The sequence below is a fragment of the Aquarana catesbeiana genome, linkage group LG06 (genome assembly GCF_042186555.1).
Source record: "Aquarana catesbeiana isolate 2022-GZ linkage group LG06, ASM4218655v1, whole genome shotgun sequence".
Taxonomy (NCBI): Eukaryota; Metazoa; Chordata; class Amphibia; order Anura; family Ranidae; genus Aquarana; species Aquarana catesbeiana.
In genome coordinates this window covers 89,097,580-89,169,668 of record NC_133329.1, presented here as the reverse complement: position 1 = coordinate 89,169,668, position 72,089 = coordinate 89,097,580, and positions in this window count along the sequence as shown.

The following is a 72,089-nucleotide window of genomic DNA, read 5'->3' as shown; positions in this document are numbered from 1 at the left end:
GGTTAATAGATTTTCGTTAGATCCGGTAAGATCAAGTGTTTTTAACGTTAGATTTCACATAATTAGAGACTTAGTAAGTGATTAATGAGGGGGGCTGGCCCCCCTTATCAAATTTTCAGGCCAAAAATCATTCAGGCTAATAGATATTCGTTAGATCCGGTAAGATCAAGTGGTTTTAACGTTAGATCTCACATCATTTCAGAGATATTCCACATCAAAATAGAGATATTAGGTGGTACATATGGACGGGTAACCCCCCCCTTATCAAATTTTCGGGCCAAAAATCATTCAGGCTAATAGATATTTGTTAGATCCGTTAAGATCAAGTGGTTTTAATGTTAGATCTCACATAATTAGAGACTTATTAAGTGATTAATGAGGGGGGCTGGCCCCCCTTATCACATTTTCAGGCCAAAAATCATTCAGGCTAATAGATATTCGTTAGATCCGGTAAGATCAAGTGGTTTTAACGTTAGATCTCACATCATTTTAGAGATATTCCACATCAAAATAGAGATATTAAGTGGTACATATGGACGGGTTAGCCCCCCCTTATCAAATTTTCGGGCCAAAAATCATTCAGGCTAATAGATATTCGTTAGATCCGGTAAGATCAAGTGGTTTTAACGTTAGATCTCACATAATTAGAGACTTAGTAAGTGATTAATGAGGGGGGCTGGCCCCCCATTATCAAATTTTCTGGCCAATAATCATTGAGACTATTAGATATTCGTTAGATCCGTTAAGATGAAGTGTTTTTAACGTTAGATCTCACATCATTTCAGAGATATTCCACATCAAAATAGAGATATTAGGTGGTACATATGGACAGGTAACCCCCCTTATCAAATTTTCGGGCCAAAAATCATTCAGGCTAATAGATATTCGTTAGATCCGGTAAGATCAAGTGGTTTTAACGTTAGATTTCACATAATTAGAGACTTATTAAGTGATTAATGAGGGGGGGCTGGCCCCCCCTTATCAAATTTTCAGTCCAAAAATCATTCAGGCTAATAGATATTCGTTAGATCCGGTAAGATCAAGTGGTTTAAACGTTGGATCTCACATCATTTCAGAGATATTCCACATCAAAATAGAGATATTAGGTGGTACATATGGACGAGTTAGCCCCCCCTTATCAAATTTTCAGTCCAAAAATCATTCAGGCTAATAGATATTCGTTAGATCCGGTAAGATCAAGTGTTTTTAACGTTAGATTTCACATAATTAGAGACTTAGTAAGTGATTAATGAGGGGGGCTGGCCCCCCTTATCAAATTTTCAGGCCAAAAATCATTCAGGCTAATAGATATTCGTTAGATCCGTTAAGATCAAGTGGTTTTAACGTTAGATCTCACATCATTTCAGAGATATTCCACATCAAAATAGAGATATTAGGTGGTACATATGGACGGGTTAGCCCCCCCTTATCAAATTTTCTGGCCAATAATCATTGAGACTAATAGATATTCGTTAGATCCGTTAAGATCAAGTGTTTTTAACGTTAGATCTCACATCATTTCAGAGATATTCCACATCAAAATAGAGATATTAGGTGGTACATATGGACGGGTAACCCCCCCTTATCAAATTTTTGGGCCAAAAATCATTCAGGCTAATAGGTATTCGTTAGATCCGGTAAGATCAAGTGGTTTTAACATCAGATCTCACATCATTTCAGAGATATTCCACATCAAAATAGAGATATTAGGTGGTACATATGGACGGGTTAGCCCCCCCTTAACAAATTTTCGGGGCAAAAATCATTCAGGCTAATAGATATTCGTTAGATCCGGTAAGATCAAGTGTTTTTAACGTTAGATTTCACATAATTAGAGACTTAGTAAGTGATTAATGAGGGGGGCTGGCCCCCCTTATCAAATTTTCGGGCCAAAAATCATTCAGGTTAATAGATATTCGTTAGATCCGGTAAGATCAAGTGTTTTTAACGTTAGATCTCACATCATTTCAGAGATATTCCACATCAAAATAGAGATATTAGGTGGTACATATGGACGGGTTAGCCCCCCCTTATCAAATTTTCTGGCCAATAATCATTGAGACTAATAAATATTCGTTAGATCCGTTAACATCAAGTGTTTTTAACGTTAGATCTCACATCATTTCAGAGATATTCCACATCAAAATAGAGATATTAGGTGGTACATATGGACGGGTTAGCCCCCCTTATCAAATTTTCAGGCCAAAAATCATTCAGGCTAATAGATATTCGTTAGATCCGGTAAGATCAAGTGGTTTTAATGTTAGATTTCACATAATTAGAGACCTAGTAAGTGATTAATGAGGGGGGCTGGCCCCCCCTTATCAAATTTTCAGGCCAAAAATCATTCAGGCTAATAGATATTCGTTAGATCCGGTAAGATCAAGTGTTTTTAACGTTAGATCTCACATCATTTCAGAGATATTCCACATCAAAATAGAGATATTAGGTGGTAAATATGGACAGGTTAGCCCCCCCTTATCAAATTTTCGGGCCAAAAATCATTCAGGCTAATAGATATTCGTTAGATCCGGTAAGATCAAGTGGTTTTAACGTCAGATCTCACATCATTTCAGAGATATTCCACATCAAAATAGAGATATTAGGTGGTACATATGGACGGGTTAGCCCCCCCTTATCAAATTTTCGGGCCAAAAATCATTCAGGTGAATAGATTTTCGTTAGATCCGGTAAGATCAAGTGTTTTTAACGTTAGATCTCACATCATTTCAGAGATATTCCACATCAAAATAGAGATATTAGGTGGTACATATGGACGGGTTAGTCCCCCCTTATTTAAATTTTCGGGCCAAAAATCATTCAGGTTAATTGATATTCGTTAGATCCGGTAAGATCAAGTGTTTTTAACGTTAGATTTCACATAATTAGAGACTTAGTAAGTGATTAATGAGGGGGGCTGGCCCCCCTTATCAAATTTTCAGGCCAAAAATCATTCAGGCTAATAGATATTCGTTAGATCCGGTAAGATCAAGTGGTTTTAACGTTAGATCTCACATCATTTCAGAGATATTCCACATCAAAATAGAGATATTAGGTGGTACATATGGACGGGTAACCCCCCTTATCAAATTTTCGGGCCAAAAATCATTCAGGCTAATAGATATTCGTTAGATCCGGTAAGATCAAGTGGTTTTAATGTTAGATCTCACATAATTAGAGACTTATTAAGTGATTAATGAGGGGGGGTCTGGCCCCCCCTTATCAAATTTTCAGTCCAAAAATCATTCAGGCTAATAGATATTCGTTAGATCCGGTAAGATCAAGTGGTTTTAACGTTAGATTTCACATCATTTCAGAGATATTCCACATCAAAATAGAGATATTAGGTGGTACATATGGATGGGTTAGCCCCCCCTTATCAAATTTTTGGGCCAAAAATCATTCAGGCTTAGAGATATTCGTTAGATCCGGTAAGATCAAGTGTTTTTAATGTTAGATGTCACATAATTAGAGACTTATTAAGTGATTAATGAGGGGGGGGGCTTGCCCCCCCTTATCAAATTTTCAGTCCAAAAATGATTCAGGCTAATAGATATTCGTTAGATCCGATAAGATCAAGTGGTTTTAACGTTAGATCTCACATCATTTCAGAGATATTCCACATCAAAATAGAGATATTAGGTGGTACATATGGACGGGTAACCCCCCCTTATCAAATTTTTGGGCCAAAAATCATTCAGGCTAATAGATATTCGTTAGATCCGGTAAGATCAAGTGGTTTTAACGTTAGATCTCACATCATTTCAGAGATATTCCACATCAAAATAGAGATATTAGGTGGTACACATGGACGGGTTAGCCCCCCTTATCAAATTTTTGGGCCAAAAATCATTCAGGTTAATATATTTTCATTAGATCCGGTAAGATCAAGTGTTTTTAACGTTAAATCTCACATCATTTCAGAGATATTCCACATCAAAATAGAGATATTAGGTGGTACATATGGACGGGTAACCCCCCCCTTATCAAATTTTCAGCCCAAAAATCAATCAGGCTAATAGATATTCGTTAGATCCGGTAAGATCAAGTGGTTTTAACGTTAGATCTCACATCATTTCAGAGATATTCCACATCAAAATAGAGATATTAGGTGGTACATATGGACGGGTAACCCCCCCTTATCAAATTTTTGGGCCAAAAATCATTCAGGCTAATAGATATTCGTTAGATCCGGTAAGATCAAGTGGTTTTAACGTTAGATCTCACATCATTTCAGAGATATTCCACATCAAAATAGAGATATTAGGTGGTACATATGGACGGGTTAGCCCCCCTTATCAAATTTTTGGGCCAAAAATCATTCAGGTTAATAGATTTTCATTAGATCCGGTAAGATCAAGTGTTTTTAACGTTAGATCTCACATCATTTCAGAGATATTCCACATCAAAATAGAGATATTAGGTGGTACATATGGACGGGTAACCCCCCTTATCAAATTTTCGGGCCAAAAATCATTCAGGCTAATAGATATTCGTTAGATCCGGTAAGATCAAGTGGTTTTAATGTTAGATCTCACATAATTAGAGACTTATTAAGTGATTAATGAGGGGGGGTCTGGCCCCCCCTTATCAAATTTTCAGTCCAAAAATCATTCAGGCTAATAGATATTCGTTAGATCCGGTAAGATCAAGTGGTTTTAACGTTAGATTTCACATCATTTCAGAGATATTCCACATCAAAATAGAGATATTAGGTGGTACATATGGATGGGTTAGCCCCCCCTTATCAAATTTTTGGGCCAAAAATCATTCAGGCTTAGAGATATTCGTTAGATCCGGTAAGATCAAGTGTTTTTAATGTTAGATGTCACATAATTAGAGACTTATTAAGTGATTAATGAGGGGGGGGGCTTGCCCCCCCTTATCAAATTTTCAGTCCAAAAATGATTCAGGCTAATAGATATTCGTTAGATCCGATAAGATCAAGTGTTTTTAACGTTAGATCTCACATCATTTCAGAGATATTCCACATCAAAATAGAGATATTAGGTGGTACATATGGACGGGTAACCCCCCCCTTATCAAATTTTCAGGCCAAAAATCATTCAGGCTAATAGATATTCATTAGATCCGGTAAGATCAAGTGGTTTTAACGTTAGATCTCACATAATTAGAGACTTATTAAGTGATTAATGAGGGGGGGCTGCCCCCCCCTTATCAAATTTTCAGCCCAAAAATCATTCAGGCTAATAGATATTCGTTAGATCCGGTAAGATCAAGTGGTTTTAACGTCAGATCTCACATCATTTCAGAGATATTCCACATCAAAATAGAGATATTAGGTGGTACATATGGACGGGTTAGCCCCCCTTATCAAATTTTCGGGCCAAAAATCATTCAGGCTAATAGATATTCGTTAGATCCGTTAAGATCAAGTGTTTTTAACGTTAGATTTCACATAATTAGAGACTTAGTAAGTGATTAATGAGGGGGGCTGGCCCCCCTTATGAAATTTTCAGGCCAAAAATCATTCAGGCTAATAGATATTCGTTACATCCGTTAAGATCAAGTGTTTTTAACGTTAGATCTCACATCATTTCAGAGATATTCCACATCAAAATAGAGATATTAGGTGGTACATATGGAAGGGTTAGCCCCCCCTTATCAAATTTTCAGGCCAAAAATCATTCAGGCTAATAGATATTCGTTAGATCCGGTAAGATCAAGTGTTTTTAACGTTAGATCTCACATCATTTCAGAGATATTCCACATCAAAATAGAGATATTAGGTGGTACATATGGACGGGTTAGCCCCCCATATCAAATTTTCGGGCCAAAAATCATTCAGGCTAATAGATATTCGTTAGATCCGTTAAGATCAAGTGTTTTTAACGTTAGATCTCACATCATTTCAGAGATATTCCACATCAAAATAGAGATATTAGGTGGTACATATGGAAGGGTTAGCCAACCCTTATCAAATTTTCGGGCCAAAAATCATTCAGGCTAATAGATATTCGTTAGATCCGGTAAGATCAAGTGGTTTTAACTTTAGATCTCACATCATTTTAGAGATATTCCACATCAAAATAGAGATATTAGGTGGTACATATGGATGGGTTAGCCCCCCCTTATCAAATTTTTGGGCCAAAAATCATTCAGGCTAATAGATATTCGTTAGATCCGGTAAGATCAAGTGTTTTTAACGTTAGATTTCACATAATTAGAGACTTAGTAAGTGATTAATGAGGGGGGCTGGCCCCCCTTATCACATTTTCAGGCCAAAAATCATTCAGGCTAATAGATATTCGTTAGATCCGGTAAGATCAAGTGGTTTTAACGTTAGATCTCACATCATTTCAGAGATATTCCACATCAAAATAGAGATATTAGGTGGTACATATGGACGGGTAACCCCCCCCTTATTAAATTTTCGGGCCAAAAATCATTCAGGTTAATAGATTTTCGTTAGATCCGATAAGATCAAGTGGTTTTAACGTTAGATCTGACATAATTAGAGACTTATTAAGTGATTAATGAGGGGGGGGCTGGCCCCCCCTTATCAAATTTTCAGTCCAAAAATCATTCAGGCTAATAGATATTCGTTAGATCCGGTAAGATCAAGTGTTTTTAACGTTAGATCTCACATCATTTCAGAGATATTCCACATCAAAATAGAGATATTAGGTGGTACATATGGACGGGCTGGCCCCCTTTATCAAAATTTCGGGCCAAAAATCATTCAGGCTAATAGATATTCGTTAGATCCGGTAAGATCAAGTGGTTTTAACGTTAGATCTCACATCGTTTCAGAGATATTCCACATCAAAATAGAGATATTAGGTGGTACATATGGATGGGTTAGCCCCCCCTTATTTAAATTTTCGGGCCAAAAATCATTCAGGCTAATAGATATTCGTTAGATCCGGTAAGATCAAGTGGTTTTAACGTCAGATCTCACATCATTTCAGAGATATTCCACATCAAAATAGAGATATTAGGTGGTACATATGGACGGGTTAGCCCCCCCTTATCAAATTTTCGGGCCAAAAATCATTCAGGCTAATAGATATTCGTTAGATCCGGTAAGATCAATTGTTTTTAACGTTAGATCTCACATCATTTCAGAGATATTCCACATCAAAATAGAGATATTAGGTGGTACATATGGACGGGTTAGCCCCCCCTTATTTAAATTTTTGGGCCAAAAATCATTCAGGCTAATAGATATTCGTTAGACCCGGTAAGATCAAGTGGTTTTAACGTTAGATTTCACATAATTAGAGACTTAATAAGTGATTAATGAGGGGGGCTGGCCCCCCCTCATCAAATTTTCAGGCCAAAAATCATTCAGGCTAATAGATATTCTTTAGATCCGGTAAGATCAAGTGGTTTTAACGTTAGATCTCACATCATTTCAGAGATATTCCACATCAAAATAGAGATATTAGGTGGTACATATGGAAGGGTTAGCCCCCCCTTATCAAATTTTCGGGCCAAAAATCATTCAGGCTAATAGATATTCGTTAGATCCGGTAAGATCAAGTGGTTTTAACGTTAGATCTCACATCGTTTCAGAGATATTCCACATCAAAATAGAGATATTAGGTGGTACATATGGATGGGTTAGCCCCCCCTTATTTAAATTTTCGGGCCAAAAATCATTCAGGCTAATAGATATTCGTTAGATCCGGTAAGATCAAGTGGTTTTAACGTCAGATCTCACATCATTTCAGAGATATTCCACATCAAAATAGAGATATTAGGTGGTACATATGGACGGGTTAGCCCCCCCTTATCAAATTTTCGGGCCAAAAATCATTCAGGCTAATAGATATTCGTTAGATCCGGTAAGATCAAGTGGTTTTAACGTCAGATCTCACATCATTTCAGAGATATTCCACATCAAAATAGAGATATTAGGTTGTACATATGGACGGGTAACCCCCCCCCTTATTAAATTTTCGGGCCAAAAATCATTCAGGTTTATAGATATTCGTTAGATCCGGTAAGATCAAGTGTTTTTAACATTAGATCTCACATCATTTCAGAGATATTCCACATCAAAATAGAGATATTAGGTGGTACATATGGACGGGTTAGCCCCCCCTTATCAAATTTTCGGGCCAAAAATCATTCAGGCTAATAGATATTCGTTAGATCCGGTAAGATCAAGTGGTTTTAACGTTAGATTTCACATAATTAGAGACTTAGTAAGTGATTGAGGGGGGCTGGCCCCCCCTTATCAAATTTTCAGGCCAAAAATCATTCAGGATAATAGATATTCGTTAGATCCGGTAAGATCAAGTGTTTTTAACGTTAGATCTCACATAATTAGAGACTTAGTAAGTGATTAATGAGGGGGGCTGGCCTCCCTTATCAAATTTTCAGGCCAAAAATCATTCAGGCTAATAGTTATTCGTTAGATCCAGTAAGATCAAGTGGTTTTAACGTTAGATCTCACATCATTTCAGAGATATTCCACATCAAAATAGAGATATTAGGTGGTACATATGGACGGGTAACCCCCCCCTTATCAAATTTTCAGGCCAAAAATCATTCAGGCTAATAGATATTCGTTAGATCCGGTAAGATCAAGTGGTTTTAACGTTAGATCTCACATAATTAGAGACTTATTAAGTGATTAATGAGGGGGGGGGCTCGCCCCCCCTTATCAAATTTTCAGCCCAAAAATCATTCAGTCTAATAGATATTCGTTAGATCCGGTAAGATCAAGTGGTTTTAACGTCAGATCTCACATCATTTCAGAGATATTCCACATCAAAATAGAGATATTAGGTGGTACATATGGATGGGTTAGCCCCCCCTTATCAAATTTTCAGTCCAAAAATCATTCAGGCTAATAGATATTCGTTAGATCCGGTAAGATCAAGTGTTTTTAACGTTAGATTTCACATAATTAGAGACTTAGTAAGTGATTAATGAGGGGGGGGGCTCGCCCCCCCTTATCAAATTTTCAGCCCAAAAATCATTCAGTCTAATAGATATTCGTTAGATCCGGTAAGATCAAGTGGTTTTAACGTTAGATCTCACATCATTTCAGAGATATTCCACATCAAAATAGAGATATTAGGTGGTACATATGGACGGGTTAGCCCCCCCTTATCAAATTTTCGGGCCAAAAATCATTCAGGCTAATAGATATTCGTTAGATCCGGTAAGATCAAGTGGTTTTAACGTTAGATCTCACATCATTTCAGAGATATTCCACATCAAAATAGAGATATTAGGTGGTACATATGGACGGGTTAGCCCCCCCTTATCAAATTTTCTGGCGAAAAATCATTGAGGCTAATAGATATTCGTTAGATCCGGTAAGATCAAGTGGTTTTAACGTTAGATCTGACATAATTAGAGACTTAGTAAGTGATTAATGAGGGGGGCTGGCCCCCCTTATCAAATTTTCAGGCCAAAAATCATTCAGGCTAATAGATATTCGTTAGATCCGGTAAGATCAAGTGGTTTTAACGTTAGATCTCACATCGTTTCAGAGATATTCCACATCAAAATAGAGATATTAGGTGGTACATATGGACGGGTTAGCCCCCCCTTATCAAATTTTCGGGCTAAAAATCATTCAGGCTAATAGATATTCGTTAGGTCCGGTAAGATCAATTGTTTTTAACGTTAGATCTCACATCATTTCAGAGATATTCCACATCAAAATAGAGATATTAGGTGGTACATATGGATGGGTTAGCCCCCCCTTATCAAATTTTCGGGCCAAAAATCATTCAGGCTAATAGATATTCGTTAGATCCGTTAAGATCAAGTGTTTTTAACGTTAGATCTCACATCATTTCAGAGATATTCCACATCAAAATAGAGATATTAGGTGGTACATATGGACGGGTTAGCCAACCCTTATCAAATTTTCAGCCCAAAAATCATTCAGGCTAATAGATATTCGTTAGATCCGGTAAGATCAAGTGGTTTTAACTTTAGATCTCACATCATTTTAGAGATATTCCACATCAAAATAGAGATATTAGGTGGTACATATGGATGGGTTAGCCCCCCCTTATCAAATTTTTGGGCCAAAAATCATTCAGGCTAATAGATATTCGTTAGATCCGGTAAGATCAAGTGTTTTTAACGTTAGATTTCACATAATTAGAGACTTAGTAAGTGATTAATGAGGGGGGCTGGCCCCCCTTATCACATTTTCAGGCCAAAAATCATTCAGGCTAATAGATATTCGTTAGATCCGGTAAGATCAAGTGGTTTTAACGTTAGATCTCACATCATTTCAGAGATATTCCACATCAAAATAGAGATATTAGGTGGTACATATGGACGGGTAACCCCCCCCCTATTAAATTTTCGGGCCAAAAATCATTCAGGTTAATAGATTTTCGTTAGATCCGGTAAGATCAAGTGTTTTTAACGTTAGATCTCACATCATTTCAGAGATATTCCACATCAAAATAGAGATATTAGGTGGTACATATGGACGGGTTAGCCCCCCCTTATCAAATTTTCGGGCCAAAAATCATTCAGGCTAATAGATATTCGTTAGATCCGGTAAGATCAAGTGTTTTTAACGTTAGATTTCACATAATTAGAGACTTAGTAAGTGATTAATGAGGGGGGCTGGCCCCCCTTATCACATTTTCAGGCCAAAAATCATTCAGGCTAATAGATATTCGTTAGATCCGGTAAGATCAAGTGGTATTTTTTTTTTTTTTTTTTTTTCCTTCCACTTCAGCGAAAATATTATTGAGAGACATTGTATCAACTTTGAAAATCAAAATTTATCTCCTCTCATTTTTCACATCATTGTGGTTTATTTTTTTTTTTTTTTTTTTTTCTCCTTCTCCTCCCTCCCCTCCCCCCCCCCTCAAATATGAAATAAAGACTTATCCAACCAAGCAAATAATGTGCACATCCCGTAAAAAAACTTCTCAAGAAAAGTCAGCCTACTGAAGAGCAGAAAAACAGAGGACAGCATCCCCAAACATATTCCCCTATAATACCCCTCCACACCTCCCCTCCCTCCATCACACCATATCTTCCAACCTCCCTCCACCCCATACTCACTCCACCCTTTCTACCTAATCCACTCCTACCCGATCAGACCATTCATACTCCAGCCATTGCTTCCATATCTTCTTATATTTCTTCAAACTACCTTTCTTTCTATACCAAAGCTCCTCCTTCATAATCATATCATTAACCTCTCTCAGCCATTCTACTACTGTTGGGGGGTCTTTTGCCTGCCACTTCCTTGCTATAATCTTCCTACCCTGGAACAGGCATCTTATTATTGCGGTTTGGGTGTCTTTCAGCACACCATTGTTCTCCATCAGGCTCAAAAGACAAGTTCTGGCCTCCATGGCTAGCGAGGTCCCAAATACTACGTTAATTTTCCCCACTATTTCTTCCCAATATCTATATAGCTTGGGGCATCGCCAGAACATGTGCATCAGGTCTCCTCCCCCGTCCCCGCAACGTTGGCATTTCGCGTCTTGCCTCTTCCCAAACCTAAATAGTTTTTCTGGGGTATAGTAAAGTCTATAGATCAGATACAAATGGGATACCCCTTGTGCCGGTGACAGAGAGATCCTAGGCCCCAATGCTAGGACATACTTCCACTGTGCCTCCGTAATAGTGCCAATCTCTTCCTCCCATTTGGCTCTTTTCCTCAACACCACTACCCCCTCCTGCCCTGTCATATTTATACCCCTATATATTTCTGAGATCAGCCCTCCCGAGCCACTATTGTTTACCACTTTCTTCAACAAAGGCATTTCATTCCACTCTATCCCCTTTCTTCTGAATTGTGTCTCCAGGGCGTGCTTCACTTGCAGATATTGAAAAAATAGCCTATTGGGGACTGCAAACTCCTCACTTAGCTCTTGAAATGACTTCAGTCTCCCCACCCTATACAGCTGTGCCAAGCAATGAATACCTCTCCTATCCCACTCTTCTATTTTCCCCAACGTAATAAGCTCTTTTAAATTTTTGTTATTCCATATTGGAGAGAACTCAGAAAACCCCGTATACCCTAACACAGCCTTCACAGTCTTCCAGCTTCTAATCATTAACTGAGTTGTGGGACAGCTATGCACAAAAGACTCTGCCTCCACTGCTTCCACAATTGTATCATGACCGCTGTTGTTTAGCCATATACCACTACCTCCTTCCCTCTCTTCAGGCAGGTTGCTGCCTCTCATATGCTGCATTTGGGCTGCCAAAAAGTAGCTCCAGGGGTCCGGTAGGGCCAGACCTCCCTCCTCCCTCGGCCGACGAAGCACCCGCAAACCAATCCTTGCCACCCCTTTCCTCCAAATTAATTCTCTGAACAAACTGTCCATCTTTTTAAACCAATGTTTTGGGATCCAAACAGGGGAATTGTGTATTACGAATAGAATTTGCGGCATCCATATCATCTTGATAAGATTACATCTACCGGCAACCGAGAGAGGAAGACTGCCCCACACCCGACTCTTTTGTTTTAACTTCACCATTAGTGGTACTATATTACCTGTTATGTACTGTCCCGGATCTTTTGTTATATTCACCCCTAAATACCTCATTTGGTTTACCACTCTTATTGAATCTACCTGTCTCGGAAGCGGGTCTACCAGGGGATCTATCGGCAAGAGTGAGGATTTTTCCCAGTTGATTTTTAAACCGGAGAAATGGCCGAATTCTTTAATCAATTTCATGGCTGCTAGCAGTGAGGACTGTGTATCCTCCAAAAATAGCAGAATATCATCCGCATACATTGCGACTTTCTCTTCCTCGCTCCCTCTTCTAAACCCACGAAACTCTTGTGACGTTCTTAGAGCCACTGCCAGTGGCTCCACCGCGGGCGAAGAGCAGGGGCGACAGCGGACACCCCTGTCTCGTCCCCCTCCCCAACTGGAACCCCCCGGAACACTCCCCATTAACCCTGACTTTAGCTCTTGGTTTGTCATATAAAATTCTCAGCCATTTCACAAAATTAGGACCAAATTTAAACTCTGCCAATACTTTCCACAAATAATGCCATTCAAGGCTATCGAAAGCCTTGACCGCGTCTAAAGATAAAATGGCTCTATTCCCCCCCTTCTCTGTAGGTAATTGTACGTTACCATAGACACGCCTAATATTCACGCTTACCGATCTATCTGGTATAAAACCTGTTTGGTCCGAATGTATTACTTTAGCAATTATCTTTTTTAACCTATTTGCTAAGGCTTTTGTCAGGATCTTAATATCTGTACACAAGAGTGAGATCGGTCTATAGGAGGATACTTCTAACGGATTCTTCCCTTCTTTCAACAAAATTATGATAGTGGCTTCTGTCATGGACATGGGCAATCTTCCTTCCACCACTGCCCCGTTTAAAACTTCCAGTAATTTTGGGAGCAAAACATCTCCATATTTCTTGTAAATTTCTGTAGGCAAGCCGTCGGGTCCTGGTGCTTTCTGATTCGCCATCTCCATTACCACTCTTTGCAGCTCTACCTGTGTTAACGGGGCTTCCAAAATTTCCCTGTCTTCATTGGATAACGGGACAATTTTCAGTTTTTCAAAAAACTCCCACATCTCACCCTCTACATCCCGCTGTGGGGCCTTGTACAGGTCTTCATAATACTCTTTGAACACCTCCACTATACCGGGGGTAGTCCTTATAATCCTCCCTCCCTTATCCCATATTGCTGATATAGTGGATGAGGGGCCATTTGCTCTAGCTATCAATGCCAAGGTTCTTCCCACTGATTCCCCTTCCCCAAAAAAATTCTGCTTCTGAAACATTCTCCTTTTTTCCTCTTTCTCCAGAACTAGTTTCCTATATTCCTCCTGACCCTCTACCCAACCCTCATATCTGGCTAAGGTTGGTTCCTCCACATATCTACTTTCCGCCTCCCTCACCCGTTCCTTTATTTTATGTTCCTTGACCTGTGATTTCCTCTTAACAGAGGAAATTTTCTGTATAAGGATCCCCCTAAGGAACGCCTTCAAGGCGTCCCATATTATACCTAGCGGGGCGGAACCTGAATTCAGCTTTATAAATTCTTTTAGATCACCTACAATCCCCCCGTCATTCTCAATTACTTCGAGCCAAAAGGGGTTCAATTTCCACTCCCTCCCTCCAAAATTCGACCCCGTTCTAACTGAAAAAACTACTGGAGAATGGTCTGAGAGCCCCCTTGGCTCGTAATCTACCCCCGCCACTATCCTTAAGGCTTCCTCATTGCAGAGCACTAAATCGATCCTAGAGAGAGTGGCATGTGTTCTAGAGTGGCAAGAGTATTGCTTCACATCCGGGTGCCACTTCTTCCAGATATCCACCCACCCTACCTCCTTACAAAATTGTAGGAGCGGGCCTCTGGATACCCCACCAGAGACCACCCTTGTCGGGAACCTATCTAAGCAATTGTCCATAGCCATATTAAAGTCTCCCGTCACTATCACCGGCACCCCTGGTTTATCCGCTATAAAGCTTAACAGTTCACTGAGTATCTCTGTACTGAATGGAGGAGGTATATACACACTTGCCAGAATACAGTCCCGGCCCTCAATATTACAAAACAAAAAAACATACCGACCCTTCTTGTCCAGTTTACTCTGTCTACAGGAGAAAACCAACCCAGTGCTTATCAGTACACTCACACATCTTGAATACGATGTGTATGTTGAATGATACTGCTCCTGATAATTCCTGTGTCTCAGAACACTAGTTGTACCTTTATCCAGGTGGGTCTCCTGAAGACAGAATATCCCAACATCCCTTAACCTGGCCATAGAAAAAATTGCCTGTTTTTTCCACATCTCCTTTACCCCCCGTGCATTCCATGAACATGCATTCATACATCTAAATATCCCTGGGGTTACCATCCTACCACCTTTAGTGCCTAACATTCACTTATACCTGTGTCTTAACTTTGCAAAAAATAGTAATCATCTCTAACACCGTTGTGACTAATATTTGAAATTTTAGTGAATTTGCTTTTCGTGTGCACTCAATACTTATCCGCTGTAGAGCTTAACAGAACACTGAGTATCCCTGTGCTGAATGGTGAAGGTATATACACTCTTGCCAGAATACAGTCTCGGCCCTCAATATTACAAAACAAACCATTGTGGCTAATATTTGAAATTTTAGTGAATTTACTCTTGTACACTCAATACTACTCACTCCATTCCATACCACACCCCTACCACCCTCCTCCCACCTTACCACCTCATACATACCCTTTCTTCCAATCCTCCCCCCCACATCCCAACCCTCCCTCCCCCCCTTCCCCCTCCCCCCTTCGCCCACCCTTGGGCCCCTATCCTGGGCTTCCAAAGTAACCATGATTAACCCTCTAAACGTGGGTATACCTCCTTTCTCCTTCTACGTTGCTACCCGAACCTTTATGAGAGGGGAATTACCCCCAACCTAACCAATGTGAAAAGGATTGAATCTACTACTCCCCTAAACCTTCACTTCTACAAAAAAAAAAAAAAAAAAAATATCCAAAAAATTTAAATGACCATCAGTCCAAAGAACAAAAAAAAGGAACTTGTTTTATCCTTCTCCTCCCCCCCCCCCCCTCTATAGACCTTCACCATGCTGTGGCCTCCCCTCATACTTCTCCAGCCATGAAAAAACTTCTGCAGGGGCATTAAAGAACTTCACCTCCCCATTTGCTGTTACCCGCAAGCGGGCTGGGTATAATAGCGCGTAACCAATTCTGTGCTGCTGGAGTTTCCGTTTACACTCTATAAACTTTGCCCTCTGTCTCTGCAGCTCAGGGGAAAAATCTGGGTATAAGGATATTCTTGCGCCGTTATACTGTATGTTCTTCATCTCCCTTGCTTTCCGGAGAATGGTGATTTTATCTCTAAAAAACAGAAATTTGACAATGAGAGGCCTTGGCTGACCCCCCGCCAATGGAGCCCTAGAGGCAACTCTGTGTGCTCGTTCAATTGCAAAATATTTAGAAAAGGAATCTTTGCCGAACATGTCCCTGAACCAGCCTTCCATATATTCTACAGGGTTGTTACCCTCGCTCCTTTCGGGGAGACCCAAAACCCTCACGTTCTTCCTACGTGCCCTATTTTCGTATTCATCCAACTTCTGCGAGCATATATCCACTTGTTCCTTCAACCTTTTAATTTCATGTCTCATTGGGTTCACGTCGTCTTCCACCTGACTGAGTCTCTCCTCAAGAGCGGTAGTCCGCGTACATACCTCCTGCATATCCCGTTTGAGCATATATAAATCCTCTCTAATACCTCTAAGCTGATCCGATAGATCCGACAAGGAAGTTTTACAGACATTAATTGCTAGGAGAATGTCCTTTAGAGATGGCTCCTGCTCTAGTAGCCCTTTACCATCTATTATTTCATTGCTTGATCCGCTCGCCTTTTCCAAATGTGTTTGTAATGCCGCTTCCGACAGTATTGGTGCACATACTTCTGCTGGTCCTTGGCTTTTCCTTCCCCCAAGGTGGTTGGCCTGTGCCCCCTGGAGTTGCACGCCTCCCACCTGGCTACTTTTCTTAGGCGTGCAATTCGGTGTGTGGGCAAAGCGCTCCAGTTTTGCAGCTACTCCCTGACCTGCTTTATCTTTGGGGCCACGTGTGTTATGTGCCCCAGCTCCTTCCTGCGCTGCAGCCTCTTCTGCCCCTTTCTTCCTGGTCATCTTGCCTCTAAACACCCCTTGGGTCTTCCGGAATAAAGTGCTGCACAGTCTCTACCAAATGCCTCTTCCCTCTTCCCAAGGAGTATGCTGATAGTCCCAGGGGAGAACCACCACTGGCTATGCAAACACCAATTTTAGCTTAATGCACGCGCTCTCCCTCTTATGACAACCGCTTCAGCCTTCGGCGTCCTCTTCCCCACACACCACAATAGGAACACACCAAGGGACGTGCCGGGGGGGGCGATTTCAAGAGCCCCTCCAGGGAATACTACTGGCAGACTCTATTACAGCACACAGCGTACCTGTACCTGAAGCGTTCACGCCGCACAATCCACCGATCAGCTGTTCACTTGTCAGCATCAGCGTCCTCCCCCCAATATCCACATCCAGATCTCATCAAGGGGACACACCAGAGGGGGCAGGTTACAGGCTCTCCGCCAGGAACACCACGGGCGGGCTCTCTCACCGCACACATCACACACAGTGTACCTGAAGTGACCTCACCGCTCGGCCGTCTGATCAGCTGTTCCGCTGTTCCGTCAGCGTCCTCTTCCCGTCTCAGCCAGTGCAGCCGCTCCAGGCGTGCAGGCTCCTGTCTCCAGGCAGACACAGGACGGAGCTCGATCTATATCGCCAGTCACCTGCTTCCATAGAAACCAGCCAGCATAGAGATAGGGGGAGCTGCTACTGCAGCCAGACTTCTAGCAAAGGCATTAGGTAGAGCAGCTGGGTCCGGTCCGGTCCGCAACGTCCTTCCCCTCCCCTCAACCTCCGGTCACGCCCATCCCCAGTTCCTGAACCAATGCACCTTAGCAGTGTGAGATCAAGTGGTTTTAACGTTAGATCTCACATCATTTCAGAGATATTCCACATCAAAATAGAGATATTAGGTGGTACATATATACGAGTAACCCCCCCTTATCAAATTTTTGGGCCAAAAATCATTCAGGCTAATAGATATTCGTTAGATCCGGTAAGATCAAGTGGTTTTAACGTTAGATCTCACATCATTTCAGAGATATTTCACATCAAAATAGAGATATTAGGTGGTACATATGGACGGGTTAGCCCCCCCTTATCAAATTTTCTGGCGAAAAATCATTGAGGCTAATAGATATTCGTTAGATCCGGTAAGATCAAGTGGTTTTAACGTTAGATCTGACATAATTAGAGACTTATTAAGTGATTAATGAGGGGGGGCTGCCCCCCCCCTTATCAAATTTTCAGTCCAAAAATCATTCAGGCTAATAGATATTCGTTAGATCCGGTAAGATCAAGTGTTTTTAACGTTAGATTTCACATAATTAGAGACTTAGTAAGTGATTAATGAGGGGGGCTGGCCCCCCCTTATCAAATTTTCAGGCCAAAAATCATTCAGGCTAATAGATATTCTTTAGATCCGGTAAGATCAAGTGCTTTTAACGTTAGATTTCACATCATTTCAGAGATATTCCACATCAAAATAGAGATATTAGGTGGTACATATGGACGGGTTTGCCCCCCCTTATCAAATTTTTGGGCCAAAAATCATTCAGGCTAATAGATATTCGTTCGATCCGGTAAGATCAAGTGGTTTTAAAGTTAGATCTCACATCATTTCAGAGATATTCCACATCAAAATAGAGATATTAGGTGGTACATATGGATGGGTTAGCCCCCCTTATCAAATTTTTGGGCCAAAAATCATTCAGGTTAATAGATTTTCATTAGATCCGGTAAGATCAAGTGTTTTTAACGTTAGATCTCACATCATTTCAGAGATATTCCACATCAAAATAGAGATATTAGGTGGTACATATGGACGGGCTGGCCCCCTTTATCAAAATTTCTGGCCAAAAATCATTCAGGCTAATAGATATTCGTTAGATCCGGTAAGATCAAGTGGTTTTAATGTTAGATCTCACATCATTTCAGAGATATTCCACATCAAAATAGAGATATTAGGTGGTACATATGGACGGGTAACCCCCCTTATCAAATTTTCGGGCCAAAAATCATTCAGGCTAATAGATATTCGTTAGATCCGGTAAGATCAAGTGGTTTTAACGTTAGATCTCACATCATTTCAGAGATATTCCACATCAAAATAGAGATATTAGGTGGTACATATGGACGGGTTAGCCCCCCCTTATCAAATTTTTGGGCCAAAAATCATTCAGGTTAATAGATTTTCATTAGATCCGGTAAGATCAAGTGTTTTTAACGTTAGATCTCACATCATTTCAGAGATATTCCACATCAAAATAGAGATATTAGGTGGTACATATGGACGGGTTAGCCCCCCCTTATCAAATTTTCAGTCCAAAAATCATTCAGGCTAATAGATATTCGTTAGATCCGGTAAGATCAAGTGGTTTTAACGTTAGATCTCACATCATTTCAGAGATATTCCACATCAAAATAGAGATATTAGGTGGTACATATGGACGGGTTAGCCCCCCCTTATCAAATTTTCGGGCCAAAAATCATTCAGGTTAATAGATATTCGTTAGATCCGGTAAGATCATGTGGTTTTAACGTTAGATTTCACATAATTAGAGACTTATTAAGTGATTAATGAGGGGGGGCTGGCCCCCCCTTATCAAATTTTGTGGCCAAAAATCATTGAGGCTAATAGATATTCGTTAGATCAGGTAAGATCAAGTGGTTTTAATGTTAGATCTCACATCATTTCAGAGATATTCCACATCAAAATAGAGATATTAGGTGGTACATATGGACGGGTTAGCCCCCCCTTATCAAATTTTGGGGCCAAAAATCATTCAGGCTAATAGATATTCGTTAGATCCGGTAAGATCAAGTGGTTTTAACGTTAGATCTCACATCATTTCAGAGATATTCCACATCAAAATAGAGATATTAGGTGGTACATATGGATGGGTTAGCCCCCCCTTATCAAATTTTTGGGCCAAAAATCATTCAGGCTAATACATATTAGGTAGATCCGTTAAGATCAAGTGTTTTTAACGTTAGATCTCACATCATTTCAGAGATATTCCACATCAAAATAGAGATATTAGGTGGTACATATGGACGGGTTAGCCAACCCTTATCAAATTTTCGGGCCAAAAATCATTCAGGCTAATAGATATTCGTTAGATCCGGTAAGATCAAGTGGTTTTAACGTTAGATCTCACATAATTAGAGACTTATTAAGTGATTAATGAGGGGGGGCTGGCCCCCCCTTATCAAATTTTCAGCCCAAAAATCATTCAGGCTAATAGATATTCGTTAGATCCGATAAGATCAAGTGGTTTTAACGTTAGATCTCACATCATTTTAGAGATATTCCACATCAAAATAGAGATATTAGGTGGTACATATGGATGGGTTAGCCCCCCCTTATCAAATTTTTGGGCCAAAAATCATTCAGGCTAATAGATATTCGTTAGATCCGGTAAGATCAAGTGGTTTTAACGTTAGATCTCACATCATTTCAGAGATATTACACATCAAAATAGAGATATTAGGTGGTACATATGGATGGGTTAGCCCCCCCTTATCAAATTTTCAGGCCAAAAATCATTCAGGCTAATAGATCTTCGTTAGATCCGGTAAGATCAAGTGTTTTTAACGTTAGATTTCACATAATTAGAGACTTAGTAAGTGATTAATGAGGGGGGCTGGCCCCCCTTATCAAATTTTCGGGCCAAAAATCATTCAGGCTAATAGATATTCGTTAGATCCGGTAAGATCAAGTGGTTTTAACGTTAGATTTCACGTAATTAGAGACTTAGTAAGTGATTGATGAGGGGGGCTGGCCCCCCTTATCACATTTTCAGGCCAAAAATCATTCAGGCTAATAGATATTCGATAGATCCGGTAAGATCAAGTGGTTTTAACGTTAGATCTCACATCATTTCAGAGATATTCCACATCAAAATAGAGATATTAGGTGGTACATATGGACGGGCTGGCCCCCTTTATCAAAATTTCTGGCCAAAAATCATTCAGGCTTAGAGATATTCGTTAGATCCGGTAAGATCAAGTGTTTTTAACGTTAGATTTCACATAATTAGAGACTTAGTAAGTGATTAATGAGGGGGGCTGGCCCCCCCTTATCAAATTTTCGGACCAAAAATCACTCAGGCTAATAGATATTCGTTAGATCCGGTAAGATCAAGTGTTTTTAACGTTAGATTTCACATAATTAGAGACTTAGTAAGTGATTAATGAGGGGGGCTGGCCCCCCTTATCAAATTTTCAGGCCAAAAATCATTCAGGCTAATAGATATTCGTTAGATCCGGTAAGATCAAGTGGTTTTAACGTTAGATCTCACATCATTTCAGAGATATTCCACATCAAAATAGAGATATTAGGTGGTACATATGGACGGGTAACCCCCCCCTTATCAAATTTTCAGGCCAAAAATCATTCAGGCTAATAGATATTCGTTAGATCCGGTAAGATCAAGTGGTTTTAACGTCAGATCTCACATCATTTCAGAGATATTCCACATCAAAATAGAGATATTAGGTGGTACATATGGACGGGTTAACCCCCCCTTATCAAATTTTCGGGCCAAAAATCATTCAGGCTAATAGATATTCGTTAGATCCGGTAAGATCAAGTGGTTTTAACGTTAGATCTCACATCATTTCAGAGATATTCCACATCAAAATAGAGATATTAGGTGGTACATATGGACGGGTTAGCCCCCCCTTATCAAATTTTCAGGCCAAAAATCATTCAGGCTAATAGATATTCGTTAGATCCGGTAAGATCAATTGTTTTTAACGTTAGATCTCACATCATTTCAGAGATATTCCACATCAAAATAGAGATATTAGGTGGTACATATGGACGGGTTAGCCCCCCCTTATCAAATTTTTGGGCCAAAAATCATTCAGGTTAATAGATTTTCGTTAGATCCGGTAAGATCAAGTGTATTTAACGTTAGATCTCACATCATTTCAGAGATATTCCACATCAAAATAGAGATATTAGGTGGTACATATGGACGGGTTAGCCCCCCCTTATCAAATTTTCGGGCCAAAAATCATTGAGGCTAATAGATATTCGTTAGATCCAGTAAGATCAAGTGGTTTTAACGTTAGATCTCACATAATTAGAGACTTATTAAGTGATTAATGAGTGGGGGGTGGCCCCCCCTTATCAAATTTTCAGCCCAAAAATCATTCAGGATAATAGATATTCGTTAGATCCAGTAAGATCAAGTGGTTTTAACGTTAGATCTCACATCATTTCAGAGATATTCCACATCAAAATAGAGATATTAGGTGGTACATATGGACGGGTTAGCCCCCCCTTATCAAATTTTCGGGCCAAAAATCATTCAGGCTAATAGATATTCGTTAGATCCGTTAAGATCAAGTGTTTTTAACGTTACATTTCACATAATTAGAGACTTAGTAAGTGATTAATGAGGAGGGCTGGCCCTCCTTATCACATTTTCAGGCCAAAAATCATTCAGGCTAATAGATATTCGTTAGATCCGGTAAGATCAAGTGTTTTTAACGTTAGATTTCACATAATTAGAGACTTAGTAAGTGATTAATGAGGGGGGCTGGCCCCCCCTTATCAAATTTTCAGGCCAAAAATCATTCAGGCTAATAGATATTTGTTAGATCCGGTAAGATCAAATGGTTTTAACGTTAGATCTCACATAATTAGAGACTTAGTAAGTGATTAATGAGGGGGGGCTGGCCCCCCCTTATCAAATTTTCAGCCCAAAAATCATTCAGGCTAATAGATATTCGTTAGATCCGGTAAGATCAAGTGTTTTTAATGTTAGATCTCACATCATTTCAGAGATATTCCACATCAAAATAGAGATATTAGGTGGTACATATGGACGGGTTAGCCCCCCCTTATCAAATTTTCTGGCCAAAAATCATTGAGGCTAATAGATATTCGTTAGATCCGGTAAGATCAAGTGGTTTTAACGTTAGATCTCACATAATTAGAGACTTATTAAGTGATTAATGAGGGGGGGCTGGCCCCCCCTTATCAAATTTTCAGCCCAAAAATCATTCAGGCTAATAGATATTCGTTAGATCCGGTAAGATCAAGTGTTTTTAACGTTAGATCTCACATCATTTCAGAGATATTCCACATCAAAATAGAGATATTAGGTGGTACATATGGACGGGTTAGCCCCCCCTTATTTAAATTTTTGGGCCAAAAATCATTCAGGCTAATAGATATTCGTTAGATCCGGTAAGATCAAGTGTTTTTAACGTTAGATTTCACATAATTAGAGACTTATTAAGTGATTAATGAGGGGGGGCTGGCCCCCCCTTATCAAATTTTCAGCCCAAAAATCATTCAGGCTAATAGATATTCGTTAGATCCGGTAAGATCAAGTGTTTTTAACGTTAGATCTCACATCATTTCAGAGATATTCCACATCAAAATAGAGATATTAGGTGGTACATATGGACGGGTTAGCCCCCCCTTATTTAAATTTTTGGGCCAAAAATCATTGAGGCTAATAGATATTCGTTAGATCCGGTAAGATCAAGTGGTTTTAACGTTAGATCTCACATCATTTCAAAGATATTCCACATCAAAATAGAGATATTAGGTGGTACATATGGACGGGTTAGCCCCCCCTTATCAAATTTTCTGGCCAAAAATCATTGAGGCTAATAGATATTCGTTAGATCCAGTAAGATTAAGTGGTTTTAACGTTAGATTTCACATAATTAGAGACTTAGTAAGTGATTAATGAGGGGGGTTGGCCCCCCCTATCAAATTTTTGGGCCAAAAATCATTCAGGTTAATAGATATTCATTAGATCCGGTAAGATCAAGTGTTTTTAACGTTAGATCTCACATCATTTTAGAGATATTCCACATCAAAATAGAGATATTAGGTGGTACATATGGACGGGTTAGCCCCCCCTTATCAAATTTTCTGGCCAAAAATCATTCAGGCTAATAGATATTCGTTAGATCCAGTAAGATCAAGTGGTTTTAACGTTAGATCTCACATAATTAGAGACTTATTAAGTGATTAATGAGGGGGGGGCTGGCCCCCCTTATCAAATTTTCAGGCCAAAAATCATTCAGGCTAATAGATATTCATTAGATCCGGTAAGATCAAGTGTTTTTAACGTTAGATCTCACATCATTTCAGAGATATTCCACATCAAAATAGAGATATTAGGTGGTACATATGGACGGGTTAGCCCCCCCCTTATCAAATTTTTGGGCCAAAAATCATTCAGGCTAAGAGATATTCGTTAGGTCCGGTAAGATCAAGTGTTTTGAACGTTAGATCTCACATCATTTCAGAGATATTCCACATCAAAATAGAGATTTTAGGTGGTACATATGGACGGGCTGGCCCCCCCTTATCAAATTTTCGGGCCAAAAATCATTCAGGCTAATAGATATTCGTTAGATCCGGTAAGATCAAGTGGTTTTAACGTTAGATCTCACATCATTTCAGAGATATTCCACATCAAAACAGAGATATTAGGTGGTACATATGGACGGGTTAGCCCCCCCTTATCAAATTTTCGGGCCAAAAATCATTCAGGCTAATAGATATTCGTTAGATCCGGTAAGATCAAGTGTTTTTAACGTTAGATTTCACATAATTAGAGACTTAGTAAGTGATTAATGAGGGGGGCTGGCCCCCCTTATCACATTTTCAGGCCAAAAATCATTCAGGCTAATAGATATTCGTTAGATCCGGTAAGATCAAGTGTTTTTAACGTTAGATCTCACATCATTTCAGAGATATTCCACATCAAAATAGAGATATTAGGTGGTACATATGGACGGGTAACCCCCCCCTTATCAAATTTTCGGGCCAAAAATCATTCAGGCTAATAGATATTCGTTAGATCCGTTAAGATCAAGTGTTTTTAACGTTAGATCTCACATCATTTCAGAGATATTCCACATCAAAATAGAGATATTAGGTGGTACATATGGACGGGTTAGCCCCCCCTTATCAAATTTTCAGGCCAAAAATCATTCAGGCTAATAGATATTCGTTAGATCCGGTAAGATCAAGTGTTTTTAACGTTAGATTTCACATAATTAGAGACTTAGTAAGTGATTAATGAGGGGGGCTGGCCCCCCCCTTATCAAATTTTCAGGCCAAAAAATCATTCAGGCTAATAGATATTCGTTAGATCCGGTAAGATCAAGTGGTTTTAACGTTAGATCTCACATCATTTCAGAGATATTCCACATCAAAATAGAGATATTAGGTGGTACATATGGACGGGTTAGCCCCCCCTTATCAAATTTTCGGGCCAAAAATCATTCAGGCTAATAGATTTTCTTTAGATCCGGTAAGATCAAGTGGTTTTAACGTTAGATCTCACATCGTTTCAGATATATTCCACATCAAAATAGAGATATTAGGTGGTACATATGGACGTGTTAGCCCCCCCTTATCAAATTTTTGGGCCAAAAATCATTCAGGTTAATAGATTTTCGTTAGATCCGGTAAGATCAAGTGTTTTTAACGTTAGATCTCACATCATTTCAGAGATATTCCACATCAAAATAGAGATATTAGGTGGTACATATGGACGGGTTAGCCCCCCCTTATTAAATTTTCAGCCCAAAAATCATTCAGGCTAATAGATATTCGTTAGACCCGGTAAGATCAATTGTTTTTAACGTTAGATTTCACATATTTAGAGACTTAGTAAGTGATTAATGAGGGGGGCTGGCCCCCCCTTATCAAATTTTCAGGCCAAAAATCATTCAGGCTAACAGATATTCATTAGATCCGGGAAGATCAAGTGGTTTTAACGTTAGATCTCACATCATTTCAGAGATATTCCACATCAAAATAGAGATATTAGGTGGTACATATGGACGAGTTAGCTCCCCCTTATCAAATTTTTGGGCCAAAAATCATTCAGGCTAATAGATATTCGTTAGATCCGGTAAGATCAAGTGGTTTTAACGTTAGATCTCACATCATTTCAGAGATATTCCACATCAAAATAGAGATATTAGGTGGTACATATGGACGGGTTAGCCCCCTCTTATCAAATTTTTGGGCCAAAAATCATTCAGGTTAATAGATTTTCGTTAGATCCGGTAAGATCAAGTGTTTTTAACGTTAGATCTCACATCATTTCAGAGATATTCCACATCAAAATAGAGATATTAGGTGGTACATATGGACGGGTTAGCCCCCCCTTATCAAATTTTTGGGCCAAAAATCATTCAGGCTAATAGATATTCGTTAGATCCGGTAAGATCAAGTGTTTTTAACGTTAGATTTCTCATAATTAGAGACTTAGTAAGTGATTAATGAGGGGGGCTGGCCCCCCCTTATCAAATTTTCTGGCCAAAAATCATTCAGGCTAATAGATATTTGTTAGATCCGGTAAGATCAAGTGTTTTTAATGTTAGATCTCACATCATTTCAGAGATATTCCACATCAAAATAGAGATATTAGGTGGTACATATGGACGGGTTAGCCCCCCCTTATCAAATTTTTGGGCCAAAAATCATTCAGGCTAAGAAATATTCGTTAGATCCGGTAAGATCAAGTGGTTTTAACGTTAGATCTCACATCATTTCAGAGATATTCCACATCAAAATAGAGATATTAGGTGGTACATATGGACGGGTTAGCCCCCCCTTATCAAATTTTCGGGCCAAAAATCATTCAGGCTAATAGATTTTCTTTAGATCCGGTAAGATCAAGTGTTTTTAACGTTAGATTTCACATAATTAGAGACTTAGTAAGTGATTAATGAGGGGGGCTGGCCCCCCCTTATCAAATTTTCAGGCCAAATATCATTCAGGCTAATAGATATTCGTTAGATCCGGTAAGATCAAGTGGTTTTAACGTTAGATCTCACATCATTTCAGAGATATTCCACATCAAAATAGAGATATTAGGTGGTACATATGGATGGGTTAGCCCCCCCTTATCAAATTTTCGGGCCAAAAATCATTCAGGCTAATAGATATTCGTTAGATCCGGTAAGATCAAGTGTTTTTTAACGTTAGATCTCACATCATTTTAGAGATATTCCACATCAAAAGAGAGATATTAGGTGGTACATATGGACGGGTTAGCCCCCCCTTATGAAATTTTTGGGCCAAAAATCATTCAGGCTAATAGATATTCGTTAGATCCGGTAAGATCAAGTGGTTTTAACGTTAGATCTCACATAATTAGAGACTTATTAAGTGATTAATGAGGGGGGGGCTGGCCCCCCTTATCAAATTTTCAGCCCAAAAATCATTCAGGCTAATAGATATTTGTTAGATCCGGTAAGATCAAGTGGTTTTAACATTAGATCTCACATCATTTCAGAGATATTCCACATCAAAATAGAGATATTAGGTGGTACATATGGACGGGTTAGCCCCCCCTTATCAAATTTTCGGGCCAAAAATCATTCAGGCTAATAGATATTCGTTAGGTCCGGTAAGATCAAGTGTTTTGAACGTTAGATCTCACATCATTTCAGAGATATTCCACATCAAAATAGAGATATTAGGTGGTACATATGGACGGGCTGGCCCCCTTTATCAAAATTTCTGGCCAAAAATCATTCAGGCTAATAGATATTCGTTAGATCCGGTAAGATCAAGTGGTTTTAATGTTAGATCTCACATCATTTCAGAGATATTCCACATCCAAATAGAGATATTAGGTGATACATATGGACGGGTAACCCCCCTTATCAAATTTTCGGGCCAAAAATCATTCAGGCTAATAGATATTCATTAGATCCGGTAAGATCAAGTGGTTTTAACGTTAGATCTCACATCATTTCAGAGATATTCCACATCAAAATAGAGATATTAGGTGGTACATATGGACGGGTTAGCCCCCCCTTATCAAATTTTCTGGCCAAAAATCATTGAGGCTAATAGATATTCCTTAGATCCGGTAAGATCAAGTGGTTTTAACGTTAGATTTCACATAATTAGAGACTTAGTAAGTGATTAATGAGGGGGGCTGCCCCCCCCTTATCAAATTTTCTGGCCAAAAATCATTGAGGCTAATAGATATTCATTAGATCCGGTAAGATCAAGTGGTTTTAACGTTAGATCTCACATCATTTCAGAGATATTCCACATCAAAATAGAGATATTAGGTGGTACATATGGACGGGTTAGCCCCCCCTTATCAAATTTTCGGGCCAAAAATCATTCAGGCTAATAGATATTCGTTAGATCCGGTAAGATCAAGTGGTTTTAACGTTAGATCTCACATAATTTCAGAGATATTCCACATCAAAATAGAGATATTAGGTGGTACATATGGATGGGTTAGCCCCCCCTTATCAAATTTTTGGGCCAAAAATCATTCAGGTTAATAGATTTTCATTAGATCCGGTAAGATCAAGTGTTTTTAACGTTAGATCTCACATCATTTCAGAGATATTCCACATCAAAATAGAGATATTAGGTGGTACATATGGACGGGCTGGCCCCCCTTATCAAATTTTCGGGCCAAAAATCATTCAGGCTAATAGATATTCGTTAGATCCGGTAAGATCAAGTGGTTTTAACGTTAGATTTCACATAATTAGAGACTTAGTAAGTGATTAATGAGTGGGGCTGGCCCCCCTTATCACATTTTCAGGCCAAAAATCATTGAGGCTAATAGATATTCGTTAGATCCGGTAAGATCACGTGGTTTTAACGTTAGATCTCACATCATTTCAGAGATATTCCACATCAAAATAGAGATATTAGGTGGTACATATGGATGGGTTAGCCCCCACTTATCAAATTTTTGGGCCAAAAATCATTCAGGCTAAGAGATATTCGTTAGATCCGGTAAGATCAAGTGGTTTTAACGTTAGATCTCACATCATTTCAGAGATATTCCACATCAAAATAGAGATATTAGGTGGTACATATGGACGGGTTAGCCCCCCCTTATCAAATTTTCGAGCCAAAAATCATTCAGGCTAATAGATATTCGTTAGATCCGTTAAGATCAATTTTTTTTATCGTTAGATCTCACATCATTTCAGAGATATTCCACATCAAAATAGAGATATTAGGTGGTACATATGGACGGGCTGGCCCCCCCTTATCAAATTTTCTGGCCAAAAATCATTCAGGCTAATAGATATTCGTTAGATCCGGTAAGATCAAGTGGTTTTAACGTTAGATCTCACATAATTAGAGACTTATTAAGTGATTAATGAAGGGGGGCTGGCCCCCCCTTATCAAATTTTCGGGCCAAAAATCATTCAGGCTAATAGATATTCATTAGATCCGGTAAGATCAAGTGTTTTTAACGTTAGATCTCACATCATTTCAGAGATATTCCACATCAAAATAGAGATATTAGGTGGTACATATGGACGGGCTGGCCCCCCCTTATCAAATTTTCGGGCCAAAAATCATTCAGGCTAATAGATATTCGTTAGATCCGGTAAGATCAAATGTTTTTAACGTTAGATTTCACATAATTAGAGACTTAGTAAGTGATTAATGAGGGGGGCTGGCCCCCACTTATCAAATTTTCAGGCCAAAAATTATTCAGGCTAATAGATATTCGTTAGATCCGGTAAGATCAAGTGGTTTTAACGTTAGATCTCACATCATTTCAGAGATATTCCACATCAAAATAGAGATATTAGGTGGTATATATGGACGGGTTAGCCCCCCCTTATCAAATTTTCTGGCCAAAAATCATTGAGGCTAATAGATATTCGTTAGATCCGGTAAGATCAAGTGGTTTTAAAGTTAGATTTCACATAATTAGAGACTTAGTAAGTGATTAATGAGGGGGGCTGGCCCCCCCTTATCAAATTTTTGGGCCAAAAATCATTCAGGTTAATAGATTTTCGTTAGATCCGGTAAGATCAAGTGTTTTTAACGTTAGATCTCACATCATTTCAGAGATATTCCACATCAAAATAGAGATATTAGGTGGTACATATGGATGGGTTAGCCCCCCTTAATCAAATTTTCGGGCCAAAAATCATTCAGGTTAATAGATATTCGTTAGATCCGGTAAGATCAAGTGTTTTTAACGTTAGATTTCACATAATTAGAGACTTAGTAAGTGATTAATGAGGGGGGCTGGCCCCCCTTATCAAATTTTCAGGCCAAAAATCATTCAGGCTAATAGATATTCGTTAGATCCGGTAAGATCAAGTGGTTTTAACGTTAGATCTCACATCATTTCAGAGATATTCCACATCAAAATAAAGATATTAGGTGGTTCATATGGATGGGTTAGCCCCCCCCTTATTTACATTTTCGGGCCAAAAATCATTCAGGCTAATAGATATTCGTTAGATCCGGTAAGATCAAGTGGTTTTAACGTTAGATCTCACATCATTTCAGAGATATTCCACATCAAAATAGAGATATTAGGTGGTACATATGGACGGGTAACCCCCCCCTTATCAAATTTTCAGGCCAAAAATCATTCAGGCTAATAGATATTCGTTAGATCCGGTAAGATCAAGTGGTTTTAACGTTAGATCTCACATAATTAGAGACTTATTAAGTGATTAATGAGGGGGGGCTGGCCCCCCCTTATCAAATTTTCAGGCCAAAAATCATTCAGGCTAATAGATATTCGTTAGAACCGGTAAGATCAAGTGGTTTTAATGTTAGATCTCACATCATTTCAGAGATATTCCACATCAAAATAGAGAAATTAGGTGGTACATATGGACGGGTTAGCCCCCCTTATCAAATTTTCGGGCCAAAAATCATTCAGGCTAATAGATATTCGTTAGATCCGGTAAGATCAAGTGGTTTTAACGTCAGATCTCACATCATTTCAGAGATATTCCACATCAAAATAGAGATATTAGGTGGTATATATGGACGGGTTAGCCCCCCCTTATCAAATTTTCTGGCCAAAAATCATTGAGGCTAATAGATATTCGTTAGATCCGGTAAGATCAAGTGGTTTTAACGTTAGATTTCACATAATTAGAGACTTATTAAGTGATTAATGAAGGGGGGCTGGCCCCCCCTTATCAAATTTTCGGGCCAAAAATCATTCAGGCTAATAGATATTCATTAGATCCGGTAAGATCAACTGGTTTTAATGTTAGATCTCACATCATTTCAGAGATATTCCACATCAAAATAGAGATATTAGGTGGTACATATGGACGGGTAACCCCCCTTATCAAATTTTCGGGCCAAAAATCATTCAGGCTAATAGATATTCGTTAGATCCGGTAAGATCAAGTGGTTTTAACGTTAGATCTCACATCATTTCAGAGATATTCCACATCAAAATAGAGATATTAGGTGGTACATATGGATGGGTTAGCCCCCCCTTATCAAATTTTTGGGCCAAAAATCATTCAGGTTAATAGATTTTCGTTAGATCCGGTAAGATCAAGTGTTTTTAACGTTAGATCTCACATCATTTCAGAGATATTCCACATCAAAATAGAGATATTAGGTGGTACATATGGACGGGTTAGCCCCCCCTTATCAAATTTTTGGGCCAAAAATCATTCAGGCTAAGAGATATTCGTTAGATCTGGTAAGATCAAGTGGTTTTAACGTTAGATCTCACATCGTTTCAGAGATATTCCACATCAAAATAGAGATATTAGGTGGTACATATGGACGGGTTAGCCCCCCCTTATCAAATTTTCGGGCCAAAAATCATTCAGGCTAATAGATTTTCTTTAGATCCGGTAAGATCAAGTGTTTTTAACGTTAGATTTCACATAATTAGAGACTTAGTAAGTGATTAATGAGGGGGGCTGGCCCCCCCTTATCAAATTTTCAGGCCAAAAATCATTCAGGCTAATAGATATTCGTTAGATCCGGTAAGATCAAGTGGTTTTAACGTTAGATCTCACATAATTAGAGACTTATTAAGTGATTAATGAGGGGGGGGCTGGCCCCCCTTATCAAATTTTCAGCCCAAAAATCATTCAGGCTAATAGATATTTGTTAGATCTGGTAAGATCAAGTGGTTTTAACATTAGATCTCACATCATTTCAGAGATATTCCACATCAAAATAGAGATATTAGGTGGTACATATGGACGGGTTAGCCCCCCTTATCAAATTTTCGGGCCAAAAATCATTCAGGCTAATAGATATTTGTTAGGTCCGGTAAGATCAAGTGTTTTGAACGTTAGATCTCACATCATTTCAGAGATATTCCACATCAAAATAGAGATATTAGGTGGTACATATGGACGGGCTGGCCCCCCCCTTATCAAATTTTCGGGCCAAAAATCATTCAGGCTAATAGATATTCGTTAGATCCGGTAAGATCAAGTGTTTTTAACGTTAGATCTCACGTCATTTCAGAGATATTCCTCATCAAAATAGAGATATTAGGTGGTACATATGGACGGGCTGGCCCCCTTTATCAAATTTATCAAATGAGATTAGATCTCACATAATTAGAGACTTATTAAGTGGTTAATGAGGGGGGCTGACCCCCTCTTATCAAATTTTCTGGCCAAAAAATCACCCGGCTAATTGATATTCATTAGATCCGATAAGGTCAAGTGATTTTAATGTTTGATTATCCATAATTACAGGGATATTATGGATATTTGGTAACGATGCACGTATATCCATACTAGTGTCTATATTGGAGGCGGTGATGAGCATTTTCACATGTACCAGTGAGTAGTGCCATTGAGCATACCGAGGTATGCTGAAATTATGTGGGACATTAATCGACTGGTGTGTCCAAGCCCAGTAAAGCCTGAAGCACAGTCACAGAAGCCAGAGGGAAACTTCGGAGGGCTCTGGTGAAGGAGTCAACCATGTGCCCATCTACGGTAGCTGGCTCAAAACCAATGACACGAAGAGACAGCAGCGAAAGTCCAAACCCTTGCAGAGGGCCCCCCATTATTGCCTTCAAACAACCCAGTGTCCTGTTTCTTTTGACAAATGCTGCCTGGTGTCAGAGAGTCAATGCACACCAGACTCCCAGAACTTAGCACAGATTTAAGCCCAATCAGAACCTTGCAGAGAGGAGCGCGGATACAAACCACCGAACAGGCCAGGGCCACCACTTCCTCCATGCTCCCTGACAAGCTGGTGGGACCTTCTCCTGTTGTTCCCATCCAAGTAAATGGGGTCTACACCAAGGCCCTTCTGGATACTGGAGCTTAAGTGAGTCTTCTCTACAGAGACTTCTATGACAGGCACCTCAAGCACCTGCCTTTGCAGAAGTTGGAAGAGCTGCAGATATGGGGCATTGTGACTCAGAACTTCCCCTATGATGGCTATCTACCGGTCAAGCTGACCTTCGATCCCTCCATGGCTGGGAAAGCCAAGACTTTTGAAACTCAGGCAGTGGTCTGTCCTCGCCCACCAGGGGCCAGTAAGAGTTCTCTCATCATAGAGACCAATACTGATCTTATCAGAAGGCTGTTGACACCTCTTGTTCTGGAGCCGGGCACTTCAACTACAAGTTTGCACCCCATGCTGAGACAAGCCTACCAGCACCTGGTACGAAAACTGAAGGGAAAGATCTGGTGCTTGGACCAGTGTGAGAAGGTGATACAGCCTGGTAAAGTGGCCTATTTACGAGCATCTGTCAAGCTAAATTGGAAGCAAGCAGGCCCTTTCATTGTCCTTGAATCAGACGGACAGAGAGAAGACACAGGAGTGGAGATAATTCCCAAAGGGTTGCAAAGAAGTCACGGAAAAATCTTGGTTAGTGTCCACAACATAACAGCCTCGCTAGTGAAGATGCCGGCTCAGATGTTGCTGGGACACGTGAATCTGGCCACCCCAGTCCCGCCGTCTGATTTGGTGGGGGGAGCAAAGGATGGGATCTCTGTGGAGGAGATCTATCTGAAAAATACTCCCCTTTTGCCTGAATAGAAAAAAAGGGCCAAGACTCAGCTCCTGAGATGGCAGGCTGCATTCTCCAAGAGTGAATTTGATGTGGGGTGTACAAAAAGTGCCCAATACCAGATCCATCTCTTCGAGTGCATAAGCCGTTCAGGGAAAGAGTTTGATGGATTCCTATAGGGGACTTGGAGGATCTGCATGAACAACTGGCAGAGTTGAAGAGGGCAGGTATCATCCGAGTCCCAGAGTCTATACGCTTCCCCAATAGTGGTGGTACAGAAGAAGAATGGGTCACTGAGGCTGGGTATTGACTACCGGACGCTGAACTTAAGGACCATTCCCGACCAATATACCACCCCAAGGATAGAAGATGTCTTGCAGAGCCTGTCAGGAGCGAAGTGGTTCAGCATGCTGGATTTGAAGAGTGGGTATTACCAAATCCCCATGCACCCTGAGAATCAGGAGAAGACCATTTTCATTACCCCGCAGGGGATCTTTGGATTTGACCGTATGCATCAAGGCCTGTCTGGTGCCCCAGCAACCTTCCAAAGGCTAATGGAGAAGACCGTGGGTGACATGAAACTGACTGAGGTGTTGGTGTACTTAGATGACATCATCGTTTTCAGCAAGACCCTGGAAGAGCATGAAGAGTTTCTGCAGAAGGTCCTTAAGAGACTCCATGGTGAGGGGGTTGAAGCTGTCTCTGGAAAAGTGCCAGTTTTATCAACCCTCGGTCAACTACCTTGGTCACATTGTGTCTGCTGATGAAGTGGCCACTGACCTCCTGGCCGAGGCCTACCAACGTGACTGAGCTTAGGTAATTTCTGGGATTCTGCTCTTATTACAGAAGATTTGTCAAGGGATTCGCTAAGACGCTGACCCTGATCTGGCGAAGCCTGTCAGACCAGCTGGAGGGCCCAGAAAACCCAGAGAGTCCATTAAGGAACAATTGACTCTGAAGTGTGAAGGGGTTTTAGGCAGCTGAAGTGAAGCCTAACAACCGCTCCAGTCGTGGCCTATGAAGATCCAACCAGGCCATACGAGCTACACTTTGAAGCCAGTCGAGATGGGTTAGGTGGGGTGCTATATTAAGAACATGACTGCCGTCTACGACCTGTTGCCTATGTGAGTCGGAACTTGGCCCCCCGCCGAGAAGAACTATCCCATGCACAAACTTGAGTTTCTGGCCTTGAAGTGGGTGGATAAGCTGAGGGATTACCTGTATTGAGTGGAGTTTGTGAGCAAGACCGACAACAATGCTCTCACCTACATCCTCACTACCACCAAGTTGGACGCCACGGGTCACAAATGGTTGGCTGCTCTATCAGTGTTTATTTTCAGCCTGAAGTATCGACCGGGGTCAGGAAACAAGACGCTGATGCTTTGTCAAGAAAGCCCCATTGTTCCAGAGACCCTCCAGAAGAATAGGCCCAACTGACACCTGAAGGGTACGAGCCTTATGTCAAGGAGCAGAACATCAACCTGGAGTAGGATCCAGGACCGAAGAGGTTGGAGTGTCAGCCGTTGGTGTCCCTTAGATGTTATTGCAATGTCGCCCAAGTCGGGGATGAAGGTCTGCCCAAGCTGTCAAAGACCTGTGGAGGGACCAGTTAGAGGACCCTCCCTGTAGCTTGGCATTCAAGGCCTTGGAGTGCCAATGCCCTGACTTGCTCCTCACTGACTCCCCGAAGGAAACCCATCTGCTGCACCGAGAGTGGGATCGGTTTCAGGTGCACAGAGGGTTGGTCTACCGAAGGGACCCCTCTGACGATTCTGAAGAAAAATGGCAGCTATTCCTACCTGAAAAACATACGGAGACAGTATTACCTGCCCTACTATCAGAAACCATGAATCAGACCGAGACAGAAGTTAAATCACACTTCTTTAATAATAATAATAAGGTAAACAGAGTAAGCGTAGTCAAAACAAGCTAGAGTTCAGTAACCGGATCGGGTAGTCAGCCAAGCAAATGTCAGAGAGCCAGAGATAAACGTAGTAGTACAGCAAGCAAGATCAGGAGCCAGAAGGAACATCAGCCTAGCAAGTCTTCAACAGGAACGCAGGAGAAAGACTCTGTGATGTTGACAAAGGTGAAGGCAGAGATCAAGTGAGCTGGACAACTTGCTGGGTAACTGTGGAGAGAAATGGGAGCTTGCAATTAGCCGACAGCTGAGCGGCCAGCTGAGAGAAGGAAGGGCTGAGGCCAGCCCTGACACCTACATGACAACCTTGGCCACCTAGGGCCCAAGAGGACTTTTCTCCTGGTGAGGGAACGGTTCTACTGGCCCTGCATGCAGGCTGAAGTTGAGGACTATTGCCACTCCTGCATCAGATGTATCCAAAGGAAGACTTTGCCTCACCGAGCTGCCCCAATGGACCATCTTCAGAGCCAAGGACCCATGGAGCTGGTGTGCATTGACATTCTGTGCTTGGAGCCTGATTTGAGCGGGCAGGGAAATATCCTGGTAGTGACTGACCATTTCACTCGGTATGCCCAGGCGTTTTCCACGAGGGACCAACAAGCATCCATGGTGGCCAAGATTTTCGCCGAGAAATTCTTTGTGCACTATGGTCTGTCCCAACGCATCCACTCTGATCAAGCGAGAGATGTCAAGAGTAGTCTCATCAAGAGACTTTCAGACCTGTTGGGCACCAGGGATTTTAAAACCACCCCGCATCATCCTCAAGGAGATCCTAAACCAGAGAGATTCAACTGAACCCTCCTGGATATACTTGGAACTCTAAGTTCAGAACAAAAGCAGCACTGGAGCAAGCATATAGTGGCTATTGTGCATGCTTATAACAGCACCGCCAATGATGCCACAGGTTATTCTCCCTATAGTTTGATGTTCAGACCATAGGCCCGGCTGCCAGTAGACTTGGCCTTCGGCACATCCCTCCACCATACCTTAGCAACTTTCCACAGAGGGTATGTGGACCGCCTGCAGAGATGTCTGAAAACCACCTATGATAGGGCTCAAGCTGCCTCATATGCCCGAGGACAGAGAAACAAAATAAACTTTGACCTTAGGGTACGAGTGCAGGACCTACAGCCGGATTACAAGGTACTGCTGAGAAACCTGGGTGTCCCTGGAAAGCACAAGTTGGCTAACTGCTGAAAGTCGCAGCCCTATGTCGTTTGCAAGCATCTGCCCAGACACCCAGTATATCAAATCCGGCCAGAGGGAAGCACAGGCCTGCTGAAGACTTAGCATCACAATCATCTGTTGCCTCTGTCAGAAGCAGTTCATGTGCCACCACAGCCAGATTTACAGTCCACACCCACGGCCTCTCAAAGATCCCGGCCAGTGACTAGATCTCACTCTGTACCCCTTGCTGAAGATGAAAACAGCGAGGATGAAGAGAAAGATTGTCTGTGGCCTTCTCGAATGCCAGGGCCTGCCACCCCCCCCTTTCTTCTCCTCCCAAGGTGACTGAGGTGAATTTCAGGCCAGAGGCTCTTGAGTTTGTACCTCAAAGTCCACCTTTTGAAGAGTTGGAAGACCCTCAATCTTCCCTGCTGACAACAGACCCCTAAGACTTTCCATCCTTCATTGAGGAAGCTGAAGCTGATATGCAGGAAGAAGAAGAGACCAGTGTGCCTGTAACCCCAAAACCTAAAGAACAGCGAGAGCGAAGGGTTATTCACCCACCCAAAAGACTAATATATGATACTTTGAGTGAAAGCTCTGAGGAGGTCATTCTCATTGCAAAAAAGGACTCTTGAAGAAACTGACCCTTCTACTGCAGATTTGGTGGTGGACAATCCCAACTCACTGTCAGGGCTGGGCTCAGCCCTTCCTTCTCTGAGCTGGCCACTCAGCTGTCGGATAATTGCCAGCTCCTATCTCTCCACAGTTACTCAGCCGTTGATGATATCCTGCTCGTCAGTCCTGCCTACATAAGCCGTCCAGTCCAGAGGATCTCTGCCTTCGCCTTGGTCAACATCACAGAAACAATCTCCTGCGATCCTGTTTAAGACTTGCTTTGCTGACATCCCTTCTGGCTCCAGATCCTGCTTGCTGTTCCACTACATTGATCCCTGACTTCTGGCTTGGCTGACTATCCGTTCCGGTTACTGAACTTTGGCTATGTTTTGACTACGTTTGTTCTTTTTACTTTTATTATTAAACAAGTGTGATTTAACTGTACTTCTGTCTTGGCCTGATTTCTTGGTTTCTGACACTCAGCCCCTGGCACATCTAGCTGGGCCATTCCAGTTAACCTCCCCCCCTATGCTAATTGTTGGGATGTTCCTCTGCCAGGGTTTTATGCAGATGTAAATTGTATGGTTTCCTGTGCACACTAAACTGTTTTTTTTCCGTGTTTATATCAAAAGCATGTAACAGGTCATACACTCTTTACCTCCTTTGGTGGACCAAAGGTTCTTTGGTGGGGGGAGTGTGTAGCGGGGGCTACTCTATTACCCATGGTCCCGCACCTCCCGCCATTCCTGCCAGCGACTGCCAGACTGAATAGACACTAAAACAGGCACTCACTGAGGGAGAGCACACCTGTGAGTCCCTGTGGGGGATTTCGCCCCCTCCCTCTCCTCTTCCTGTGTCCCTATTGGCAGGGAGAGGAAGCCAATCAAGCAGCAGCAGAGGGGGGGCTAGCTAAAGACTTAAGCTTGTTGGTCTGATGAGAGATCACCATGAGGCAGGGAGGTGAACGGAGGTGTGAGGAGAGACTACACGCACCCGCTGAAGAACCATGCAAAGAAGGTTCCAGAGACCATCCAGAGACGGTTGAAGATGGATGTACCTTCTCTACCACCTAAAATCTCTATTTTTTATGGAATATCTTTGAAATGATGTGAGATCTAACGTTAAAACCACTTGATCTTACCGGATCTAACGAATATTTATTAGCCTGAATGATTTTTGACCAGAAAATTTGATAAGGGGGGGCCAGCCCGTCCATATATACCACCTAATATCTCTATTTTGATGTGGAATATCTCTGAAATGATGTGTGATCTAACGTTAAAAACACTTGATCTTACCGGATCTAACGAATATCTATTAGCCTGAATGATTTTTGGCCAGAAAATTTGATAAGGGGGGCCAGCCCCCCTCATTAATTACTTAATAAGTCTCTAATTATGTGAGATCTAATGTTAAAACCACTTGATCTTACCGGATCTAACGAATATCTATAAGCCTGAATAATTTTTGGCCAGAAAATTTGATAAGGGGGGGCTAACCCGTCCATATGTACCACCTAATATCTCTATTTTGATGTGGAATATCTCTGAAATGATGTGAGATCTAACGTTAAAACCACTTGATCTTACCGGATCTAACGAATATCTATTAGCCTGAATGATTTTTGGCCAGAAAATTTGTTATGGACGGGCTGGCCCCCTTATGTACCACCTAATATCTCTATTTTGATGTGGAATATCTCTGAAATGATGTGAGATCTAACGTTAAAAACACTTGATCTTACCGGATCTAATGAATATCTATTAGCCTGAATGATTTTTGGCCCGAAAATTTGATAAGTGGGGGCCAGCCCGTCCATATGTACCACCTAATATCTCTATTTTGATGTGGAATATCTCTGAAATGATGTGAGATCTAATGTTAAAACCACTTGATCTTACCGGATCTAACGAATATCTATTAGCCTGAATGATTTTTGGGCCGAAAATTTGATAAGGGGGGGCTAACCTGTCCATATGTACCACCTAATATCTCTATTTTTATGTGGAATATCTCTGAAATGATGTGAGATCTAACGTTAAAACCACTTGATCTTACCGGATCTAACGAATATCTATTAGCCTGAATGATTTTTGGGCCGAAAATTTGATAAGGGGGGGCTAACCCGTCCATATGTACCACCTAATATCTCTATTTTGATGTGGAATATCTCTGAAATGATGTGAGATCTAACGTTAAAACCACTTGATCTTACCGGATCTAACGAATATCTATTAGCCTGAATGATTTTTGGCCAGAAAATTTGTTATGGACGGGCTGGCCCCCTTATGTACCACCTAATATCTCTATTTTGATGTGGAATATCTCTGAAATGATGTGAGATCTAACGTTAAAAACACTTGATCTTACCGGATCTAATGAATATCTATTAGCCTGAATGATTTTTGGCCCGAAAATTTGATAAGTGGGGGCCAGCCCGTCCATATGTACCACCTAATATCTCTATTTTGATGTGGAATATCTCTGAAATGATGTGAGATCTAATGTTAAAACCACTTGATCTTACCGGATCTAACGAATATCTATTAGCCTGAATGATTTTTGGGCCGAAAATTTGATAAGGGGGGGCTAACCCGTCCATATGTACCACCTAATATCTCTATTTTGATGTGGAATATCTCTGAAATGATGTGAGATCTAACGTTAAAACCACTTGATCTTACCGGATCTAACGAATATCTATTAGCCTGAATGATTTTTGGGCCGAAAATTTGATAAGGGGGGGCTAACCCGTCCATATGTACCACCTAATATCTCTATTTTGATGTGGAATATCTCTGAAATGATGTGAGATCTAACGTTAAAAACACTTGATCTTACCGGATCTAACGAATATCTATTAGCCTGAATGATTTTTGGCCCAAAAATTTGATAAGGGGGGGCTAACCCGTCCATATGTACCACCTAATATCTCTATTTTGATGTGGAATATCTCTGAAATGATGTGAGATCTAACGTTAAAACCACTTGATCTTACCGGATCTAACGAATATCTATTAGCCTGAATGATTTTTGGCCCAAAAATTTGATAAGGGGGGGCTAACCCATCCATATGTACCACCTAATATCTCTATTTTGATGTGGAATATCTCTGAAATGATGTGAGATCTAACGTTAAAAACACTTGATCTTACCGGATCTAACGAATATCTATTAGCCTGAATGATTTTTGGCCCAAAAATTTGATAAGGGGGGGCTAACCCGTCCATATGTACCACCTAATATCTCTATTTTGATGTGGTATATCTCTGAAATGATGTGAGATCTAACGAATATCTATTAGCCTGAATGATTTTTGGGACGAAAATTTGATAAGGGGGGGGCAGCCCCCCTCATTAATCACTTAATAAGTCTCTAATTATGTGAGATCTAACGTTAAAACCACTTGATCTTACCGGATCTAACGAATATCTATTAGCCTGAATGATTTTTGGCCCAAAAATTTGATAAGGGGGGCTAACCCGTCCATATGTACCACCTAATATCTAATATCTCTATTTTGATGTGGAATATCTCTGAAATGATGTGAGATCTAACATTAAAACCACTTGATCTTACCGGATCTAACGAATATCTATTAGCCTGAATGATTTTTGGCCCAAAAATTTGATAAGGGGGGGCTAACCCGTCCATATGTACCACCTAATATCTCTATTTTGATGTGGAATATCTCTGAAATGATGTGAGATCTAACGTTAAAACCACTTGATCTTACCAGATCTAACAAATATCTATTAGCCTGAATGATATTTGGCCCGAAAATTTGATAAGGGGGGGCTAACCCGTCCATATGTACCACCTAATATCTCTATTTTGATGTGGAATATCTCTGAAATGATGTGAGAGCTAACGTTAAAAACACTTGATCTTACTGGATCTAACGAATATCTATTAGCCTGAATGATTTTTGGCCCAAAAATTTGATAAGGGGGGGGCTAACCCGTCCATATGTACCACCTAATATCTCTATTTTGATGTGGTATATCTCTGAAATGATGTGAGATCTAACATTAAAACCACTTGATCTTACCGGATCTAACGAATATCTATTAGCCTGAATGATTTTTGGGCCGAAAATTTGATAAGGGGGGGCCAGCCCCCCCCTCATTAATCACTTAATAAGTCTCTAATTATGTGAGATCTAACGTTAAAACCACTTGATCTTACCGGATCTAACGAATATCTATTAGCCTGAATGATTTTTGGCCCGAAAATTTGATAAGGGGGGGCTAACCCGTCCATATGTACCATCTAATATCTCTATTTTGATGTGGAATATCTCTGAAAAGATGTGAGATCTAACGTTAAAAACACTTGATCTTACCGGATCTAACGAATATCTATTAGCCTGAATGATTTTTGGCCAGAAAATTTGATAAGGGGGGGCCAGCCCCCCCTCATTAATCACTTAATAAGTCTCTAATTATGTGAGATCTAACGTTAAAACCACTTGATCTTACCGGATCTAACAAATTGCTTCCAAAATAGCTAACTTTTTGGTCAATTTTTTGATAAGGGGGGGCTGATGACGGGTTAGCCCCCTCAGCAAATAACTGTTAATATCGCTTCTTCTGTGTGAGATCTAACGCAAACAGCGGTTGATCTAACCTGATCTAACAAAGATCTAACAAACTGCATAAGATTTTTTCAAAAATTTTGATATGGGGGGGCTAACCCGGCAGAGGTAATAACTCCTCACACCAGGCCCTTCTGTCCTGCTGCTCACTGTCTCTTCTCTCCCACTACTTGTGTGGCTCTCACTACACCTGCAGCAGCCCCCCCCCCTCCTCCTTCAGACCCCTTTAACACTGGAGCTTTTTGCAAGCGCTATAGCATTAAAAAAACAGCTGATACATTCATTCCAGTGTGAAAGCCCGAGGAATCCTTCCACACTTTGTGTAAAACCATTTGTAATAGAAGCTTTTTATTCTTATTTATAAATGATTGTGTTGGGATTGTGTCTGTGAGAATCCAGCCTGTGACAGAAATCATAGAATTATTTATAGGTACAAGAAAGCCCTCCAGCGCCGCACAGTCACCGATGTCAGAGCTGACTTCTTCCCTTGGTCTTCCTTCTGGGTTCGCGGCCTCCAGCTACAGGAGTGGCCGGGGCGTGATGACGTCACTCCGGCACCTGCGCATGGTAGCCACTGTTTATGTCACGCGCTCTGAAGGTCCTGCACTGTAAGCCAGACCAGTTTAGGAGATATTCACAGTACCTACAGGTCAGTCTTATTATAGTCTTACCTGTAGGTACAAGTGGTGCAACAGAGTTACACCAGAGCATTTGGCCACACCCATTTTTGTGCACGTAGGGACACGTCCTCTCTCAGTTGTCCCTCATTCTGAAGATGTAAAGTCGGAGGTAGGTGTAATGTACAATGATTTGGCCTCTAGTCACATTTGTGATTACTCTGTGGTACAGATACTACTAAATGGAACGCACGCCAGCGCCGTCATGCCAGAAGTACGACCGCACTGTGCGTTCCAGCTAACGCCAAAAACCTCCGGATACCTGACTGCAGCTGTCCGTCCACAGTGGTCATGTGATGCGCTCCGGCGTGGAACGCACAGCGGCATGTAGAGCCGCACAACTCGAGCTGGAGCCTCCAGTGGCCGGAGGTGGAAACAGCACCTCCGACTGCCCGACTACATTCACTACAGCTCCGGTGGTCACGTGACGTGCTCCAGCGTGGGGCGGACAGCGGCACTTTGAACAGAACAGCGCCTATAACAGGGGTCTCAAACTGGCGGCCCTCCAGCTGCTGCCGAACTACAAGTCCCACCATGCCTCTGCCTGTGGGAGTCATGCTTGTAACTGTCAGCCTTGCAATGCCTCATGGGACTTGTAGTTCTGCAACAGCTGGAGGGCCGCCAGTTTGAGACCCTTGGCCTATAATAATGCTGCATACACAGCAGGGATGTGGACTCATTTAGCCTGCGAGTGTGCGCCCCCAGTGGTGAGACAGGGAGTTGCACTGAAACTTTGGGAAATAACTCACAATAGAGAGGATGATGGAATATTAAAACAAGTTGTGCGTAGTCTCCCACTGGTATGTATCTGACTGGGCGCACACCACAGAAGCTGATAGCGCAACCATTGTGTACACTCTCAGAACCAATTTATAAAAATTCATAAAATCATTAACTACTTCAATACTGGGCACTTACACCCCCTTCCTGCCCAGGCCAATTTTCAGCTTTCAGCGCTGTCGCTGTTTAAATGACAATTGCGCGGTCATGCTACGCTGTACCCAAACGGAATTTTTATAATTTTGTTCCCACAAATAGAGCTTTCTTTTGGTGGTATTTGATCACCTCTGCGGTTTTTATTTTTTGCTAAACAAATAAAAAAATACCTAAAATTTTGAAAAAAAAAAAAGGTTTTCTTTTGTTTCTGTTATAAAATTTTGTAAATAAGTAAGTTTTTTTCTCCTTCACTGATGGGCACTGATAAGGGGGCGCTGCTGGGCACTGGTAGGCGGCACTGATGGGCACTTATGGGCGGTACTGCTGGGCACTGATAATTGGCACTGATATGCAGCACTGATAGATGGCATTGATAGGCATCACTGATGGCACTGGCAGGCATTGGGGATGGGCACTGATTGGCAGCTGCCTGGGCACTGATTTTCATTTCGCTGGTGGTCTAGGGTGGTATACCTGGTGGTCTAGGGTGGTATACCTGGTGGTCCAGTGTGGTGGCAATCCCTGGTGGTCCTTGCAGCATCCTGGTGGTCCTGGGTGGGCATCTGAGGGGGGGCTGCGCTGATAAACAATCAGCACAGATGCCCTGTCAGGAGAGCAGCCGATCGACTCTCCTCTACTCGTGTCTGTCAGACGGCTCTTCCTGTTTACACTGTGATCAGCCATGATTGGACTCGGCTGATCATGTGGTAAAGAGCCTCCATCAGAGGGAGTCTCTTTACCGAGATCGGTGTAGCAGTCTGACACACCGCACCACCCTTCTCGGCGATGCACGCCCCCACGAGCGTGAGAGTGGCTGTTCTGGGCGCCGTCATATGATGTCCACCCAGAACGAGAGACGCACCGCCCCGCCGTCATTTGACGGTGGGCGGGTGACCAGTGGTTAAAATGAGTTTCAGTTGACTAAGAACATCCGTAATGCATATGGGTTCTGAAGATAGTTGGGTAAAGATACATGTTTGGCGGCCAATCTCTACCCTCGGGGCGGATAATGGACTCCCATATCTGATAGGCAGCCATGTCACCGCACTATTTAAGGGGAAGACGGAGGAAACTGTTTTGTTGGCTCTGTGGAAGAGACATGTCCTCGAAACGCATTAGCCTGTTGGATGTCAAACTGTCCTGCCATGTTATATGATTAATCGTGGACTGGATTTTGCTGTTTTTCGATATGATGAGCTTTTAACGAATTTTCCATTTTGTGACTATAATACTTATCACCTCTGTAAGTAATAAAGTTATCTTTTAAGGGTAATGCACTCACCTGGTGCGCCCTCTCTTTTGCTTTATGGTGTCATTTATTTTTGCATTTGAGCCTCAAAAGCATTGTAACCACGATCAGTGGATGGCGGGTGCAATGCTCAGGCTCCTGCAGACTATTCCTCCAGCTGCAGGTCCATACAGATTTATGTACATTAAATTACAGGGCTGGAGGAAGTGATCAATGGACTACGAGTGCAGTGATGTCCCACACTTGTGTTCCATTCAGGGGAGTGGGGCTTGGGTGTCCTATACCCACTTCAAATTTGTTTAGCCACTTCAGCCCTGGAAGGATTTACCCCCTTAATGACCAGGCCATTTTTTGTGATATGCCACTGCGTCGCTTTAACTGACAATGGCGTGGTCGTTCGACGTTGTACCCAAACAAAATCGATGTCCTTTTCCCCACAAATAGAGCTTTCTTTTGGTGGTATTTGATCACCTCTGTGGTTTTTATTTTTTGCGCTATAAACAAAAAAAGAGTAACAATTTTTGATAAAATGCTATAATAAATATAAAAAAATATGTAAAAAAACTAATTTCTTCATCAGTTTAGGCCAATATGTAATTTTTAGTAAAAAAAAATCACAATAAGCGTATATTAATTGGTTTGCGCAAAAGTTATAGCGTCTACGAAATATGAAGATAAATTTATGGAATTTTTATTGTTATGATTATTATTTTTTTACTAGTAATGGTGGTAATCATCGATTTTTAGCAGGACTGCGATATTGCGGTGAAAAGACCGGACACTTTTGACATTTTATGGGACCAGTGACATTTATACAGCGATCAGTGATATCAAAATGCACTGATTACTGTATAAATGACACTGGCAGGGAAAGGGTTAACACAAGGGGGCGATCAAAGGGTTAAGTATATCCTAGTGGGGGGAGTGGACTGACTGGGAGTACAGAGAGATCGCTGTTCCTAATCACTAGGAACAGACAATCACACTGTACTCCCCTGACAGAACAGGGATCTACCTTGTTTACGTTGACAGATCCCTGTTCTGACTCTCTGTGGAGTGATCGCGGGTGGCCGGCGGACATCACAGCCGCCGACCACGCGCATCGGCTCCGGTGCCGCACGTGCCCGCTGTATCTATTTCTCGACGCACCATACTGGTATGGCGATTTGCGCAATAGAGCCTCCCTGCCACAGTATAACTGCGGCGGCTGGTCGGCAAGTGGTTAAAGTGATTGTAAAGTCTTGTTTTTTTTCTTGTAAAAATAATAAACATGTTATACTTTCGTGCTCTGTTGCAGTGGATTTGCACAGAGCAGAGGGCTGGAAAGGAATGGGAGAGAAGCGCCAAGCCGATCTTAGTGCAGCATCATTTTAATGAATGGTTAAAAAAAGATAACAGTGTGAAGTGGGGTATAAATTGCACTCACATAGTGCTCTGTAGGTGAAGGCTTGCTAGGTGCAGCGGTGGAAGAAGCCTCCGGTGGATCCTGTGTTGTTTAGCCACGAGCGTCGGGTGTCAGCTGTGTCTGCAGCCTCGAGAGGACTCGGGAAGACGCCGGCTTCAATTCGGCATGGAGCTTTTTAAGAGCTGTCAACCTTGGCGCCGCCCACTGCAGTCTTTGGCCAAACAACACGTTTCAGGGGAAAGCCTTGCCTCCGAAACGAGTTCTGATTGGGGAAAGATTACAGTGGGCGGCACCATGGTTGACAGCTTTGGAACCCCTCCATGCCGAGAGTTGAAGCCGGCATCTTCCTGAGTCCACTCGAGGCTGAAGCGGTTAAAGGAACCACCATGGGATTTACTCTGAACACATTGTGGCATTAGGTGTGGCATGGGTGTATGAAGATCCCTATTCCCCATTCCATAAGGAAGAGAAAGATTGAAGCTTACCAGCACACAGATGGATGCCTTTTGAAAGTGATCGGGTGACACAGGTGGAAATTAGGTGGTGAAGGGGACACCAACCGCTTGGATCATCGGATCATCTACATGCTCATTACCCCTGCAGGGGTTGGGCACTCTGGTGAGTGGGGGCACTAGAGGGGACTCCACACGGGACAACATATACTCATTGGGACAGACCTATCCACAACCTTTGAAGATATATCAGCTGGCTGCATAAGAACTGTTTTTTATTCACGGATATAATAACTTTTTATATATTTTTTAATAATTGATCTGGTTGCTTGGACTCTCATTTTCTTTTTGGTTTTTTCACCTTTTTGTTTTTTGTGCACTTAGATTGTCTGCACATCACATGCCGATTATTATACATATTTCCACATTTTTTATATATATTCTTACATTTTTTCACATATAAATTTTCCAACACGATTCAGCTTTACCAGTACACATATTTATTTCCAGTGGGCAACACGGTGTTTTGCCCTCTTTTTTAGGTATATCCACTCATATCTTTCATTGCACACATACATTTTTTTTTTTTTTTTTTTTTATATACACCTGATTGATCATTCACCTTTGTTAATGCTTGGTGTTTTATTTACCAATTTTATTTTGTGATAACAACTTTTGCAACTTAGGTATTCTGCACATCCTTTGACCATTCTTAGCACATATATCCATTTTTTAACAATTATTTACATTGTGTTACACGTTTTATCCACCCAACATTGAGGGGTTATGTTTTCCTTTTGTTAGCAGTTTGTATAGTTTATTGATTTATTCATTATCATTCTCTATCAGTGAACAGCGCCAATCCCCTATTTCTTTAGACTGCAGACACAGCTGACACCCGACGCTCATGGCTAAACACAGGATCCACCGGCGGCTTCTTCCACCGCTGCACCTGGCAAGCCTTCACCTACAGAGCACTATGTGAGTGCAATTTATACCCCACTTCACACTGTTATCTTTTTTTTAACCATTCAATAAAATGATGCTAAACTAAGATTGGCTTGGAGCTTCTCTCTCCTATTCCTTTCCAGCCCTCTTCTTTTCACAGTTACCGGGTCCCCAGCCCGCACCTGAAGCAACCTCGCCATCGCCAGCAGCCAACATTACACAAACTTTCTGAGCGCTACTCACTCTTTATAATTTATTTACCATTAGGCTACTCTCACACTGAGGTGCTTTGCAGGCGCTAAAGTGCTAAAAAAAAGCGCCCTGAAAGAGCCGCTCAATTCACGCCAATGTGAAAGCCCCGAGGGCTTTCACACTGGAGCGGTGCGCTTGCAGGACAAATAAAAAGCCCATTCATGGGCTTTATTATTCACCACTTTGCAGTTCTTGGGTTCTAGCGCTGAGCTTCACACTAGTCTTGTGTGTGTTTTTTACTTTGCACATAGCAGCCCGGATCCCCCCTCTTCTCGGGTACAGCGGTTTTACTATTAAAAATGGGATTTATTTTCTACACCATTGGAGGCTGTCCTTTTTCTTTTCTTTGCATATATTCATCTGAATCCGGAGATGAGCCTGACCCAGCCTTATGATTGACATCTACTCACCTGAGGACTCATTGGTCCCCATCACCGTCCACCAGTTGGAGCAATAAGGCATTTACCTATGCCTATAGAAGTAAGGGCACTGTGAGCACATTACCACACAGACGTCACCTATTGCTGTCTTCATCACCTACTGTATTCTTTGAGAAGATTCATGAATATCCAGCCCTATGCTATTGGACTAAGTTACTGATTGACCTTATTTAGTACCTGGCGATTCACTACAACCTTTTTTTGGATATTTATTAATATTTTTGATGTTTATCATTGCTCACTTCATATATTTAATGATCTTTTTGACAATTTAATATCACTTGGATTTCTATCTTCATTGTGCGCGAAATCACTTTACTGTCTCTTTTTCATTGGTTGATTTGTGTATACTACTAGATTTTGCAGCACTACACACAGCACACATTTTTTTAGTAGCGCAGAGGTTCACATATTTTGTTTTATTTATGAGGAAAGATTATGAACACTGAACTTATTCTCTCTGGAGAAGAGACGCTTGAGAAGGGGATATGATTTTAATGTACAAATACCGTACTGGTGACCCCCACAATAGGAATAAAACTTTTTAGCGCAACGGAACTTAAAAAGACGTGCGGCCATTCACTAACATTAGAAGAAAAGAGGTTTAACCTTAAACTGCGTAGAGGGTTCTTTACTGTAATGCCCCGTACACACGGTCGGATTTTCCGATGGAAAATGTCCGATCGGAGCGTGTTGTCGGAAATTCCGACCGTGTGTGGGCTCCATCGGACATTTTCCATTGGATTTTCCGACACACAAAGTTGGACAGCAGGAGATAAAATTTTCCGACAACAAAATCCGTTGTCGGAAATTCCGATCGTGTGTACACAAATCCGACGGACAAAGTGCCACGCATGCTCAGAATAAATAAAGAGATGAAAGCTATTGGCCACTGCCCCGTTTATAGTCCCGATGTACGTGTTTTACGTCACCGCGTTTAGAACGATCGGATTTTCCAACAACTTTGTGTGACCGTGTGTATGCAAGACAAGTTTGAGCCAACATCCGACAGAAAAAATCCTAGGATTTTGTTGTCGGAATGTCCGAACAAAGTCCGACCGTGTGTACAGGGCATAAGAGTGGCCAGGATGTTGAATTCCCTTCCACAGGCAGTGGTTTCAGTGTGGGGCATCGATAGTTTCGAAAACTATTAGATAAGCACCTGAACGACCACAACATACAGGGATATACAATGTAATACTGACATATAATCACACACATAGGTTGGACTTGTGTCTTTTTTCAACCTCACCTACTATGTAACTATGTAATAAAAAAGAAACAAAGAAAACATTTTTTTTTTCTGACTTTTTTTTATTTGTTTAGCAAAAAATAAACACCCCAGTGGTGATCAAATACCACCAAAAGAAAGCTCTATTTATGGGGAAAAAATGATACCAATTTTCTTTTTTTGGGTACAGTGTTGCATGACCATGCAATTGTCATTTAAAATGTGACAGGGTTGAAAGCTGAAAATTGGCCTGGGCGGGAAGGGGGGGAAGTTCCCTGTATTGAAGTTGTTAATTATCTTCAATTGCTTGAGACTGTACTAAGCCCCTGTTCACACTGGGCTGATTTGACATATCAAATCGCATGGCAAATCGGAGCCTATTGCGACGCTGACTTTGCAGCGCCACACCGATTCCTAACAGTAGTTCCTGCACTACTTTTGTCAACTTCGGGGGCAGTTTCAATAGACATCCATGCATGAACCCCCAAAGATGTCTTTCAAATCGCCCCTGAACTCGAACTGAAATGCGGGTTTGAAATCGTGCAATTTCAGCTGAACTCGCACAATATCTAACCCACCCTCAGTGTGAACGGGGGCTAAAGGATATATCTTTAATGAGAGGCTCACATTAAATCTGAATAAAATGGCATTGCTCCTAGTAAACAATGTGACCAATATAAATAAAGATCGCCTTCTTCCCTCTTCTGCTTGATCCATCTTGTTCCAGAATTTTTTCCAAATCTGCACAACAGAATGTGCAGTGCACCAAAACAAGCGACTTTGCGTTGTGGTGCGCTGTGTTGGGAGAAAATCTAAAAAATCAGTGCTCTGCTATACATCCTTTCCATTTCAAATAAATGTTGCATAAAAAGGGATTTTTGGTTCACATATATCGCAATACATGTTTAAGCTGGCCAACTGCGTCAAAGTAATCCCTCTCTGGCCAGTTTTTTTTTTTTTTTGCTTCCTATACATTCTTTTTGTCTTTCTTTCTTTCTCTTTCCTTCCTTCTTTCGCCATCCCCCTCTTCTTCTTTCCATCTTTTCTTTCTCTTTCTTTCCTTCCTTCCTTCCTTCTCTTTCTTTCCATCTTTCTTTCCATGGAAGAAATTCTTGGTGGCTTCATCTTGTCTTTTGACACAGGGCACAAAGTTTGATGGTTTCTATCAAAAGGGAGACGCTGTAGGTGCAGGACACAAGTTCTTGGGGGTTTCTTCTGTATGTATAGGAATTGATGATGGCATGTTTTGCAGGTGAATTCCATAACACCCAGTTGATCCAGAGGAAGGCAATAAAAACTTTTGTGCAGCATGGTGTAATTTGTTCCAATGGGGCAAAAATCCTTCCTGACCCCCAAATCGGTTTATTTTGTGGTGAGCTGTCAGTGGGCACATGGCCTGTGTAGTAGCTTTGAAATCCCCACTCTTCTACTCTCTACGGCACTTGCAGGATCGATCAATGACATTCTGACCGGTCATCGCCAGCACAGAACATCGAGTGCTGCAGATAGAAGACGGAGATGAGTAAGGATTTCAAATCCCCGGACCACTACATAGGCTTCGTGGGCACTAACAGTTCATCACCCTGGGAGGTAAGTACAGCTGATGGTACAGTATGGAACTCACCTGTTGATCCAGAGGAAAGCGAAAAACCCTTATGAAGCATGGTATAATTTGCTCCAACAGGGAAAAAAATTACTTCCTGACCCTCGAAGGCGATCGGATTGTTCCCTGAATCAACCATCTGTGGTGAGCTGTCAGTGGGCACATGGCCTGTGTAGTAGCTTTGAAATCCTTCCTCTTCTACTCTCTATGGCACTTGCAGGATAGATCAGTGACATTCTGACTGGTCATCGCCAGCACAGAACATCGAGTGCTGCAGATAGAAGACGGAGAAGAGCAAGGATTTCAAATCCCCGGACCACTACACAGGCTTCGTGGGCACTAACACTTCATCACCCTGGGAGGTGAGTACAGCTGAATGTACAGTATGGAACTCACCTGTTGATCCAGAGGAAGGCGAAAAACCCTTATGAAGCATGGTATAATTTGCTCCAACAGGGAAAAAAATTCCTTCCTGACCCCCCCGAAGGCAATCGGATTACTCCCTGGATCAACCATCTGTAGTGTAAACAATGGTGGTAAAAGGTCTGTGTGTCGGGTCACCTGAGACCAGGTGACAGATGCACTTCATAGGAGTCGGAAGTGCACCGCTAAGATAGTGGACCCTAGGACTGAGTGCTACGGATAGTACCCAGGGAGGTTCAGGAAGCAGGTCTACTGGATCACTAACACAGATCCCAGTGGGAGCTAGAGCATAGATTCCCCAGGGCGCGGAGTCTAAGAGCCAGCAGGTGTTCACCAGAGCCTCTAGTGGTGGTGAGGATGGACTGCGCTGCAGTCTGGCTCCAGGTCGCGGCCCCTAGGGTCTCACAGCTCATGCTCACGGTAGACTAGCAGACAGGAACAACAGAGTACACGCCAAAGGTTCAGGGTCACAGGCAAGCAGGAATAGTCGGGGACACGCCAAAAGGTCAGGGTCACGAGCAGACAGGAATAGTCGAGAACACGCCAAGGTCGGTAACAGAGACAAACGAAGAGCACACGGCAAGCAGGACCATGACAATGTGATGTTAAGAAATTGTCAAAAATGCGTAGAATTGTTTTTTCTGAATCTTCGCAGGACGATGTCATTGTCTAATGCAGATTTGCATGCGTGCCCACGTGCTGTTGATGTATGTGAACTTGGATAAGTATATCTCTTCTTCTGGATTCTTTGATGGTTTTGGCATTATAGCCGATGGAGAAAGTCGTTCGTCCATTTCCATGTCCATGTACATGGGCTGTAAAAAGAAAACAATGCATCATATTCAATGTTTAATGATCTCTGGACTTATTGTTTAATAATTATCAGCTCTCCCAATACAGACTAGAGCAGATCTCTTCTTCCTCAGTTCCATGTAGTGAGAGAACAGATAGGACATAAATCTAAAAGCAGACTATGGGGTTGATTTACTAAAACTGAGAGTGCAAAATCTGGTGCAGTTGTGCATGGTAGCCAATCAGCTACTAACTTTAGCTTGTTCAATTAAGCTTTGACAATAAAACCTGGAAGATGATTAGTTTTTATGCTGAGCTGCACCAGATTTTGCACTCCTCCAGTTTTAGTAAATTAACCCTTATGTGTCTATGGCCATCACTTCCTCCACATGGTGATGGGCGACGTCACATCTTATAGACCTCATAGAGATTGTATCATGTACCATGCACCATTGTGTCTGATGCATAGAAAGTTATGTTCTTATCTTCTCTCATGGAAAAGGGAACAATTGACTGGTTAGTCTGTAAGGTTTTCCTGCAGACTGGATTACATTTGTGTTCCCTACACTATCTGTAAGGACACAGCATTGCTCCAATCTATCAGATATATAGTAATATCATCCCATTAGGATTTGGGTACTTACCATGCCCACTTGGAAAGGGGGCGATGCTTTCCCTTCGTCTAGTTCTTCCCAGTCGATGGATTCCATGAAGATGTGGGATCGGATGTCTTCACTGATCCCCAGTCTCTCCTCCGGATATTTGCAGAGCAGCTATAAAATAACGAACAGTTATCAATGAGGACTTGTATACATGAGTAATAAAAGTTACAACACTTGGCTCTGTATAGATTAGGAAAGAACTCTGACTACTGTGCGTCTCCTGCTGGGTGGTTATTTTAAACCCAATAGAGCATCTTAACATGTGAACACACACATATAGTGCAGGTGCTGGATGCAAAAATAAATGTGTTTCTGATTGGATAGAATTATGAAATGTGCATATCAGTGATTTACCCCATGTGGCATCTTCTGCCCCCTCAGTACCATGATAAAGGGTTTCCATGATTGTATAACTGAACCTTTACTGGGGGACAAAGATGCCAAACTACCCAACAGTCAATGACCAGACTTGTCAGCAAACCTATATTATACTCCTAGAGCAGTAGCAGTAGTAGCCAGAATCCGTTGCTGTTGCTATTTAGAGTTAAAAAAGGTCTTTTCCTACTTACTCCTTCTATGAAGTCCTCCAGGTCCGGGTCCATGTCAGGGGGGTAATCGGGATGGCTGAAGTTCACCTCTCTCCTGTATTCATCAAAGGTCATGCTTCTAAATGGCATATGGTTTGTGGCCAAGATGTAGGTAATGACTCCTAGTGAAAACCAGTCAGGTTCAAACTGGTAAAAGTCATTGTTGACAACCTGCCAATCCAAAGAAAGAACATCAATAAGTACATAGGACAGTACAGAAAACCAGAATACATCAAAGAAGCCCACAAAGCTGAGTTCATTTTTAAAGGGGCCGAATAGGCTGACCCCATTATCTTATAGGAAGCACAAGCCCCCTTCCCCCCAACTTAGTCTTTTATATATAATATCTTTTATAATGTATATTCATCAAACACCTATTCTAAGGGACGTATTTATAAAGCTGTTGTGTGCCCTTTAAATGGCCATACTGCTGCTTTACAAACATAAATCTTTATAAAGCAGAGTGGAGTGTGTTACAAAAGGTATATGGCACTCCGCTGGCTTCTCAGGACTTCGAACATTAATAAAAGAAATGGGTGTAAAGAAAAATCAGAGTGGTGTTTGATGAATTCTGATATACTGAATGGATAAGTTATGAGTATGGAGAAATATACAAACCTCTGGAGCCATGAATCCTCTGGTTCCAGCCACACCGGTGGTCCTTTTATCGTCCCATAGACCTCCCACTGCCAGTCCGTAATCGGCAACGCGGACATGTCCTTCTTCATCCATTAGAATGTTATCAGGCTTGAGGTCCCTGCAAAGAGAAAGACTGTAAGTGTCATTTTCTGGCACGGGTCATCTAAAACAGATTTGGAGGATCACTTTACCGCCAACTGATATTTCAATTATAGGTGGCTGCTAGTGGCAGAAGTTTTCCATTAGCTTCTTATATCAGTTGGTTGGAAAAGTGGGAAGACATTAGGTACCCATGTATATATGTGCCTCCCCTCAATCTCACCTCTGCACACATTTTACACAGGTATATGGTCTACAATTGAATAGAATTAGTTACCTATGGAGGATGCCATTATAGTGAAGGAACTCCACTCCACAAGATATTTCCGCGACAATGAATCTGTAAAAGAGAAAAACAAAGTTAGATTGAAAGAAAATGACATTTAAAAGAAATTAAATTCAGATAGAAGCAGAACCCATTGGCAGAGGGAGGCAGGGGCAGGAAGGGGCTAGTCCAGTGTGATTAACAATGCCACCTGAGACAGGTGCAATTCCTGGTGCAGTTTTTACCAAGATCCCAAAAAAGCCTACTGGGCGATCCCGCCTATAGGATCCAATCTGCCCCATTTTAAAGAAAAGGCACCTCCAACACTGCCCCTATGCTTGTGTCTCAATGCACATGTACAATGCGACTTATTACTAGGCAACTATGTACTGTCTCCATCTCTTTTCACATGTGCAATCATTGCCCGCTATGGGAAAAGCTGTGTGTGAGAGCAGTGGTCAGGCTTTCCAGGGTGCTGCCAGCATTGGATATTTCAACCATTGCTGCAGCACTGAGAATGTAAAAATAAAATAGAAAGAAGAGCATATATATATATATTACTCTATATACAACCTGACTGCATTACAGTAATAAATACAAAGGATTTATTTGGACTTAAATATCTTATAAGGCTTGCTTTCTTTACTACTTGAAACTTACTTGATGGTGTCACTGTCGACTGGGGAAAAGTTCCAGATGAAGTCACTTAAACTCCCTCCGCAGACATATTCCATCACAAAACAGGCGGTGAAGGGGGTTTGGAAGGCGGCATATAGCTGAATTAGAAAGGGGCACCCTTCTGACTTCTCCATGGCGAAGCGTTCTATATCGAGGTCGTAGGTATTTCTAGTCTTAATGACTGACTTGATGGCCACCTTCTGCTGGCTCTTTCGGTGGGTAGCCAGAACAACCTGAATGAGAGAGAAGATAACAATTAGTGGGGTCCTCGGTGTTGAAAGGGTGTTTTGTGGGTGGGGCTAGTAATTTAAGTAATGGGAGTAAATGAGCACTTACCCTTCCAAAGCTTCCTTCTCCGAGCACATGGTGCAATGTGAAGCTTGACAGAGTTATTGTCATGTCTTCGATTGGTGCGATGGAGTCATATCCGGTGCTTTCAGTCTCTGAGTTGAAAGATCCTGAAGATCCTGAAAAGACACTCACCATGCTTAGGGAAGTGTCAGGGGTTCCAGACTCAGCCGAGGCAGGATAGGAAGGGCTGTAAGGTCCTAAAAGCCCACACTCTGTGCCCAGGTTGTTGGGAGTTCCATCTTCATCTGGACATGCAGTGCTGCAATGTGCTGAATGTTGCGAATGGACCTCCATGATGCTGGAGGTGCTGATGTGGGTCCCAACCTTAGCCAAGGTGGGACTGGCAGGGCTGTGACGCCCTGAGGGTTCTAGAGATGACTGGTAGTGGTCCTCATCTCCAGACATGTAATTGGTGGCTGCACTCACCTCAGCCGAGGTGAGGCAGGAAGGGTTACCAGACCCTGAAACGACACTGATGTTCATATTGGTGTCATTGGTTCCAGTCTCAGCTGGAAGTGCAGGGCTTGAATGCCCTGAAGATATTGCAGAAACCTCCATCAGGTTGGAGGTGCTGATGTCATTAGTCCCAGCCTTAGCCAAGGTGGGACTGGCAGGGCTATGACACCCTGAGGGTTCTAGAGATGACTGGTAGTGATCCTCATCTCCAGACATGTAATTGGTGGCTGCAGTCACCTCAGCCGAGGTGAGGCAGGAAGGGCTACCAGACCCTGAAATGACACTGATGTTCATATTGGTGTCATTGGTTCCAGTCTCAGCTGGATGTGCAGGGCTTGAATGCCCTGAAGATATTGCGGAAACCTCCATCAGGTTGGAGGTGCTGATGTCATTAGTCCCAGCCTTAGCCAAGGTGGGACTGGCAGGGCTATGACACCCTGAGGGTTCTAGAGATGACTGGTAGTGATCCTCATCTCCAGACATGTAATTGGTGGCTGCAGTCACCTCAGCCGAGGTGAGGCAGGAAGGGCTACCAGACCCTGAAATGACACTGATGTTCATATTGGTGTCATTGGTTCCAGTCTCAGCTGGATGTGCAGGGCTTGAATGCCCTGAAGATATTGCAGAAACCTCCATCAGGTTGGAGGTGCTGATGTTATTAGTCCCAGCCTTAGCCAAGGTGGGACTGGCAGGGCTATGACACCCTGATGATTTTGGAGATGACTGATGGTAAAAGTCATCATCACTATTTTTGCGCAGGTAATGCATGAAGCAATTTCCCATTGTGGAAAATTCCAGAAACTCAAGCAAAACAAGGAGCAGAAAAAAGCGATGCTTCCTCTACAACTCTCACAGCTTGAGTGAGCTCCACACACTGAGCAGCCGTTATTCACAGCCTCTGAGCTATGATGTCATAGGGTCACTGTTCCAGTGTCCAATGAGATTCGAGGATTGAAGTCACATGTTCAAAGTGACAGTTATTTTTTTTTCAAAAACATCTGAAGTCACATGGCTAAACATGTGACGAGTTTCAAAAACATTGGAAGTCACATGGATGAACATGTGACTAGTTTCAAAAACATTTGAAGTCACACGGCAAAAAAAACTAGAAAAGCTACAATTTCTGGGGAAATTGTGAAAAGTGTTCTTGCCTCTACAACTGGAGTGGGTGGGTGGAGTGGCTTGAGAAACTGTGAAAAGTGTTAAAAAGCTTAATATTTTAAAAAGTATAAATAGTAGTTAAACAGTTGAAGTCCCATCATTAGCTGAAAGAGCTGAACATTTTTTTCAAAAATGATTTTTTTTTTTAAAAATAGTTTTATTTTTTTTCAAAAACATTTTTTTTCAAAAATATTTTATTTTTTCAAAAAAAATTTTTTCAAAAATGATTTATTTTTATTTTTTTCAAAAATGATTTTTTTTTCAAAAATTTTTTTTTCAATTGTTAAAAAGCTTAATATTTTAAAAAGTATAAATAGTAGTAAAACAGTTGAAGTCCCATCATTAGCTGAAAGAGCTAAATATATTTTTTTCAAAATGATTTTTTTTTTCAAAAATGATTTTTTTTTCAAAAATTAGTTTTTTTTCAAAAATTATTTTTTTTTCCAAAAATTTTTTTTTCAAAAATTATTTTATTTTTGTTCAAAAACATTTTTTTTCAAAAATATTTTATTTTTTCAAAAGATTTTTTTTTTCAAAAATGATTTATTTATTTTTTTCAAAAATGATTTTTTTTTTCAAAATTTTTTTTTTCAAATGTTAAAAAGCTTAATATTTTAAAAAGTATAAATAGTAGTAAAACAGTTGAAGTCCCATCATTAGCTGAAAGAGCTGAACATTTTTTTCAAAATGATTTTTTTTTTCAAAAATTTTTTTTTTTTTTTTAAATGATTTTTTTTTCAAAAATAATTTTTTTTAAAAAAAACATTTTTTTCAAAAGATTTTTTTTTCAAAAAATTTTTTTTTTTTTCAAAATGATTTTTTTTTCAAAAAATTTTTTTTTCAAGTGTTCAAAAGCTTAATATTTTAAAAAGTATAAATAGTAGTAAAACAGTTGAAGTCCCATCATTAGCTGAAAGAGCTAAACATTTTTTTCAAAATTATTTATTTTTTTCAAAAATGTTTTTTTTTTCAAAAATGATTTTTTTTTTCAAAAATAATTTTTTTTTTTTTTTTTTTTTAATTTTATTTTTTCAAAAGATTTTTTTCAAAAATTATTTATTTATCTATTTTTTTTCAAAAATGATTTATTTTTTCAAAAGATTTTTTTTCAAAAATTATTTTTTTATTTTTTTTCAAAAATGATTTTTTTTTTCAAAAATGATTTTTTTTTCAAAAATTTTTTTTTCAAGTGTTAAAAAGCTTAATATTTTAAAAAGTATAAATAGTAGTAAAACAGTTGAAGTCCCATCATTAGCTGAAAGAGCTAAACATTTTTTTCAAAATTATTATTTTTTTTTCAAAAATGTTTTTTTTTTCAAAAATGATTTTTTTTTTCAAAAATGATTTTATTTTTTTTCAAAAATTTTATTTTTTTTCAAAAATTTTATTTTTTCAAAAGATTTTTTTTTTAATTATTTATTTATTTATTTATTTTCAAAAATGATTTTTTTTTTCAAAAATGATTTAAAAAAAAAAAAAAAAATATATATATATATATATATATATATATATATATATATATATATATATATTTTTTATATATATATAATTTTTATATATATATATATATATATATATATATATATAATTTATATATATATATATATATATATAGATATATATATATATATATATATATATATCTATATATATATATATATATATAATTTATATATATATATATATATATAGATATATATATATATATATATATATATATATATATATCTATATATATATAATATATATCATTTTTTTTTTTTTTTCATGGGGTGGTCATAAGGTTTTGGCTGATCATGGGGTGGTCATAATATTTTGGCAGCTTTTGTCACCTCCCACTCTAGTTTTGAACATTTCGCCATTCATTCCTATGTGACCAATTTCGCCGCAAAAATTACATTATTTCATGAACCATTCAGCGAAACTTTCCACAAAGTAATAGCACACCAATCAGGAACATTCCGCACGTTTCTGTATATTACTGTCTATATAGTGTAAAAGCTGTGGGAGGAGTTAGGGTGGTAAATTTGGCTATAATAATAATAATAATATACGGAATATATGAGATAACAGTAAGTAGTCTTTTTGCTATGCAAGAACACTTAAATAAAAAAAAAAAAACCTTAAGACCTTATGATTTGAGCCTTGAAACCTTGCAATAACATTACAAAAATGTCAGGTTTTTTTAGCCCCTCCATGACGGGGAGATTTTTTTTATATATTCAGCACTGTGCTACTTTAAAAAATGTTTAAAGTAGTTATTTTTTTTTTTGTTTGTTTTGTTTTTTAGAGTTGACTTTTTTTTTTTAATTTGAAAAAAATAAACAAATTAAGAACCTTTTGTGATTTGAGCCTTGTATCATTGTGTAATCTTTCTGTAATCACTGCACAGGCTGGAAGAGTTGGCTCTGTTGACTTGCACAGAACTTTCCTCTTAACACTGAATATTCTTACAGGAGGGGAAAACACAGGACTGACCAATCAGCAGGCTGGACGTGTGCCCTCAAGGAGGGGAAGACACAGGACTGACCAATCAGCAGGCTGGACGTGTGCCCTCAAGGAGGGGAAGACACAGGACTGACCAATCAGCAAGCTGGACGTGTGCCCTCCCCTTTCTGTGTCCTGTAACTGCCATGGACAATCGGGGAGCTGGTCGTGCCGTCTATGGTGGTGTCTGGATCAGAAAACTGGCTGAACCGAATTCCCCATCTTTTGGCAGGCAAGATATTTCTGACACATATATTTCAATGGGCTCTTTATTTCTTTGGAGTTCTGCTTTATATAATTGGTGCTGGTGGGGGAGGGGGCAGTATGGTGTCTGGGGAACTGCTTGTCTTGCTGGTTACATGGAATTACTTCAACCTCTTCCCTCAATAAAGCTCTGTTCTGCTCTACAATTAATCTGATGTCAGTTCAATCTTATCTACTTAATGGGCTTGTCACCTAATTTGTGTTAATGGCACAATTTTGTGTTGCCCATGGCAACCGCTAAGCCTCCAGCTGTCTATTTTATAGCCAGGATTGAAAAGACATAAGGAAGCTGATTGGTTTCCATAGTCATCAGGGCAGTTGTATCATTATCAGACATTTCATATTATTAGACCCTATGGAGTTGATTTACTAAAGGCAAATCCACTTTGCACTACAAGTGCACTTGGAAGTGCAGTCGCTGTAGATCTGAGGGGAAGATCTGAAATGAGGGGAAGCTCTGCTGATTTTATCATCCAATCATGTGCAAGCAAAAATGCTGTTTTTTTATTTTCCTTGCATGTCCCCCTCGGATCTACAGTGACTGCACTTCCACTTGCACTGGCAGTGCACTTGTAGTGCAAAGTGGATTTGCTTTTAGTAAATAAACCCCTATGTTCCCTTGCAAGTTTACCAACATGTCGCCAATAGCAACCAATCAGAGGGTCATTTTGCTAAAACACAGCGTGAAAATAATGGTGGTGTTTGGAGAGCTTTGAATTATTCAACTTTACAGGCTTGTTACATGAAGCGTGTTATTGGTAAAGGAAAAAGATTGGTAAAAATTGCTTGTTGCCCATAGTAACCATAGCCCTATATATGAAATATCTGTTAAAGAGGTAAACAACCTGTTTGCCATAGCAACCAGTTTGTTTACAATCCTGAGCTGTAATATAGACAGCGGGGGGCTCTTTTTGTACAGCTCAGGTTTGTAAACAAGGAAACAAAATGGTTGCTATGGCAATAAGGTTGTTTATCTTTTTAGCAGATATCTCATGTATAGTTCCCTATGTTCTCTAGAACAACTATACATACATGTTGCCAGTAGCAACCAATCAGAGGTTCAGTTTTTTTCATGTGGAATGTGAAGAAATGACAGTGTTTGTTTTCTATGAGGGTAGTGGGGGCATCTTGTAACGTCCTCTGTAATTCATATGTGTTCGGGTTTAAAGGGATGAGGTGGCAACCCTAACCGGATCAATGTGTATATATTGTCGGGATCTGAGGGGTTAACAGGCAGCTGGGAGACAGTTCAGTAAAAAACAGCTTTATTCAGCAAAAACAGACAAAATAATGACAGACTTTGTCTTCATGGGCAGCTCAACACAACACAAGGTGCTCAGCTCATACCTCTGCCGGGTTAGCCCCCCCATATCAAAATTTTTGAAAAAATCTTATGCAGTTTGTTAGATCTTTGTTAGATCAGGTTAGATCAACCGTTGTTTGCGCTAGATCTCACACAGAAGAAGCAATATTAACAGTTATTTGCTGGGGGGGGCTAAACCCGTCATCAGCCCCCTTATCAAAAAATTGACCAAACAGTTAGCTATTTTGGAAGCAATTTGATAGATCCGGTAAGATCAAGTGGTTTTAACGTTAGATCTCACATATTTAGAGACTTATTAAGTGATTAATGAGGGGGGCTGCCCCCCCCTTATCAAATTTTCTGGCCAAAAATCATTCAGGCTAATAGATATTCGTTAGATCCGGTAAGATCAAGTATTTTTAACATTAGATCTCACATCATTTCAGAGATATTCCACATCAAAATAGAGATATTAGGTGGTACATATGGACGGGTAACCCCCCCTTATCAAATTTTCGGGCCAAAAATCATTCAGGCTAATAGATATTCTTTAGATCCGGTAAGATCAAGTGGTTTTAACGTTAGATTTCACATAATTAGAGACTTAGTAAGTGATTAATGAGGGGGGCTGGCCCCCCTTATCAAATTTTCAGACCAAAAATCATTCAGGCTAATAGATATTCGTTAGATCCGGTAAGATCAAGTGGTTTTAACGTCAGATCTCACATCATTTCAGAGATATTCCACATCAAAATAGAGATATTAGGTGGTACATATGGACGGGTTAGCCCCCCCTTATCAAATTTTCAGTCCAAAAATCATTCAGGCTAATAGATATTCGTTAGATCCGGTAAGATCAAGTGGTTTTAACGTTAGATCTCACATCATTTCAGAGATATTCCACATCAAAATAGAGATATTAGGTGGTACATATGGACGGGTAACCCCCCACTTATCAAATTTTCGGGCCAAAAATCATTCAGGCTAATAGATATTCGTTAGATCCGGTAAGATCAAGTGTTTTTAACGTTAGATTTCACATAATTAGAGACTTAGTAAGTGATTAATGAGGGGGGCTGGCCCCCCTTATCAAATTTTCAGGCCAAAAATCATTCAGGCTAATAGATATTCGTTAGATCCGGTAAGATCAAGTGGTTTTAATGTTAGATTTCACATAATTAGAGACTTAATAAGTGATTAATGAGGGGGGCTGGCCCCCCCTCATCAAATTTTCAGGCCAAAAATCATTCAGGCTAATAGATATTCTTTAGATCCGGTAAGATCAAGTGGTTTTAACGTTAGATCTCACATCATTTCAGAGATATTCCACATCAAAATAGAGTTATTAAGTGGTACATATGGACGGGTTAGCCCCCCCTTATCAAATTTTCGGGCCAAAAATCATTCAGGTTAATAGATTTTCGTTAGATCCGGTAAGATCAAGTGTTTTTAACGTTAGATTTCACATAATTAGAGACTTAGTAAGTGATTAATGAGGGGGGCTGGCCCCCCTTATCAAATTTTCAGGCCAAAAATCATTCAGGCTAATAGATATTCGTTAGATCCGGTAAGATCAAGTGGTTTTAACGTTAGATCTCACATCATTTCAGAGATATTCCACATCAAAATAGAGATATTAGGTGGTACATATGGACGGGTAACCCCCCCCTTATCAAATTTTCGGGCCAAAAATCATTCAGGCTAATAGATATTTGTTAGATCCGTTAAGATCAAGTGGTTTTAATGTTAGATCTCACATAATTAGAGACTTATTAAGTGATTAATGAGGGGGGCTGGCCCCCCTTATCACATTTTCAGGCCAAAAATCATTCAGGCTAATAGATATTCGTTAGATCCGGTAAGATCAAGTGGTTTTAACGTTAGATCTCACATCATTTTAGAGATATTCCACATCAAAATAGAGATATTAAGTGGTACATATGGACGGGTTAGCCCCCCCTTATCAAATTTTCGGGCCAAAAATCATTCAGGCTAATAGATATTCGTTAGATCCGGTAAGATCAAGTGGTTTTAACGTTAGATCTCACATAATTAGAGACTTAGTAAGTGATTAATGAGGGGGGCTGGCCCCCCATTATCAAATTTTCTGGCCAATAATCATTGAGACTATTAGATATTCGTTAGATCCGTTAAGATGAAGTGTTTTTAACGTTAGATCTCACATCATTTCAGAGATATTCCACATCAAAATAGAGATATTAGGTGGTACATATGGACAGGTAACCCCCCTTATCAAATTTTCGGGCCAAAAATCATTCAGGCTAATAGATATTCGTTAGATCCGGTAAGATCAAGTGGTTTTAACGTTAGATTTCACATAATTAGAGACTTATTAAGTGATTAATGAGGGGGGGCTGGCCCCCCCTTATCAAATTTTCAGTCCAAAAATCATTCAGGCTAATAGATATTCTTTAGATCCGGTAAGATCAAGTGGTTTAAACGTTGGATCTCACATCATTTCAGAGATATTCCACATCAAAATAGAGATATTAGGTGGTACATATGGACGAGTTAGCCCCCCCTTATCAAATTTTCAGTCCAAAAATCATTCAGGCTAATAGATATTCGTTAGATCCGGTAAGATCAAGTGTTTTTAACGTTAGATTTCACATAATTAGAGACTTAGTAAGTGATTAATGAGGGGGGCTGGCCCCCCTTATCAAATTTTCAGGCCAAAAATCATTCAGGCTAATAGATATTCGTTAGATCCGTTAAGATCAAGTGGTTTTAACGTTAGATCTCACATCATTTCAGAGATATTCCACATCAAAATAGAGATATTAGGTGGTACATATGGACGGGTTAGCCCCCCCTTATCAAATTTTCTGGCCAATAATCATTGAGACTAATAGATATTCGTTAGATCCGTTAAGATCAAGTGTTTTTAACGTTAGATCTCACATCATTTCAGAGATATTCCACATCAAAATAGAGATATTAGGTGGTACATATGGACGGGTAACCCCCCCTTATCAAATTTTTGGGCCAAAAATCATTCAGGCTAATAGGTATTCGTTAGATCCGGTAAGATCAAGTGGTTTTAACATCAGATCTCACATCATTTCAGAGATATTCCACATCAAAATAGAGATATTAGGTGGTACATATGGACGGGTTAGCCCCCCCTTATCAAATTTTTGGGACAAAAATCATTCAGGCTAAGAGATATTCGTTAGATCCGGTAAGATCAAGTGGTTTTAATGTTAGATCTCACATAATTAGAGACTTATTAAGTGATTAATGAGGGGGGCTGGCCCCCCCTTATCAAATTTTCAGCCCAAAAATCATTCAGGCTAATAGATATTCGTTAGATCCGGTAAGATCAAGTGGTTTTAACGTCAGATCTCACATCATTTCAGAGATATTCCACATCAAAATAGAGATATTAGGTGGTACATATGGACGGGTAACCCCCCCTTATCAAATTTTTGGGCCAAAAATCATTCAGGCTAATAGGTATTCGTTAGATCCGGTAAGATCAAGTGGTTTTAACATCAGATCTCACATCATTTCAGAGATATTCCACATCAAAATAGAGATATTAGGTGGTACATATGGACGGGTTAGCCCCCCCTTATCAAATTTTTGGGACAAAAATCATTCAGGCTAAGAGATATTCGTTAGATCCGGTAAGATCAAGTGGTTTTAATGTTAGATCTCACATAATTAGAGACTTATTAAGTGATTAATGAGGGGGGCTGGCCCCCCCTTATCAAATTTTCAGCCCAAAAATCATTCAGGCTAATAGATATTCGTTAGATCCGGTAAGATCAAGTGGTTTTAACGTCAGATCTCACATCATTTCAGAGATATTCCACATCAAAATAGAGATATTAGGTGGTACATATGGACGGGTTAGCCCCCCCTTATCAAATTTTCTGGCCAATAATCATTGAGACTAATAAATATTCGTTAGATCCGTTAACATCAAGTGTTTTTAACGTTAGATCTCACATCATTTCAGAGATATTCCACATCAAAATAGAGATATTAGGTGGTACATATGGACGGGTTAGCCCCCCTTATCAAATTTTCAGGCCAAAAATCATTCAGGCTAATAGATATTCGTTAGATCCGGTAAGATCAAGTGGTTTTAATGTTAGATTTCACATAATTAGAGACCTAGTAAGTGATTAATGAGGGGGGCTGGCCCCCCCTTATCAAATTTTCAGGCCAAAAATCATTCAGGCTAATAGATATTCGTTAGATCCGGTAAGATCAAGTGTTTTTAACGTTAGATCTCACATCATTTCAGAGATATTCCACATCAAAATAGAGATATTAGGTGGTAAATATGGACAGGTTAGCCCCCCCTTATCAAATTTTCGGGCCAAAAATCATTCAGGCTAATAGATATTCGTTAGATCCGGTAAGATCAAGTGGTTTTAACGTCAGATCTCACATCATTTCAGAGATATTCCACATCAAAATAGAGATATTAGGTGGTACATATGGACGGGTTAGCCCCCCCTTATCAAATTTTCGGGCCAAAAATCATTCAGGTGAATAGATTTTCGTTAGATCCGGTAAGATCAAGTGTTTTTAACGTTAGATCTCACATCATTTCAGAGATATTCCACATCAAAATAGAGATATTAGGTGGTACATATGGACGGGTTAGTCCCCCCTTATTTAAATTTTCGGGCCAAAAATCATTCAGGTTAATTGATATTCGTTAGATCCGGTAAGATCAAGTGTTTTTAACGTTAGATTTCACATAATTAGAGACTTAGTAAGTGATTAATGAGGGGGGCTGGCCCCCCTTATCAAATTTTCAGGCCAAAAATCATTCAGGCTAATAGATATTCGTTAGATCCGGTAAGATCAAGTGGTTTTAACGTTAGATCTCACGTCATTTCAGACATATTCCACATCAAAATAGAGATATTAGGTGGTACATATGGACGGGTTAGCCCCCCTTATCAAATTTTTGGGCCAAAAATCATTCAGGTTAATAGATTTTCATTAGATCCAGTAAGATCAAGTGTTTTTAACGTTAGATCTCACATCATTTCAGAGATATTCCACATCAAAATAGAGATATTAGGTGGTACATATGGACGGGTAACCCCCCTTATCAAATTTTCGGGCCAAAAATCATTCAGGCTAATAGATATTCGTTAGATCCGGTAAGATCAAGTGGTTTTAATGTTAGATCTCACATAATTAGAGACTTATTAAGTGATTAATGAGGGGGGGTCTGGCCCCCCCTTATCAAATTTTCAGTCCAAAAATCATTCAGGCTAATAGATATTCGTTAGATCCGGTAAGATCAAGTGGTTTTAACGTTAGATTTCACATCATTTCAGAGATATTCCACATCAAAATAGAGATATTAGGTGGTACATATGGATGGGTTAGCCCCCCCTTATCAAATTTTTGGGCCAAAAATCATTCAGGCTTAGAGATATTCGTTAGATCCGGTAAGATCAAGTGTTTTTAATGTTAGATGTCACATAATTAGAGACTTATTAAGTGATTAATGAGGGGGGGGGCTTGCCCCCCCTTATCAAATTTTCAGTCCAAAAATGATTCAGGCTAATAGATATTCGTTAGATCCGATAAGATCAAGTGGTTTTAACGTTAGATCTCACATCATTTCAGAGATATTCCACATCAAAATAGAGATATTAGGTGGTACATATGGACGGGTAACCCCCCCTTATCAAATTTTTGGGCCAAAAATCATTCAGGCTAATAGATATTCGTTAGATCCGGTAAGATCAAGTGGTTTTAACGTTAGATCTCACATCATTTCAGAGATATTCCACATCAAAATAGAGATATTAGGTGGTACACATGGACGGGTTAGCCCCCCTTATCAAATTTTTGGGCCAAAAATCATTCAGGTTAATATATTTTCATTAGATCCGGTAAGATCAAGTGTTTTTAACGTTAAATCTCACATCATTTCAGAGATATTCCACATCAAAATAGAGATATTAGGTGGTACATATGGACGGGTAACCCCCCCCTTATCAAATTTTCAGCCCAAAAATCAATCAGGCTAATAGATATTCGTTAGATCCGGTAAGATCAAGTGGTTTTAACGTTAGATCTCACATCATTTCAGAGATATTCCACATCAAAATAGAGATATTAGGTGGTACATATGGACGGGTAACCCCCCCTTATCAAATTTTTGGGCCAAAAATCATTCAGGCTAATAGATATTCGTTAGATCCGGTAAGATCAAGTGGTTTTAACGTTAGATCTCACATCATTTCAGAGATATTCCACATCAAAATAGAGATATTAGGTGGTACATATGGACGGGTTAGCCCCCCTTATCAAATTTTTGGGCCAAAAATCATTCAGGTTAATAGATTTTCATTAGATCCGGTAAGATCAAGTGTTTTTAACGTTAGATCTCACATCATTTCAGAGATATTCCACATCAAAATAGAGATATTAGGTGGTACATATGGACGGGTAACCCCCCTTATCAAATTTTCGGGCCAAAAATCATTCAGGCTAATAGATATTCGTTAGATCCGGTAAGATCAAGTGGTTTTAACGTTAGATTTCACATCATTTCAGAGATATTCCACATCAAAATAGAGATATTAGGTGGTACATATGGATGGGTTAGCCCCCCCTTATCAAATTTTTGGGCCAAAAATCATTCAGGCTTAGAGATATTCGTTAGATCCGGTAAGATCAAGTGTTTTTAATGTTAGATGTCACATAATTAGAGACTTATTAAGTGATTAATGAGGGGGGGGGCTTGCCCCCCCTTATCAAATTTTCAGTCCAAAAATGATTCAGGCTAATAGATATTCGTTAGATCCGATAAGATCAAGTGGTTTTAACGTTAGATCTCACATCATTTCAGAGATATTCCACATCAAAATAGAGATATTAGGTGGTACATATGGACGGGTTAGCCCCCCTTATCAAATTTTTGGGCCAAAAATCATTCAGGTTAATAGATTTTCATTAGATCCGGTAAGATCAAGTGTTTTTAACGTTAGATCTCACATCATTTCAGAGATATTCCACATCAAAATAGAGATATTAGGTGGTACATATGGACGGGTAACCCCCCTTATCAAATTTTCGGGCCAAAAATCATTCAGGCTAATAGATATTCGTTAGATCCGGTAAGATGAAGTGGTTTTAATGTTAGATCTCACATAATTAGAGACTTATTAAGTGATTAATGAGGGGGGGTCTGCCCCCCCTTATCAAATTTTCAGTCCAAAAATCATTCAGGCTAATAGATATTCGTTAGATCCGGTAAGATCAAGTGGTTTTAACGTTAGATTTCACATCATTTCAGAGATATTCCACATCAAAATAGAGATATTAGGTGGTACATATGGATGGGTTAGCCCCCCCTTATCAAATTTTTGGGCCAAAAATCATTCAGGCTTAGAGATATTCGTTAGATCCGGTAAGATCAAGTGTTTTTAATGTTAGATGTCACATAATTAGAGACTTATTAAGTGATTAATGAGGGGGGGGGCTTGCCCCCCCTTATCAAATTTTCAGTCCAAAAATGATTCAGGCTAATAGATATTCGTTAGATCCGATAAGATCAAGTGGTTTTAACGTTAGATCTCACATCATTTCAGAGATATTCCACATCAAAATAGAGATATTAGGTGGTACATATGGACGGGTAACCCCCCCTTATCAAATTTTTGGGCCAAAAATCATTCAGGCTAATAGATATTCGTTAGATCCGGTAAGATCAAGTGGTTTTAACCTTAGATCTCACATCATTTCAGAGATATTCCACATCAAAATAGAGATATTAGGTGGTACATATGGACGGGTAACCCCCCCCTTATCAAATTTTCAGGCCAAAAATCATTCAGGCTAATAGATATTCATTAGATCCGGTAAGATCAAGTGGTTTTAACGTTAGATCTCACATAATTAGAGACTTATTAAGTGATTAATGAGGGGGGGCTGCCCCCCCCTTATCAAATTTTCAGCCCAAAAATCATTCAGGCTAATAGATATTCGTTAGATCCGGTAAGATCAAGTGGTTTTAACGTCAGATCTCACATCATTTCAGAGATATTCCACATCAAAATAGAGATATTAGGTGGTACATATGGACGGGTTAGCCCCCCTTATCAAATTTTCGGGCCAAAAATCATTCAGGCTAATAGATATTCGTTAGATCCGTTAAGATCAAGTGTTTTTAACGTTAGATTTCACATAATTAGAGACTTAGTAAGTGATTAATGAGGGGGGCTGGCCCCCCTTATGAAATTTTCAGGCCAAAAATCATTCAGGCTAATAGATATTCGTTACATCCGTTAAGATCAAGTGTTTTTAACGTTAGATCTCACATCATTTCAGAGATATTCCACATCAAAATAGAGATATTAGGTGGTACATATGGAAGGGTTAGCCCCCCCTTATCAAATTTTCAGGCCAAAAATCATTCAGGCTAATAGATATTCGTTAGATCCGGTAAGATCAAGTGTTTTTAACGTTAGATCTCACATCATTTCAGAGATATTCCACATCAAAATAGAGATATTAGGTGGTACATATGGACGGGTTAGCCCCCCATATCAAATTTTCGGGCCAAAAATCATTCAGGCTAATAGATATTCGTTAGATCCGTTAAGATCAAGTGTTTTTAACGTTAGATCTCACATCATTTCAGAGATATTCCACATCAAAATAGAGATATTAGGTGGTACATATGGAAGGGTTAGCCAACCCTTATCAAATTTTCGGGCCAAAAATCATTCAGGCTAATAGATATTCGTTAGATCCGGTAAGATCAAGTGGTTTTAACTTTAGATCTCACATCATTTTAGAGATATTCCACATCAAAATAGAGATATTAGGTGGTACATATGGATGGGTTAGCCCCCCCTTATCAAATTTTTGGGCCAAAAATCATTCAGGCTAATAGATATTCGTTAGATCCGGTAAGATCAAGTGTTTTTAACGTTAGATTTCACATAATTAGAGACTTAGTAAGTGATTAATGAGGGGGGCTGGCCCCCCTTATCACATTTTCAGGCCAAAAATCATTCAGGCTAATAGATATTCGTTAGATCCGGTAAGATCAAGTGGTTTTAACGTTAGATCTCACATCATTTCAGAGATATTCCACATCAAAATAGAGATATTAGGTGGTACATATGGACGGGTAACCCCCCCCTTATTAAATTTTCGGGCCAAAAATCATTCAGGTTAATAGATTTTCGTTAGATCCGATAAGATCAAGTGGTTTTAACGTTAGATCTGACATAATTAGAGACTTATTAAGTGATTAATGAGGGGGGGGCTGGCCCCCCCTTATCAAATTTTCAGTCCAAAAATCATTCAGGCTAATAGATATTCGTTAGATCCGGTAAGATCAAGTGTTTTTAACGTTAGATCTCACATCATTTCAGAGATATTCCACATCAAAATAGAGATATTAGGTGGTACATATGGACGGGCTGGCCCCCTTTATCAAAATTTCTGGCCAAAAATCATTCAGGCTAATAGATATTCATTAGATCCGGTAAGATCAAGTGTTTTTAACGTTAGATCTCACATCATTTCAGAGATATTCCACATCAAAATAGAGATATTAGGTGGTACATATGGACGGGTAACCCCCCTTATCAAATTTTCGGGCCAAAAATCATTCAGGCTAATAGATATTCGTTAGATCCGGTAAGATCAAGTGGTTTTAACGTTAGATCTCACATCATTTCAGAGATATTCCACATCAAAATAGAGATATTAGGTGGTACATATGGACGGGTTAGCCCCCCCTTATCAAATTTTCTGGCCAAAAATCATTGAGGCTAATAGATATTCGTTAGATCCGGTAAGATCAAGTGTTTTTAACGTTAGATCTCACATCATTTCAGAGATATTCCACATCAAAATAGAGATATTAGGTGGTACATATGGAAGGGTTAGCCCCCCCTTATCAAATTTTCAGGCCAAAAATCATTCAGGCTAATAGATATTCGTTAGATCCGGTAAGATCAAGTGTTTTTAACGTTAGATCTCACATCATTTCAGAGATATTCCACATCAAAATAGAGATATTAGGTGGTACATATGGACGGGTTAGCCCCCCCTTATTTAAATTTTTGGGCCAAAAATCATTCAGGCTAATAGATATTCGTTAGACCCGGTAAGATCAAGTGGTTTTAACGTTAGATTTCACATAATTAGAGACTTAATAAGTGATTAATGAGGGGGGCTGGCCCCCCCTCATCAAATTTTCAGGCCAAAAATCATTCAGGCTAATAGATATTCTTTAGATCCGGTAAGATCAAGTGGTTTTAACGTTAGATCTCACATCATTTCAGAGATATTCCACATCAAAATAGAGATATTAGGTGGTACATATGGAAGGGTTAGCCCCCCCTTATCAAATTTTCGGGCCAAAAATCATTCAGGCTAATAGATATTCGTTAGATCCGGTAAGATCAAGTGGTTTTAACGTTAGATCTCACATCGTTTCAGAGATATTCCACATCAAAATAGAGATATTAGGTGGTACATATGGATGGGTTAGCCCCCCCTTATTTAAATTTTCGGGCCAAAAATCATTCAGGCTAATAGATATTCGTTAGATCCGGTAAGATCAAGTGGTTTTAACGTCAGATCTCACATCATTTCAGAGATATTCCACATCAAAATAGAGATATTAGGTGGTACATATGGACGGGTTAGCCCCCCCTTATCAAATTTTCGGGCCAAAAATCATTCAGGCTAATAGATATTCGTTAGATCCGGTAAGATCAATTGTTTTTAACGTTAGATCTCACATCATTTCAGAGATATTCCACATCAAAATAGAGATATTAGGTGGTACATATGGACGGGTTAGCCCCCCCTTATTTAAATTTTTGGGCCAAAAATCATTCAGGCTAATAGATATTCGTTAGACCCGGTAAGATCAAGTGGTTTTAACGTTAGATTTCACATAATTAGAGACTTAATAAGTGATTAATGAGGGGGGCTGGCCCCCCCTCATCAAATTTTCAGGCCAAAAATCATTCAGGCTAATAGATATTCTTTAGATCCGGTAAGATCAAGTGGTTTTAACGTTAGATCTCACATCATTTCAGAGATATTCC